The 72,089-nt window shown below is 40.6% G+C and overlaps 1 protein-coding gene across 1 annotated transcript; it reads right to left on the reverse strand.

Annotated features, from left to right (window-relative positions):
• Positions 1-5,162: 5,162 nt before the first annotated feature.
• LOC126204258 (shematrin-like protein 1) lies at positions 5,163-50,083 on the reverse strand. The gene is made up of 6 exons (XM_049938648.1): positions 49,973-50,083; positions 47,353-47,479; positions 42,165-42,260; positions 11,225-11,340; positions 10,081-10,207; positions 5,163-5,365 (listed from the first exon to the last, which is right to left on the reverse strand). Exons 1-6 carry the CDS (start codon positions 50,081-50,083, stop codon positions 5,163-5,165), a joined length of 780 nt encoding a protein of 259 aa, XP_049794605.1.
• Positions 50,084-72,089: the final 22,006 nt, after the last annotated feature.

Here is a 72,089-nt window from a genome sequence, read left to right on the forward strand (position 1 = left end):
CATTTACTCAATCCACTGTAATTGTGTGATAATGTAGGTGTTGATGTGGCGATCACTAATTTACTTGTTATGCATGTTTGTAGTGTATCGATGATGTTACACGTAAATGCTCTCTCAAATATGTGTGATGGCTAAACTTAATTACATCATTAATCAATTGCATTGCCGATAGGGAAGAGATTTTCTGGTTTTGTTACCTCTTTCTTTCATAACATTTCTGTTTACACATTGTTGGATGCTAAGGTTTCGTTATTAAGCCTAACCATGTGCTGTGGTGCTTCCGATATCCGCTAGGGGAAATACTGTCAATTTTTTTTAAATTATCGTTTCATTCGTACTCCAGTGTACGACGTGTTCAGATATGTTGCAGATCACACGCCACGCGTAATTCCGCTAAATCAGGACAATAACCCTCAAAAATGGGTATGATGAAGTACTGAGGAAAATGATGAAAATGGTGTTTCAGCTCTTCTGAGGGAAGAAAAAAGTTGTAAACTTCTGCAGCACAGCCGATAACCACTAAGACTCGCCACATCTTCTTCCTTGATGGTCTCTCAAACGTCACATCATTCATATTTTACAGTTTCCTTAACTTTAATGACCTTTCATCGCCGCACACTACAAACACAATCAACAGTGATGCTACTGAGTGTTAGCTCTCGCCTAGCAATGAGAAACAGTGGTATCCATTACGACACCGTAAAAACATCGTTCAGATGCAAACTGATCTTCAATGTTGCAATTGATATGTGCAGAACGACAGGGCATAAAGTCTCAAAACGTTTTGCACAAAGTAAACACATTAAATAGTGGCTCGTAATGGAAGAAGGAATTATAAAAAAATAATGATACCATGTAGCATTTGTGTACTTAGAGACAGAGGTCACCTCTATAAGGTGCAGTAATGTGTTCGAAATTCTGAGACGAGAAAAAAGTGAAAGTAATGAACGGAGACAAACACGTGTTATACACTATTTTTGCAAAAGGCAAGTAAGAACAATGCAAGTGGAAGATGAAGGAATACAACTGGGTGTTAAGATGAGTGTAAGGTAAAGTGTAAGCTAATCGGCACTTTCGTGTTTAGCTACTGCGCGGAAGCAGCAATGACGGAAGTACAAGGAAAAAAGTTCCATTAAAAATATGTGAATCAATGACAATATTCCCAGACGACAATAGCTATTGTGGCCGAAAGTAAGCAAGTCTCAGAACTGAGAAACAGAATCAACAAAATGCTTAACACGAGTACTGTTTGAGTCCGCAGCTCGTGGTCGTGCGGTAGCGTTATCGCTTCCTACGCCCGGGTGCGATTCCCGGCGGGGTCAGGGATTGTCTCTGGCTCGTGATGACTGGGTGTTGTGTGATGTCCTTAGGTTAGTTAGGTTTAAGTAGTTCTAAGTTCTAGGGGACTGATGACCATAGATGTTAAGTCCCAAAGTGCTCAGAGCCATTTGAACCATTTTGAATATTGTTTGAGGGTGATTAAAATCAAGTCGAAAGTGATTAAGAGGAGTAGAAAGGGAAGTAATGACACGATTAACGACAGAAATGTGAAAGATACAATAATAAGAAGTGGTGAGAGACTTTCTATCCAGGAAATTAGATTGCACAACACAACTAAAAGCTTCTATTTACCAGAGTATAAAGAGGTAGGCGAAGAAAACTCCCTTCAGCCGAAGCATCGTTTTACTATCAAGTATTTACCTTGACAACAAACAAATAGCTGGGAGACAGAAGCCAAAGCATAAAAATGAGCGGCTCACAGAAAGTATAATAATAAAGATAAATTTAAGATGTGAACTGAAACAAGACAACACTGAGTGAGGAGAAAATCAACATAGAGCATTGACAAATGGAATCAGCCGAGAATCAAAAGGGCTAAATAACAACTTTTGGCGGGGCAGTGACAAAGAGAAGAATGAAATGATCATTGAAGGCACGCTGGAATGTGTCTATAAATCAGTTAAATAGCTCTTTGGAAATATACAAATAAAACGCAGTGGAGTGCAAAATGAAGATGGAATAGTATTATATGAGCAGAAAGACACAGTAGAAAAGTGGAAACAATACCTCTGTAGACTGTCTGCAGGAAATAATGAAGGTTTGTCACGGGAGAACGCTGACAAAATCGATGGGGAACAAGAGGGCGATGAGTTTGACCTTGCAGTCAGGCAGCTGAAACCTGGGAAAACTACTGGATGATATATCAGCAGAAATCATCAAGGCTGCTGGAGAACAGCTATTGAGGAACTGTTCCATATCAAATGATTTATATACAATATCGTGGAGCTCCCAACAGTCTTTAAAAATTTATCAGAACGGCTACACCAGAGAAAGCATCTGCAAAGAGATGTGAACAACATTTTTCGAATAGCTTGACCGTGTTCATTCTAAAGCGGATCGAAGGCAGGATAGATGCAGTGATCACGGAAGACAAGTTCGGCTTTAGGCTTTGCCTTCATCGACCTAGAAAAAGCATTTGACAGGTGAGACTGGCGACAACTTTCTGAGATGTTGAGAGAGTTAAGCATAAAGCATGAAGACAGAAGAGCAGTGCAGAGACTGTATAGAGAAGAGGTGGCTTTAGTAAGGCGTGGAGAACGTCAAAAAGAAGCTGCTATTACGTTGGGTGTACGACAGGGCTGCTCACTCTTCGGTCTTATTCGATGGATACTTTCAGAAGGCAATAGATGAAGCTAGGAAGAAAACAGGAACTATAGGAGACATTAAAATTAATGTTACTTTAGTTAGTTTCGTGTTCCATTCATCATTCTCACGGTAACCGTTATCGTGTGAAACGTGTCAGGTGAATAAGAAATACACACGTGAATCAAGGCTTTCTTTTATTTTTTTAAGCTTAAAATTTTTATTACCTACCCCATTCCATTAAATGGCACAAAAAGCATATATTATGCCTAGAAATTTATTTATTCCTATTCAATGATACATCTATGGAATAGAAGAAGTTGTCAACGAGATACGATTTCAATTTATTTTTAAAATTATTACTGCTATCTGTCAGACATTTTATTTATCTGGTAATTTATCAAAAAGTTTTACAGCAGCACATTTTACCGCTTTCTGTGCCAAAAACTTAGCATACTCTACCCTGCCTACTGACTTCTGTTGAATGACAAGAAAACAGACATGCTGAGATTTGCCGATGATATCGCAGTGTTAAGTGAAGAAGCAGAACAATTAGAAGCGGTTCTGGAGCTGGTGGATACCAGCCTCAGTTCTTCGTATGATATGAAAATTAATAAATTAGAACAAAAATCTTAGTCGTAGCAGATAAAATAGCGTTTCTCTTTACTCACTTAACAATGAGCGATATGAGTCCGACGAATCCTTTGCCTACCAGTGGAGTAAAATTACATCAGACGGAAGGTCAAGGATGACGCAAGCCGAACCCACTAGGCAAATGCTGCTTTTAACAAGAGAAGAGCTCAAGAAAGACCTAATAAAGACATTTGTTTGGAATGTGCGGAAGCGAAACATGAACACTCGAAGAAGCAGGAAAACATGAAATAACAGCCTCCGAGAAGTGGTGCTCAAGATTTTCTTGGTAGACACCATGTCAAACTATGAAGTGGCCCACAGAGTGCAGGAAGGTAATCGAACACAGAAGGAACACATGGGTGGCCATCTGCTGAAACATGATGGTGTCATTAGAAGTGTGACTGAAGTGATAGTGGAAGGGGAAAATACAAGAGGCGGACCAAGACTAGATCACGTCAACCAGGGCATAGAGCAAACCTATACCGCTCTCAAGAGGAGGTCCGAAGACAGAAATGAATGGCGGACTGCTGCTAACCAGCTTGACTGTTGAAGACCTACGAAGGAAGACTAACATGAAATTGAGAAATAAGCTCAATAAGTGCACATCTGAAGCACAGCGTTCTAAGGAAGCAAAGTGCGGACACTCTATATCTGGAGATATTTGTTACAGATGTACTCTTTTGCAACTTTCTTAATCGATGAAGGTTCATGAATCGTTTGTATTATGATTTATCGTAGACCTAATTGAAGCTCCATCTTCAGGATCCATTTTAAAAATCATCTACATTGATTCATCTTTATCACATATACAGCGCAATAAGTAAGTTGAAAAATATAGGTAATAAATAACAGAATAGGGTATACACAATGAAGAAACAGTGAGGAGACTTTTTACAAATTAAGATGCGTCTGTTTCACTAAACCATAATAAAAAGCCTCATTTAAAATTGTGATCCCCAACTTCGGTGCTTCCTCTCTGAAATACGTTTAGATCAATAAAGAAAAGCAAAATATAGGCAGTTAGTGGTCTATTCTTCTTAAGATATATGTCTAGCGCTATCTCTATCAAAAGGAACTCAAAACATACTGAAAAAAAATGTTTAAATAAATTATGTTCACAGAGTGCTGATTTTGTCATGCATACGCACAAGAAATATATTTTCTTGTGTTGCTTTAAAAGTTATATTTTCATTTTTAATGCTGATAGTAAATCATTTAAAATTAGTGTGGCTGTTAGCCTGACTGTAACTTTTCAATTTGACGCAATTTCTATAGTTTTCTCATTAGTTTTGCTCCTCATTTTGCTAACTTACTTTACTTCTCATTGGGCCTCAAGACGCTGAAAATTTCGATGTAGCCACCTGAAATCGTACCTGGAATCTCTGCGTCAAGAAACAGCAATGCTGACAAGTAATCACTATATCTTCAGGACGCAACTATGAATCACCAAGAGAAAGTTTGAAGATATAAATGAATAAACCCTCGGACACTGCCACTAACTGGCTTAAATAAACAAGGCTTAATGAGAAAAATTTTGTATTATGTAATTCTGAATGTGTCTTGTTTTACGGTGTACTCTCTTTTCTAATATTCGTCTTGTAAATGCCCAATGAATAATTAATAATACGCCATAAACACCTACTGTATTCTACGCAGAAGGTAATTAGACGACTACTAGATAGGTACAAATAATACAAGTATTTTTTTAGACATGTGCTTTTATTAAACAGTTTGTGGATGATGAGTCGGATCAGGGTGATCAGATTTTATAGGTTTTAGGTGAAAGGTTTAGAGAAAAAAGGGGCATTTGAACGTGGTGGTGTTGTAGAAAAGGAGTGATCGGTTGCATGAGAATGAGGAGAAAATGCGGGTCGAGTCGCTGTTCTTCACCAGTGGCTGTAGCCATGGCCGTACCCGTGTCCAGGGTAGCCGTAGTGGTTACCGTAGCCGTGGTAACCATGGTAGCCGTATCCGGGGTAGCCGTAGTGGTTACCGTAGCCATGGTAGCCGTATCCAGAGTAGCCGTGGTGTCCCCACCCAGGGTACCCCTTGTAGCCCCAGCCAGGGTAACCGTAGTGGGACGAGTAGCCTGCAACATACATCACGTGCTTCAAACAACTTCATTTCAATGTATCAGACACTCTTATCTTCAAAAATACCAACAATAAGCTAAAAACTAATGCAAACAGAGACTATCTGCTTGATGCAGTAGTGTGCATGGAACGAAGTGGAGATGAGATGTGTTGTTTATGATCTCCGTCAATAAAAGGTATTCCCTCTGCAACTTTACGAGTTTCAAGCCACACACACACACACACACACACACACACACACACACAAGCAGAAATAATAGAAGTCGACTTCTGATATGTAGATGTATAAAGGTAGATGAAGAGTGTGCTGAATGTATCCGTTGGCGTTCGGTATTAAATTACATCACAACCTAATATACAACATGAAGTGTTTGAAGCCTAATAAAATTGTGTTTAGTTCCGGGATTGTAAACGAAAGAGGTCTCGACAGGCAATCAGTCAGCCAGCACCAGATGGGTTCCACGTTCTGGCATCCTCGGAAGTCGATATCTGACGAATGATGCATATTTGATTGTGATGGGTATGCGAAAATTACAGATATAGTAACAGGTGAACACGGACTTGAAAAATAATTCGAATCACTTGATTGAAGAACGGTAGGCCCATATGTTGCTATAGTAGTATCAGTTTTACTATAGATTGTGACAACAAGGCAAGATACATGGCTGGAACAATATTCCTATGTATGTGCGCGTAGTATAACGACTCACAAAAGTATCGGCCTATGTTGCTGATATCGATTCGCTATAGAATTGCGGAGAATATAACCTGTTTGCGTATGATTACTTTTCTGAAGAGTGAGAAACAATTGTGTAGAAATTAACATTGTTTCTGCAATCTCCCATCGTGTGAAATCTGCCCTGTTCGTTCATGAGATCCACAACGCAGCAGATAACTGAGCTTGGCTTGATGCCATGTTTCGCGACTGCCAAACAGCTTTCCATACAGTTCTGCTCTGTCACTTAGTAAACAAAACATCGGAAACTCATGTCATTCTTCATGTGGAGCCATCAGCCAAAGCGAGGTTAACGTCCTAAGTACCTCAAGGTAATGTCACATGGCCGCTGCTGTTTACGATGTACTGTCTGTAAATAACTTGGTGGATTTCATCTATAGCCCTATGAGGCTGTTGGCAGAAGACGAAGTTGTGTGAAGTTGGTGACATCATAATAATTCTGATACGAATTCCAGAGAGACCCTCGTATGATCTACTATCAGTGACTGATACATGACTCTAAATACAAATAAATGTTAAACAATGCGCGCATATGGGCGAATAAAGCCGACATGATTTGAGTAGGGGATCGAAGAGCCTAGGCTAGTTCTGTTAGAGAAGGCTGGAAGAAAAGAATTCCGGCAAATGTTTAAGCAGAAGCCGCGCGTGAAAAACAGACATTACGACAAGGCTCTAGCAACGAAACTTTCCAGTGGCTGATCAGCCAGACGAAAATTAAAGGTCGACTATTTTTACAGCCGGTAAGTTTAACACCATTGGCACTTTTTTACACACTACAGTATTACGATCAGCCATTTACGTTTTCGTTTGACTTCATCATTTGCGTTCTTCAACGAGCTTATCTCCAAGTGTCTAAGGTTTAGTATTGTAGTATACTGTTCCAGTCAGAACTTCGATGTGGCATATGTTTTTAAGGTATTCATTCCCGGCAGATCAGGTTTTTTCAACAAGTACCAGTTTTTAAAACCTGAAAATTTATTTTATATTTCCTTATCAACCGGCTGTCGGCTTTCTAGGCTACTCTCACACAACATACGACTGAAAACACAGGTCACACAATATCAGCGAGAGTTCATAGAGTATTTTACCATTTTACGACTAAATAGATTATATGAATAACACAACCATAATAAAACACACAAAGAGGCTATAAACAAACGGACCATACACGACATAATACATATTGAAAATATAAAACCGTAAAGGTCAGAACAGTATATAAGTGAGTATTGACACAGTCAGCGATGTTATATGAACTAAGCAACTACTGAATGTTGTGAAAATCAACACTGTGTATTTCAAATTATAATACGTTTATATTCCTCCAAGTACCGAGGGAATATATTGTAAACGTTTTCTTCAGTTTTTATCGGTTTACTTGTTCCTGTACGCAAAGTCTGCTTTATCGTACGGTGACCAAAGGAATATAGGTATAAAAAACTATACTAGTTGGGCACTCATGACTGGATTAGCTCATGTTTTGTGTAAGAACTCGTAAGTTTGCTAGCGTTCTTAATGATTCAAAACAACGTCTAGTTCATTAATGTAATCGCTAAGTTGCATGTGCGCATTGCTAAAAACATGAAATTGCATGTGAGCAGAAATACAGTGCGAGTGTGTCGGTTATTAATTACTGTAAATCGAGAAAGCGTTGAAATATAGTAATTACACTACAAGTTCGTCACTGATAGCACGAACAATGACTCTCCATTAGAACTGATCCACCGAGACTTTACCTACGGTCCTGTCAAATACGTTACAAAATGCAGGTCTACGCTTTCAAAATCGACTCTTTCACACAGCTGTCAAGGAGCTTGGTCAACGAGGAGAGTAGTAAACCGACAGCTATGCTAGCCTTTTAATCGGATATTTCATTGACGTTTTGATTCCTCTTGAAATATAGTCAATAGTCCAAACCACAATACGTATTAGCAACGTTAATCTCGTATTTAGATGGTACTACCAACACACTGGCAGAAAAAATAAAGTTCTGTACGGAATAACTTTTAACACTGCTCGGAATCTTGCGGCTTTCGATGAAAGCTTATACGGTTCTAAAGTTGTAGCTTGTGAGAATATATGGTAACGTAACACAAGCGGAGAAGGACTGGTGTGGTAGATGATAAAAATACACAAGGAAAGACTGGACACAGGGAACGAACATCTGCTCTGAAAGGAACTGCATGGCTTTCGAAAAAAAAAAGAAAAAAGAAACAATCATGTGAAACTCAGCTTCCTCTGTGCGTCCACGAGACTCAGAAAACAGGAGATAACGGCACCCAGGTAGATGCAGTGTTCCTTGACTTCCGTATGGTATTTGATACAGTTCCACACTGACGCATAATGAACAAATTAAGAATGTAAGGAATATCAGACCAGCTATGAGTCTAAATTGGAGAGTTTCGAGCAAACAAAACGCAGCATGCCATTGTTCCAGAGACGGGTTTTCAGATGAAGAAGTGACTTTCAGTAAATATAAATCACTTAGTAAGCAACGTTTTAAGTTCCATGAGATTTTTCGAGGATGATGCTGTTGTGTAGAGAGAAGTAGCAACGCTAGAAAATTGTAGAGAAAGGCAGTAGGACCAGAGGGGATCGACCCTTGATGCAGTGAGTGGTAACTGACACTCATCGTAAACAAATGTAACGTACTGCGTATACATACACCGAAAGACTCATAACTGTATGGTTACGCGGTTGTAGAACATTCACCGGAAGCAGTTCCTTCCGTGAAATGTCCAGGAGTATGCATACGGAGCAGTTCGAGATGGAACGGCCACACAATACTAAGACTTGAGTATTGCTCATCAGTGTGGGATCCGGACCAGATAGGATTGCTAGAGATCCAAAGAAGAGCAGCGAGTTTCGTGACGGATTAATTTAATAAGTACGAAAGCGTTACGCAGCCGATCACCCAACTCCAGTGGCAGACGTTGAAACAGAGACTTTCTCCATCACGGCGTGGTTTACTTTTTAGGCTCCGAGAGCATGCGTTTCTAGAGGAGTCAACAGACATATTGCTTCCTCCTATGTCTTTATCGCCAAAGGACTGTGAAGATAAAAGTAGAGAGATTCGAGCACACACGGAGGCGGTCCGGCATTCAGTCTTTCCCCGAACCATCAGTGACTGGAACACGGAGGCTTGCGGAGTATAGATGTGGATGGATAATGGTCGATAATAGCACCGATTAGAAATATAGGGCTGCTCCTCTGGAGGTATATATTCAGAATGAAATGTGATAATATGAGTAAAATTATTTGGAATTCGTAAACTGAAACAGAAAAAAAATGTGTTCCAAGGGTATGATAAAATCTCGATTAAAACGCCTTAATAAAGTTACACACACTATTTCAAACAGACGGTAAAATGTTATTATTGTGGTTTAACACCGCATCGACAACAGGATCATCACAGACGGTTGATATTACTTGGAATTGTCAAAAATGGGAAGAAATTAGATTTTTTCTTTTTTTTTGTGGAAAGAAGCATTCCTGCATTCGTCTTAATTGATTTAGAGAAATCAAGGCAAAACTTTATCTGGCTGGTAGGACAGTGATTTAAATGCCCCTTCTCCTTACTGCCAATACAGCGCCTTAAAAGTATACTAAATCTCTCCATTAGAAAGCTACAACGTGCACTAAGCGGGAAAACCTTTTACGAAGGATAGAAAATAGGTATTGGCGAGTGGACGCGAGAGTTTCTGTCAGTAACTGAAATCAGTCATGAAGCCGTGGATAAGCATAGTTTCCACTACTTCCTTACTTTCGAGGATGCTAATTCCACAGATTAATGGGTGCGCCTTAGTGCTGTTCCGAACGAGAGGCGATCATGACAAGTCGATGTTTTCAGTCTGTCAGTGAGGCGTGCCCGGATGGCGTGACCAGTGGCGCGCTGCCCGGGAAAGGCAGGGATGCGGGCTGTAATTTTATCTAATCTCAATGGCAACATAATGGACGTGAAAACATGTCACTCACCGTGGTACCCGTACCCAGGGTACTTGTAGCTGTACGGGTAGTACCCGTGCCCGTGTGAGACGGCCAGAGGATAGGAGGCCTCACAGCCACACAGCAGGGCCAGGCAAGCCACCGCCATAAGGCACACCTGCAACAAAATAACATACACGCACATGTAAGTCTCGAGATATGTGACTGAGGAGCGTCTATGTGCATTCTAATGTAATATCTTTGTTGACATCTGGTTTCGTAATCTGAACAACGCAACAGCTCATTCTATTCCTCTGACCTCTTGTGACGAAATGACAAAATGGTTCAAATGGCTCTGAGCACTATGGGACTCAACTGCTGTGGTCATCAGTCCCCTAGAACTTAGAACTACTTAAACCTAACTAACCTAAGGACATCACACACATCCACGCCCGAGGCAGGAGTCGAACCTGCGACCGTAGCAGTCGCACGATTCCGGACTGCGCGCCTAGAACCGCGAGACCACCGCGGCCGGCGACGGAAATGACAGATTGAAATAATGTGAACTGTCTCTGAACAGACTCTCTTCAGAGTCTTCTCGTTACAAGTGCACAGGGTCTCGCCAGCACGAGAAGTTCAAATGGTTCAAATGGCTCTGAGCACTATGGGACTCAACATCTGAGGTCATCAGTCCCCTAGAACTTAGAACTACTTAAACCTACCTAAGGACACCACACACATCCATGCCCGAAGCAGGATTCGAATCTGCGACCGAAGCGGTCGCGCGGTTCCAGACTGAAGTGCCTAGAACCGCTCGGTCACTGCGGCCGAGGAAAACTGCAGCAGTGGAGGCGAACCCTCGAGTTTGTAGAAGAAGGAGAAAATAACGTGCGTAATCACCCATTAAATTTCTCTTTCATTGACATTGTGTAGTACAAACGGTGACTAAATATTCAGGGTGTCCTAAATCTTTATGAATCTTTGGATGAAAATTATACAGACTGAAGATGATCTAAGCTGAATACTTGGAGACAAGGAACCAATAGTCGGAAACGATCATTGAACGACTTGGAAAGGAGAGGGGGGGGGGGGGGGATGTTAATGTGTCCTGCGCGACATTTCGTGGTCGACACGAGTTTCTAAACATCACACGCTACTGTATTAACGCCGGCAGTTCTGCCTTCAAAAATATTACCCAGTCATCTGTACTGTCACCACGGGCAGTAACATTTGTGTTAAAGCCAATTGTATGAGTCGTCGCTGTAGAAACTGAAAAGTAGCTATGTAGCGGGATCCCATTTGCCACTCTCACTGTACAAAAGACAGCAAGGATATTTGAGAGAGTGATGAAAAAGTTGATGAACCGTTGTAATGGGTGCACGGAGACTGGCGAGAATCGCTTTGGTCAGCAGCTGTAAGATGTAAGTCATTTAAATCGATAAAAATTCAGATATTTACTTCTGTTCATTAGTTTCTAATTCAGAATTATTCGGTTTAGGGGACTTTGGCAGGATGTATAATTTGCCCTTATATGTTTTGGACAGCCTGTACAGTAGATGCGTGTATTTACGCGCATGTGCATGGAGATGATCAGTTTCTCCGAGCACAGAAGGTTGGGAAAATATTTGTAACATTGTTAGAAGGCTCCACTGAACTGCGCCTGACCAAACTTGCATTTAAATATTACTGAGACAGAAACAAATGGCCTGTAATTTCCAAAAATCGTGGATCCAATATTAATATCGATTGTGTACAACTTCTACCTGGAAGGTAACTGTGATACTGAAATACATGATGTGTAGTAAAGTAGATGATTCCTGCCTATTTTTTGCTCGGTATTTGGAATTTTAATGTGCAATCGAGTAGCTTGGTGAAATTTTTGGATTCAAATAAAAACGTTCTACATCATTTTCGAGTTCTTTTAAAAGAATGTGCAGGTTAATGAGGTAAAAATACACAGGTATCGGGAACTTCACTAGCTACGCAACATAAATCTTAAAATTCAGTGTAAGTAAAACTACCAATAGAAAACTAAAAGTATACCTGACTGATTGTAATCGAAACATAACGAGATGGGTGAGAAAGTGTCGAAGCCTTTTAAAAGACGAAGATTAATCCTGTCAAACATAAACAGAGCCGAAAACAGAATACTGTGCAAAAAGAGAGAAAATTTACAAAAAATGTAACGTTGCTAATTAATTACTTAATATTTGTTGGTAGTTAATTATTTAATATTTACTCCTAAAACTAACAACATTAATTGCATGAAAGTCTTTGTCAGAGCAAAGTCAAAGCAATTACAGCCTCGGTCGACCGAGGGAAGTAACTACTTCAACTTTAATTTGTAAACGGTCGCTGACCACACAGCCATGTTTAAAACTTAGTGTTCGCTGGCTGGATGTTGACAAATGAAGTGTATGGATGAAAAGAAAAATGTTCGATTTATGAGTTAAAAAACCGAGAAGGTGCTACGTAAAATTTAAGTTAGTTAAATTGTGTTTTTATTTTTGCTATAATCTGAAGCACTCCCAACTGAGCTATTGGTGCAATTCAAATTTCGTAGTTGCAGCGAAACAATTCACCCAACGATGATTAACTGCTTTCAGCTAATTAATGCATGAACTGCTTATGTCTGGTAAATGCGAGGTATATTTTATACTCTTGTCATCGTCTATGGATGAAAAGTAATTCAGACTGCCACAATTTTATACAATTCCTCGAAAGAAATAAGAATAGAATCTGTGCAAGTGAAAATTGCTGTGAGTATTAATGTGAGAACCGTCTCATTTGTCATTTCAAAAGCACTGTGACTGGCGATTTGTAATTTAATCCTGCATTTGTACTGACACTTTCTTTGTTCTTCTAAAACCTCGTCGCTATTAAATAATTTGTCCATAGTAAACCATTAGGGAGGCATTTGAACAACACTGTAGTACGAAATTCGGCAGCTATTAGCTTAGAGAGAGACGAGTGTTAGTGGAAGTGTAGAACTCACCAGTGAGAGAACGCGAGACATTGTGCTTGTCGACTGAAGGCTGAGTGCTGACAGTGAGGAGGTGCGTGGCGGCGGCTGTTTTATACCCATCAACGCTGCCGACGTCGGCATTTGTAGCGACTCGGTGTTTCAACACTGGAAACACCGGCGGTCGCGCTACTGGCGCAGCCTTGTGACCCGGAGAAAAATGTGCAAGCGACATGGCTTGCGACGGCTCAGCCCCTAGTCGCCCCCTCTCATCATACGCTCACGAGAAACTGCGTGAAGTTTTGGAAAAATAGGGGAGAGGTACTAATGGAATGAGGTCCTCGTAGATTAGCGTCGAAAAGTATTCCCACTCGAAGACGAGGTTTTTCTGTTTCGAATCTAGCAACTAAACCTGCGACGGTCACCAAATCCCAGTTGCAGATTGTCTATCCAACGGCATCAAGGGGTCTAAATTTGAAATGTTGTCACTCGCTAAGAGTTGTAAACTTACGTTACAGGTTTCACATAGTAAGAGACGTGTTACAGTAACAAAATATGTATATGTCTCGAGGCAGCGTAATTCATGGCGAGCAAATACTCAGATTATACAGGGTGTTTATAAATGAATATCGGGGTTTTAACGCTTTATAATATTTATTATATAAAACTTACAGTTATAAATGATATGTCAAATGAAAGAGCAACTCAAACAGTTTTACCAAGAAGCGTATAAATGTTCAATGTGAACACCATTTGTTACACGGCACACATCAAGTCTATAGCCAAGCGCTGGATAGGCCGCAAGGGGCCCAATGACAGGGCTTGCTTTGCATGGCCTCCACGTTCACCCGACCTAACGCCATGCAATTTTTTCCTTTGGGGCTTCATCGAGGATCGTGTGTACGTGCCTCCACTACCAGCACACCTCCCTGAATTAAGAAACCGGATTGAAGCAGCTGTTGCTACAATCACTGAAGACACAATTATCAATGTTTGGGAAGAACTCGGCTATAGACTTGACGTGTGCCGTTGACAAATGGTGCTCACATTGAACATTTATAAGGTTCTTGGTAAAGCTGTTTGAGTTGCTCTTCCATTTAACATGTAATTCATAACCGTAAGTTTAATATAATAAATATTAGGAAGCGTTAAAACCCTGATATTCATTTATAAACACCCTGTATTTATCGTGTATTTGAGAACAAGAGCACTTAGTGAATTCCAAAAAACTTTACACGAAACATTTCCCGATGACACATCCCCCCCCCCCCCCCCTATGTCCACGAAATGATGAAAGGAAAAAAGTTTATCGCTTTGCTTATTACATTTTCGCCGTTCACGCCGTTAGACTTCAACATTTTTGCTGATTATGTAGCTGCAAAATTATATCATCCTGCGATGCGAAGTTCAGGTTATATGACGCCGTAAACGTTGATATGAGTGAAAAACTGTGTTTTATGGAGTGCACATGACGTGCAGATTCATACAATGATTGATATTTAGAGCAATTAGCCACTTCCAACAAAGTTTAAATCTAATTTTAAAACTTTTCTAAACTTTTTCAAGTGTACATGCTTAACGTCAAATATCTAACATATAAATTCATTTATAAAACTATAAGGTGGTCATGTCATTTTGATTTCTGTAAGCTATCGACGTCAGAGAGAGAGCAAATTATGTTACAGTTAAACAATATTTAGCCTTGTTTTGGCACAATCTTTGTCTCTGCGCAGTCTGATACATTCTTAGACGAAGTGTGGTAGGTGATGGACGTGTTCAGTAGTACTGTGTTGACTTACGATGGTATCTGTAGGATGCAGAAATATTTATTGTAAAGGACAACGAGGATGAATAGGATGACTACATTGCGCGGTGAAAGGAATATAAATTTTGAATAATGCTCTTTTTTTTTAAGAGAAGATGTTTGAAGTAAGATTGCAACACCACGCACCTAATTTGTAGAAATGATAATTGATAGTTAATTTTGGTCACTCGCTCGGGAAGACCATCCACTTCACTGAGTCATGCATTAAGATATCAACTGATTACGGAGTTTGATTTTTATAGAAATTCTTTTTTAACGTTGTACCCTTTTCAATTCATTGTTCACCTTCTTAACCATAGCATTGTTCAGACCAATGTTATGTGTGAAGATAACGAGGAGGTTTACTCTGTCTCTTTGAATACATGCTTCATTCTACTCTTCCCATCCCATTGCTTATCATTACGCATTGCCACGTTGTTTCATTAGTATGAAACAGTTTGAATATAGTTTGGAAATGTTATTTAGAAATAGAAGTCTAGCTTAGCCGCTGCCTGCTTGCTGTTTGCTGTTGTGCTTTCGAGAAATCTGTAACAATGTTGTCAAGACGCGACCTAAGTGGAAATTTTAATTAGGGCCGGATAATTGTTTTGCTTCAGTTGTGCATTTAATATAAAGACAAGTTGTATTGAGACCAGTTACAGTTCACTTCAAATTGGATTCTGTAAAGTGAAAGATTAGGATACGAGTAAAAGCTGGATAACAGCTTGCGACACACAGCTTTGGCAATACGTAGATTTTTACAGGGTGGGAGGTAGAGTTGGGCTACATTTCAGACAGAAACAAATATAGTGGGGAGAACTCAAAGTAATTAGGTGCCTGAATTTGTTTTATGTAAGCGAGTTCGAGTCCAACAGAATCAGGGATCTACTTATAATTAAGATTTGGAACAAGTGTACGTGTTGCACAGATAAGTTTAGGCAAATTCTGTGTCTCAAAGTTCAACAGGTGCGCTCTCGCTTTTACTGTTCAGTACTTTAGAGGGTAAAAACAGAATACTTATAGAATTGCGTTGTTTGTCTGTGCGACTGTCAAGACCCTTTTTTCTCAGGAACGGGTAGAGGTATAACGTTGACTTTTTATCAGAGAGTGCGGTCTACTGCCACTTGGTAGCTATATAGTGGTTCCCTTTAGCTTAGAACCATGAAATTTGGCAAAAAGGAAGATTTCACAATGCAAATAAAGGAAAAAGATCCGAAAATTGTTAATTTGTAATTATACCAAATAAAATATCTTTTGCTATTACAAACTTACGTTGCACTCGTAATCTGTCAAGAATCTCGGGAACTACCGTAGGGATTTTGATATGGTGTTCAGTAGAAAATAGAGTGATTCACGATGAACGATTGTGCAGACAATTTACAGATCTTTGTTGTTAATTGCCTCAGCTACGATGAAGTGAAATCCTCTGCCGCAGTGAACACGGTGCTTTGTCCTCTAACGGTGGTAGCTCTAGGACGTCCGACGACCACGCCACGCCGGTGCCAAGTATCACAGGTCGTTTACAAAATACTCATTGTCTATACAAAGATGCCGTAGCAGCCTATGTGTACGACACATACTGTATGTATAATGTTTCAGAGCAAAGTAATCCTGGTAATGCGTTACCGTTATTTACGATGATGTTCAGATATCCCATAAAATAACCACTGAAACATTCCACAGAACTGTTCGTCATTTGCCTAAAGCAATAGCTCGATGGCCGGTTGTACAGCTTTCTTCTCTGGAGACTTCAATCAGATCTTACCAGCAATCGCAACAGGGACGAAAGCACATGAAGTCAACTCCTCTACAATTGCCAGTTATCATAGTATGTTAATATAACTCCGAAATTCATAAAATAAAAAGATGCAAACTAACACAAGAAACTTGAACTTCTTTTTCTTTTTTTTTTTTGTTGTCATCAGTCTACTGACTGGTTTGATGCGGCCCGCCACGAATTCCTCTCCTATGCTAACCTCTTCATCTCAGAGTAGCACTTGCAACCTACGTCCTCAATCATTTGCTTGACGTATTCCAATCTCTGTCTTCCTCTACAGTTTTTGCCCTCTACAGCTCCCTCTAGTACCATGGAAGTCATTCCCTCATGTCTTAGCAGATGTCCTATCATCCTGTCCCTTCTCCTTACCAGTGTTTTCCACATATTCCTTTCCTCTCCGATTCTGCGTAGAACCTCCTCATTCCTTACCTTATCAGTCCACCTAATTTTCAACATTCGTCTATAGCACCACATCTCAAATGCTTCGATTCTCTTCTGTTCCGGTTTTCCCACAGTCCATGTTTCACTACCATACAATGCTGTACTCCAGACGTACATCCTCAGAAATTTCTTCCTCAAATTAAGGCCGGTATTTGATATTAGTAGACTTCTATTGGCCAGAAATGCCTTTTTTGCCATAGCCAGTCTGCTTTTCATGTCCTCCTTGCTCCGTCCGTCATTGGTTATTTTACTGCCTAGGTAGCAGAATTCCTTAACTTCATTGACTTCGTGACCATCAATCCTGATGTTAAGTTTCTCGCTGTTCTCATTTCTACTACTTCTCATTACCTTCGTCTTTCTCCGATTTACTCTCAGACCATACTGTGTACTCATTAGACTGGTCATTCCATTCAGCAGATCATATAATTCTTTTTCACTTTCACTCAGGATAGCAATGTCATCAGCGAATCGTATCATTGATATCCTTTCACCTTGTATTTTAATTCCACTCCTGAACCTTTCTTTTATTTCCATCATTGCTTCCTCGATGTACAGATTGAAGAGTAGGGGCGAAAGGCTACAGCCTTGTCTTACACCCTTCTTAATACGAGCATTTCGTTCTTGATCGTTCACTCTTATTATTCCCTCTTTGTTGTTGTACATATTGTACGAGGGCAGTTCAATAAGTAATGCAACACATTTTTTTCTGAAACAGGGGTTGTTTTATTCAGCATTGAAATACACCAGGTTATTCCCCAATCTTTTAGCTACACAACACTATTTTTCAACGTAATCTCCATTCAGTGCTACGGCCTTACGCCACCTTGAAATGAGGGCCTGTATGCCTGCACGGTACCATTCCACTGGTCGATGTCGGAGCCAACGTCGTACTGCATCAATAACTTCTTCATCATCCGCGTAGTGCCTCCCACGGATTGCGTCCTTCATTGGGCCAAACATATGGAAATCCGACGGTGCGAGATCGGGGCTGTAGGGTGCACGAGGAAGAACAGTCCACTGAAGTTTTGTGAGCTCCTCTCGGGTGCGAAGACTTGTGTGAGGTCTTGCGTTGTCATGAAGAAGGAGAAGTTCGTTCAGATTTTGTGCCTACGAACACGCTGAAGTCGTTTCTTCAATTTCTGAAGAGTAGCACAATACACTTCAGAGTTGATCGTTTGACCATGGGGAAGGACATCGAACGGAATAACCCCTTCAGCGTCCCAGAAGACTGTAACCATGACTTTACCAGCTGAAGGTATGGCTTTAAACTTTTTCTTGGTAGGGGAGTGGGTGTGGCGCCACTCCATTGATTGCCGTTTTGTTTCAGGTTCGAAGTGATGAACCCATGTTTCATCGCCTGTAACAATCTTTGACAAGAAATTGTCACCCTGAGCCACACGACGAGCAAGCAATTCCGCACAGATGGTTCTCCTTTGCTCTTTATGGTGTTCGGTTAGACAACGAGGGACCCAGCGGGAACAAACCTTTGAATATCCCAACTGGTGAACAATTGTGACAGCACTACCAACAGAGATGTCAAGTTGAGCACTGAGTTGTTTGAAGGTGATCCGTCGATCATCTCGAACGAGTGTGTTCGCACGCTCCGCCATTGCAGGAGTCACAGCTGTGCACGGCCGGCCCGCACGCGGGAGATCAGACAGTCTTGCTTGACCTTGCGGCGATGATGACACACGCTTTGCCCAACGACTCACCGTGCTTTTGTCCACTGCCAGATCACCGTAGATATTCTGCAAGCGCCTATGAATATCTGAGATGCCCTGGTTTTCCGCCAAAAGAAACTCGATCACTGCCCATTGTTTGCAACGCACATCCGTTACAGACGCCATTTTAACAGCTCCGTACAGCGCTGCCACCTGTCGGAAGTCAATGAAACTATACGAGACGAAGCGGGAATGTTTGAAAATATTCCACAAGAAATTTCCGGTTTTTTCAACCAAAATTGGCCGAGAAAAAAAATGTGTTGCATTACTTATTGAACTGCCCTCGTATATGACCCGTCTCTCCCTATAGCTTACCCCTACTTTTTTCAGAATCTCGAACAGCTTGCACCATTTTATATTGTCGAACGCTTTTTCCAGATCGACAAATCCTATGAAAGTGCCTTGATTTTTTTTTAGCCTTGCTTCCATTATTAGCCGTAACGTCAGAATTGCCTCTCTCGTCCCTTTACTTTTCCTAAAGCCAAACTGATCGTCACCTAGCGCATTCTAAATTTTCTTTTGCATTCTTCTGTATATTATTCTTGTAAGCAGCTTCGATGCATGAGCTGTTAAGCTGATTGTGCGATAATTCTCGCACTTGTCAGCTCTTGCCGTCTTCGGAATTATGTGGATGATGCTTTTCCGAAAGTCAGATGGTATGTCGCCAGACTCATACATTCTACACACCAACGTGAATAGTCGTTTTGTTGCCACTTCCCCCAATGATTTTAGAAATTCTGATGGAATATTATCTATCCCTTCTGACTTATTTGACCGTAAGTCCTCCAAACTTAAAACCAAACAATTATTGAAGGTCGTACAATTCCCAGGACCGATGTCGAGCCAGTATCGGTATGGATAACAGGCAAGAATCGTCGAGATTCTTGATTCCTGGGATGGATGAAATATCCATTTAAATAATTAACTTTGCGCAGAACCCTCGAAGTGCGAGATCTACTCTCACTTGTCCGACCTTTCCTTTAATGTACACATGTGGACATTTGATGCTGGTATGTTGCACATCGCACACATGAAGTGATGACACAAGAATAATTCCTCTAAAATAGAGAATTAACATTCAGTACATAGGTAAAGGACGTACCGATGGGAAATTAAGAAAATGATTTTCGTGCCCACGTGAATGAAGAAGAAAACCAGGTCACCTCCACAGCGTAATCCACATCTGTTTCTCCAGATATTCTGTCAAACACTAGATCAGATCGTCATTTTTCTCTTTCATTAATTTTTCATGTCACTTTGTAGCAGCAACTACAAATACCATCTATAGCGATGTCATTACGACTACATTTTTATGCCATCTACATAAACCTCTGTGCATATGGCGGAGGGAAGATCGCGCCATTCTTATCGATTTGCTATCCTATTGTAATGAGCCGCAGTGGTCTCATGAGAGTAAATAAACGTTTTAGCGGAGTTTGAAAATTCTTTATCCTTTTTCCAACACATCTTCATTGCTATAGATACTGATTTATTTCTCATGGTTCCTTACATTGCCATTTGTTTTTTGTTTAGAGTGCCGATGAATACATTTGAATGGATACCTAATATAAATATTATTATTTTATGTCGGCAATCTCATAACATTTTATGACATATATTAGAGCTGACAAGAAAAATCCTTACACTTTGTTTTGTCGATACAACGATACAATTTCAATTACAAAGATCCGTTTTGATTACAAGGAAAACACCTGCTATGACTATGTAAGTGACCTGGTAGCCACCTAACGGCCATCAGCTTGAATCATCATTCCAATAGATGCGATTAGAAAAAAATCCTGTCTTATTTTTAATGTGTAATTTATAGGGAGGAAAGTAATACGAAAAGAAGGAGATTAATCTCTCTATCACATATTAGTTACACGCAGAGGGAGAAGCTTCACTCCTAGTTCTTCCCTGGGCTTGCTCTGAAAATGTAAAATGTTTATGTTCACAGCCATTTTGTTTACTATTGATACAACCTAACTAAGAGACTGAATTACTCAGAACCAAACAGACATTATCATATTTGTGTGTTTTATAGACTATTCTGAATTGGGTTTTGTGTGATATATGTTGGAATTGTTTTTAAATGGAGACACTGCCGATGAAGAAATTTTTGATTTGAACGACATTAGACGCACAAACCTAGGGTATTTCGTGTTTGTGATGAAAAAAGTCTCAACAAACAATCAGAATGTTGATCATGTCTTCAGTGGAAATAAAGTCATATTACTAGTTCGAGCAGATTTTGTGTTCGCATTTCTGCATATCTCTCACATGAAGGGATGACGCAGAAGAATAATTCCTTTAAAGTAGAGAAATAACATTCAAAAGATATTCTGAAAGTAGAAAAAACTGTAACGACTAGATAAGACTGAGGTACGAACGGAAAAATTCTTTAGACAGACGTTTCAGTACATGAAGTAGATTTATTTGCTCTATTTTCCGAGGTCTATCACAATATAGATGACTTACTAGCAGAGTTAACTTCTTCGACTTGCCAAAGTTAAGCTTTGTTGAGTTCATCGTTTAACTTCCATTAAACAATTCGGGATTAAAGAAAACAATAACTACAAGATAAAGAAATAATTACATTTCTATGAATAATTAACGACCTTCTTTCCTGCTTGTTTTATTTAATGTTTGGTATTTCGTTACAGTTCGTATCCAAGACTTTCATAACTCTGAATACTGAGAACTGTTTTATTCAGATGCAGAGAAAATAAAACAACCTGTTTGGTGAGTGGAGACAATCTGAATTACTCACAGCACTGCAATTCGACGATTCGTGATAGAAGTGCATTTCAGTAAAATATAACATGTCCTTCGATTTGACAAGACAGTTACACTAAATTGTTCAGTGAGCGACTAAAGGTAACACAGAAATGGAATAGTAACATGTTTATACATTTTCCTTGATTTAGGGCGGGTGAAAGTCTATTCTGCTTTCCATTTGATTCTTTTTTTTTATCATCAGAATCTTGGGCCTAATACGTAAAACAATCACTGTTAGCCAAGAAATAAAATCATGGTTTTTCTTTCTATCCGTGTCTAGCTTTATGTAAGAGGGAATGTTAAGGTTTTTGGTTTTTGAGATCATTAGAAGTATTCCTAGAAACAGAGCTAGAGTTAAATGCCTCTCAAATATGCCATCGAATGTTTGTCGGAAAAGATCATACGCTTGTGTCGCTCACACTGATCGCTTCCTACACACGCTGTGGCGCAAGGAAAGTTGGCTCGCCACACTATTCCATTCGCGTACTGAGGGAAGGAAAACTGACAATCTATATTCCTCTGTATTTGCTCTAATCTCTCTAAATTTACTATCGTGGTTCCTATGCGAGATTAAATATGAACTAGAGACGTCGCCAATTTTGCAGCTATCTCAGCTCAGCGATGCAGAGCGGTTCAGCGAAACCTCAAACAGCATCTGGCGCAGAAGACTATCTGCTGTGAGATACGCTCATGGAGTCGTGCTACAGTCGTGACGTCACAAACTTTAGGCCGAGGTACGCGATTTTAGTAGCTACAAACGTTAATTTCTAGTGGAAATGTTTTCATAAAAAATGGCAGTTTGCATCAGTTACTGGTGTTCCAGTCGTTCTGATTGTAATTTAAGGTGTAAAGGAATCGCATTTCATTCGCAAATGGACTGGTTCAAGCAATATTTTCGTTTATGTACGTGAATTTAAGGTACTCTGGTTACTTTTGCTGTAGTAGTTTTATTTCTGTAATTTGACTTGAGATTTCCTCTCAGTTGAACACGAAGAGCATACTTATTGAACATTGTGAGAATATTGCAAACCGTCCAGATTTAGCAAAATAAGTCCTCAGTATTTAGAGGAAGAGGAGATCAGTTTTGTCATTCCGTATTAAAGAAGAATCTGGATTACGAAAGTAGGCTTTTCACAATACATAATTCTCTTCTTCTTTGTTCGAAACGTCTAACAAAAAGAAAGTTACATTAAAGAGACCAAATGCCTCATATTATTGCAAGAATATGCCTTTAAGACCAGAAAAACGTCTGAAAATGTCTCCCTGACATTGTTATTCACGGAAGCATTGTAATATCTGCTATTTATAACAACTGTTACGTGGACAAGACGGAAAATAAGAACAAGAAACAATTTTAGACAGTAGCCTGCTAATGTTAAGGGCCTTCTAGTATGGTGGCGCTGGCTTCAAAGCAATGCACAGCGTAAGTCTGTTTCACCGTTTCCCCTTAGTATACCTCCACGGTTACGCAAAAGAATGGCAAGAGTTCATCTTTGGTTACTGACAAACAAATAATAACGCTTGTTTACTATGTTATGCCCATTATAATTCTCCCAAAGACCGTTTCAGCCAGGAAACTGAAACTTTGTAAAACAATTGGATAAGTTGAATAAAGACAAGCAATTCAGTGAAGTTACATCGTGAAAAATATAGCACTTTAACAGTAACAAATAAGTTTGTCTATTGCAGTGCAGACCTTACATCGGTAGGCTTGCTGTTGGCTATGTGCCACTGTACTATACAAGTGTCCGTCAAATTCATGTTATTGATAGTTATTATTCGATGAATTGTACCTGAGACTCATACAATGTGTACTTTTCAGACAGTAGTCATTAGCTCTTCGTTGACTTGCTATCACTATAGGAATACCAGATATTCGTTAATAAATTAATTACGGACTAAATAATAAATTAAATATCGAGCAGTCTTCTTCGTATATAAACTGAACAACAAAATCAAGGTCAGAAATGTATGTAGCCATTGAATAAAAAGAGTTCACTACATTTTACAGTTATTATACTGACTTTAGGTTTTGTGTGCATTGCTTAGTTGTGTGAGGGTGCGTGTCCACACTTTTGTAACGTAGTGCAGTATCAGAGAAGGTTAACAATCGATGTTCATTGTTACCGATTAGAGGGACATGAGAAATGTGGCGTCGCTGTTTTATTTACGTTCAAATGAGTTCTGAGAAAAGAAGAGCCCAATTAAATTTGTCATACACGTGGTGGCTCTTGGTTACAATAAACCGTGAAGTATGGACAGTAAAGAGTACTTTGAAACAGATGCAGTGAAGTAGGCAGCAGCTTGGCACAATAAAAGATCAGCGAAATGGGTATAAGATTAGTACAGGGAACGAACGGAGCTTTTTATTTATTTAATAAAATTGTAGTCGTTCAGCTATCTTTGATGTATACTGCAAATATTGAAGATTCTATGACGCTTCCCTGGTTCACATATGATACTTTCGTTCTGTGGAACATTCGCCTTCAAATATAGCTGACTGTTATATTGATCAAGTATTAATCAAGCCAATAACGTTTTGCCAAGATACGCAGTATGATCATTTCCAGCTTAGTAATTGACGATGTGTGTGCGTTCTCGCCCAATCATGCACATCCTCGGGGACAGAGTGTCCTATACATTGAGGACATGCAATCAAAAGCACTGTCACTGTCATCTTGTCCACGGCTGTAACGGAGGGAGCCAAAACAGGGTATGAAGACGTGTAAGTCACGTGGCTCGCCGAAACATTTTTCATGAAGTGTAGCGGTCTCTGCAACAGAGCGGGTATACTATTTTGGTAGCTCACGAGTATAGTGTTACGTAGTTACCGGAATCAAATGGAATGGAAGGCATATTTAGCGCTGAATATGGATTAAGCACAGACGAAGGTAAAGAAGAATATCTGAAAGGCGAAAACTTGAAATTCGGGAAGGACACAGTAATGGAAAAATTGAAAGAGTTCTACCAAGATGATAAGATCATCAACAACTTCCGAAATGAGGAAGATAAGATTATCCACAACTTCCGAATGGAGGAAGATATTGGGAGACTGATACAATATTTTCTTTGCTATTGTGTATCTCACCTGTCTCAGTTGTGCTTTTATCACTGGCATATAAGGTGGGTGGTGTGTATGAACCCGTCTCGTGTTTTCAGCGGTAGGTCATTTATATGTAATGTAAAAAAGAAAGACCATTCTCTATGTAATTATCCTTGATGAACGCTAAAAGTTATAGTCAAATGCAAGATCCTCTTACGTCTGGCATAAAGTAACTTCCGATGACAATAATAGCAATGAAACTAACAGTGTGATTTTCACATAACTTCAGAAAGCTGTAATTTACTTAACTGTACATCGCGTGAGTGAAAGCCACAAAAGATATACAACGGCTGCAATTGTTTATCGAAGACTACAATTATTCTTCAACAGATGACACATTCCTGAAACTAATTTGTCTGTTTATAAATTATTATTATGCAGTAAGTAGCAACCCTTTTGAACAAGGAGATTATGAACAAAAACCGTTCACGTAGGAAATGCCGAAACTTGGCGCGGTGGCATGGATTTGGGTTTTTTGAAAACTGTAAAAATTGAGTGAAGTGGATTGTTTCCACATCTGAAGCAGACTTGACAGTACTATAAGCACATAGAACGAGTCAAACAATAAACACCTAAAAAGCTTCTCCTGACCGGTCAGCGCGTGCAGATAAACAATATGGCCCGTTTCACATTGGGACACTGGTGACCGCCACCAGTGACGGTCACCGCTAATTGTGGTGAACACTACTGGATCACTGGTGTCTGACACCGCAGGTATTGCCAACTGATTAGTTAGTGAAATGCTCGAGCGAGGAGGAACTTTTGTTAGTATTTCTAAGCAGGAGGAGGACGAGGAGGAGAATGAAGACAAAACGTTCATTACACGTACATCCACTGCTAGGTGATCGGCTGGAGAAAGTGTTGTGGCGTAACAAGCTAGTCACGCCACACTGAGGAGGAAGCCGAAAGGCACACGTACACACACGCCGACTGGCGTCAAGTCTGGAACAGGATAAGTTATGACTGCTATAAAGAAAATACGTAGTTTTGGAATATACTTAACTTTTAATGCTTCCTTTGGTACATCTCTCTTGACTATACAAATGAGACTCGTAAGATACATGCACTGTGACAATTGGCGCCTTGCTAAGTCGTAGCCATTAACTTAGCTGAAGGCTATTCTAACTGTCTCTCGGCAAATGAGAGAAATGGCTTCGTCCGTATAATCGCTAGCAACGTCGCCGTACAACTGGGGCGAGTTCTCGTACGTCTCTCGATACCTGCCGTGTGGTGGCGCTCGGTCTGCGATCACACAGTGGCGACACGCGGGTCCGACATGTACTAATGGACCGCGGCCGATTTAAGCTACCACCTAGCAAGTGTGGTGTCTGGCAGTGACACCACAGAAAGGATTGTTTTATACTCTTTATGTCGATCTGAAACAAGATGAGAAGAAGATTTTTCAGTATTAAGAGAACTGAAAGAAGAAATCACAGGAATGGCTATTATACTGCGGAAGGCTATACCAGCAGAGGATAAACTTGGTCCCACATTAAGGTAGGCACTGTAATATTAAGTTACTTTATTGAAAGCATATTTCATAGGTTTCAGCTGGTATTAGTATACATTATAAATTATTGTAAAACTTTCATGGATAGTCTACTTTCATTGTTTCTCTGTCCTGTGCCGTTGAAAAGTATATTAAGGATTCGTCACTGTACTAAGAGGCCGTTGGCGAACACACAAATGGTAAGTGATCGGGCAACCTGCACTGTCCTCCATTGTAGCCATAAATTGTTGCACGATGAGCACGGTCGTGATGTGGGCCCCTAGTAGCGTAATTTGGTACCGGTACAAATCCTATTTGGGACGAAGTGGAAGCACTGTAATATTGTTGGACATTAATAATGACATTCATCAGATCAGATTTAAAAAAAAAAATGGCGCTGAGCACTATGGACTTAACTTCCGAGGTCATCAGTCCCCTAGAACTTAGAACTACTTAAACCTAACTAACCTAAGGACATCACACACATCTATGCCAGTGGCAGGATTGGAACCTGCGACCGTAGCGGTCGCGCGGTTCCAGACTGTAGCGCCTAGAACCGCTCAGCCACCCCAGATCAGATTTCACTGTCAGTCTTGGATGATTGGGTATTTTTTTAAATTCAGACACTAAAGACTGCATGAACAAGCTATCTTTGTCATGAAAATTTTGAAATATAAGTATTTTTTTTTAGATTTTCTCTTCATTCACACCTACAGTGTGAGTTCATGGTTTCCACACTCATCCATTTTCTACCTTCTTATCGCGTTAAGACTGCATAATGGTATACTTGATACTGGTTAACGCAAAAGAAAAGAGGTGAGGGATACAAATGTGCCTGAAGGTTACTACCCTACTTGCCTCGTACAGGGAGGGCAACGAAACTTCGTTAGTCTTTTATGGTCGGAAAAATAAGGTATTAAATGTGAAAAAAGAACATAGAACTTAACAATTTTTTTTTCATCCATGCTCTTCTCATTGAAATCAGATACAAACTTCGTTACATTTTCTTGCCACGCATTGGTTTTCAACACTTTGTTACTATAGTCATCGCTTTTGACATCCCAAACAGCAGGACGTCTTTCTACTTCACTTCTGCGTTAATGAAAAAAAAATGGTTCAAATGGCTCTGAGCACTATGGGACTTGACATCTCAGGTCATGAGTCCCCTAGAACTTAGAACTACTTAAACCTAACTAACCTAAGGACATCACACACATCCATGCCCGAGGCAGGATTCGAATCTGCGACCGTAGCTGTGTTAATGAAGTCTAAACTCATGGCTTCAATGTGTAGAGTATAATATGCAATGAATGTTTCGCGGCACTGTCTCAGTAAACGAGCGCTTGTCTGTTGGCAAATCTGCAGCGCTGTGTCTGTGATCTGTGTCCCAGTGCAAACACTCCAATCCAAACTAATGTACGTCCGGCAGTGACTGCTATGAACACAGTGACCTTGTCCGTCACGTGTGGCGGGGGTGAGTCACTGCTGCGTCGCAGTGGCCCGGTGAGGCAGTGTAGTGAGTGTAGCGTCCCGTTGTGAATGCTCCTGTTCAAACGAATGTACCTCTGTCGGTGACAGTCGCTGGTGACCGTCACCAGTGTCCCAGTGTGAAACGGGCCTATGGTTTCTGTTGGTTCGCCTTGATACAAACACTTCTTACATTATCCTGAAACTACTTTCGACGATAATATTTCTTTTCAGTCGAAACAGATATGAAATATACACTGCCTGCCAAAAGAAATAAAACATCCAAAGAGAGAGAGGAGTAGGAGATTAAGAGTCTAACGTCCCGTCGGCGACGATGTCGGAAGAGATGGGGCACAAGCTTGTATTAGGGAAGTATGGGGAAGGAAAGCGGGTGTGCCCTTTCGAAGGAACCGTACCGTCATCTGCCTTAAGAGATTTAGGGAAATCACAGTAAACCTAAATTCAGGATGGCCAAAGCGGGTTTATACCGTCGTCTGCCCGAATGCGAGTGCAGTGTGCCAACCACTGCGCTACCCTGTTCGATTTCATGGATTGAGAGTGTATGTGATGTTATTTCAGTGATATCGGGACAAATTTGGAACGAAGTCAACAGTATGAGCCAATTAGTATGACGTTCCACCATTTTTGGCATGGATGAATGCACTAATTCGGTTGGGAGAGGTGTCATAAAGCCTATGTATTTCCTCCCGAATCAAGCTGTATCTGATCCTTGATATCCTGGATATCAGCACTGCCATGGAGTTGACGCCCAAAATGGTAACACAGACGTTCTATCGGGGACAGATCTGGGAACGTTGCTGGCAATGTGAGTACCTCAACATGACGCACACATATCATATATACACGAACCATATGTGGAACAGTATCGTCCAGTTGAAAAACGGCACCACGGTACTGTCCCGTGAGAGATACCACATGATCGTGCAGGATGTTTGTGATGTATCGTTGTCCCGTCAAGAGTTCCTTCAGTCACTGGTAGCCGTGTCCTGAAATCATATGCGATGGCTCCGCAAAAAATGATGCCAGGGTTAACACCGCTGTGTCTCTCCGAAACAATGAAGAAATGGGGCTTCCCGCAGGTCACCGAAGAACGCACCAGCGATGGTCATCCGTGTCAGCGCAGAACCGTCATTCATCGCTGAACACATTCCGGCGCCATTCGTCAGCAGTCCATGTTGCTGGTCACATGTTGTGGTGTTAATGGCAGTCTACGCAAGGGACAGTAATTCTCTAGTCCAGCTGATGCTTGTGGCTGACCAACGGTGGAGGGTGTGTAACCTCCCCCTCACTTATCGACCTTAATGACAGTGAAAAATTAAACCGCGTGTACCTAATGGAAATTTGGGAAAAGCAATCGTCACCGAAGTTAATTTGTCGGTAAAGAGGGAGGAAAGGGTTACATCTAAATGAAAGGAAAAATGCAAATGAAACTGGTGGAAATTAATTTTGAAAAGGGGTAAAGTTAATAAAGAAAGTAAATGTGCGGCCGTTACGTTAACAATTAACTAGCGGTAATTAGATATTTGAGATTTGGGGGAAATTACGGTCGCCAGTCCTAAGGACAATTACTATAGTAACTGAAAAAGAAGGGTTATTACACATATAATTAGCACTAGAAGCGTGGCAACTGAAGGTTGACACGTGTAGTGTGAAAACTGAAAGTTTGTCATAAGTAATAAATTTCGCTACACTCTGATTTAATTTAGCAAAAGAATTAATAAAACCGGAAAATCGAAAGTTAATTTAGTGACTGAAGTTAATAGTGAGCTTTCTTTCTGAAGCACATCGAAATTCAGTAAAATACGGTTAGTCTTGGACTACCTCAACAATCATTTGAAAAGCTACTTGAATCTACGCAATTTAGAAATAAGAGACTTAACTTTGAACTTGAATTAAATGATTCTGAACAATTAACAATAGTAAAATTTAGTACGTACCAAGCTGGGCTGCAGTCACAGGTAAGCTAAAATACGGTAACAAAACTCGCACTCTTAATTTGTGCTTGTGTAATCTAAATATTGTAGCCAGCTATGTATACCTTAACTGAACTTTGAAATTAAAGCAGTGAAATCGAATGCTATTACTTTAATGCTGGCGTTTGAATTTCAACGACACTCGGCTTCATTCCGGAAAAGGAGGGGACCCTGATTGGTAATGCAATTGGAACAATGAGCAACAAAGGTTTATGCTAAGTTGCTGTAATTTTGTGATGCAACAATTTTAAATGCTGAGATCTGCCATACAGTTCTAAAACTTTACGTGCTTCCAGTCTTCCTTGTTGGTTGATTGAAGGTTTGAAATCGTCGGTCGAGGAGGTGGCGACAGTCACTCATTGTCGGCCGTCGCTGTTGCAGAAGCTGGATGTTGGCGCGCCTTCTTCTCGACACTGTCACCAGGCGAAACGGGCTCTTGATGTGCGCCAGCTAATGCTCCCGTGCGCGACACCGCGTCAGAAACTAACATAGCAAGTCGAGCGCAATTACATGCTGCCCAACCCCGAAAGCGCGGCAACTCGCGGGAGCGTCACACAACACCCTTGCTCCACTGCACTACCCCAGCCAGACTCTCTCTCTCTCTCTCTCTCTCTCTCTCTGTTCTGCCCGCGCTCCACGCGGCAGAGTTAACACTACCCAAGATCCTAAACACTTTGGTTCTCCACACGACCTATCGATGTAATCGTTCGATAGCATACTTTTCCCTAGCCCAGACTCAGCGTATAAATACAAATAATATTCACGAAACAAACCAATTATACATCGACATAAATGCATATATATACAAATAGTAAAACAATTACAATATATAAAGACACAGAAACGTCATATCTTCAGGTAAGAAAATAAGGGAAAAAATTATAGTACAATAGATGGAAATAGGAGGATATGCATTTCCGGCGTTACACGTGCCCCACATTGTCTGAGGATGTTCGTGTAACCTAAACAGACTCAGAAAGTGTCCCAAAAAACAAACAGCGGAAATGAATATGCTCAAAACATCAACAAAATTTAGCATTCGTCTAATTAACCATAAATCAATTTTTAACCATAATAATTGAGTGGAGACACTCCTAATCTTATTCCACTCTGTCATCTTACACAAAAGAAAACAGGTTGACAACATATTAAAATTCATAGAAAACTTAGAAAATGGTTTAGCTATGCAAAAAATCAAAATTCCTAACAGTATCAAGAAATGGAATACGATTTACAAAATTAATCAGAGTACATGGTCATAAAAAACAGGTATATCAAAATACGCAAATTAATAATTAATTACATAGAATACACATTTTACATAACCTTTTCATAATTAATATTCTCCTCATGAGAGTCCACTTAACGCTAAACAAGAAAATAATATACAGCAGATCGACAAAAACATAAATATTGACAGCAGAATTCTTTCACATCAGCTGTCCGGGACGAAAAACAACCCCACCTTCCGTACCCGCAAGTACAAAGAATGCCGACAGTGGCACAAGAGCCGACAGCGGCACAACAGCCGACAGCGGCTCCGCCTCGCCATATTGTTGCGCCCGCCTGTGCGGCAGGCTTGATCTCACTCGCCCTTGTAACGGCATTTCCAGAACGTCCGTTTCACTGAATTCTTTCGGAAAAACTCACTCCCGAGTAATCTCAAGAAGTCCATTAATTCTATCACAGTGGATAACTCAACACTGTCCATCATCACACGCATGTACTAGCCTGAAACTTAAAACAGCGTCTAAGTACATCGGCAGTGACTAGTAAATCACATATTTATGAAATCTTACAGCTAGTTACAAAATCATATTTACACTCCTTAATCTACTGTGACTCAGCTGAAAACTTAAATTAGCAGCTTGGATTTTTCAATTCATTATTAATCAATTCCTCTTAAATCATTTAGTCAAAATTAATTACTTATTAATTACAACTTCTTTAATGTCCTCTTGGTCAGGCAAAAGCATGGCAATCTAGCAAACGTTAAATCTTACACTCTATATTTACATACTGTACAAATTACCCATTCTGTGGTATTAATCAATCCTTGGTTGGTACAATTTCAAGTCTACAATGTTCCGTATACCTTATAGTTTTCCTGAGCTTGGATACTCTAAGCAATAAGCATTCTTGTGAGGTATACTACCAATGACTTTATATGGTCCATTATAAACAAACTTAAATTTAGAGATTTCATTGTCTATCTCGCTCGATTTCTCATGATCTTTTACAAGTACTAAGTCTCCGATTGCAAACTTAGCAAAACGCGCTTTAGCGTCATGACGACGTATGCGAGCATCGGCTTTTAGCTTCATTATTTCTCGCAAACGATCTTTTTTCACACCAATACTAATGTCAATCCGTGGAGGGAATTTGATTATCTCTTCCACTAGTCCCGGTTTGTCTGAAAACACACTCTTATTCTTCATTATCACTTCATACAGGCCTCGTCTTTGTTCGTGTGTTACGTTTGACACACCATCTACAATACTTTCCAAGTCACTTTCTACACTATTGTCGGTGCTGAGAGTCCTCACGTTACAGCAGTTCAAATTCATGCCTACGTCAATGGCATCCAGCCAGTTAACAATGCGTATAGGCTGGTTTTGCCTATGCACACCGTCTACTGCCTCGTCAAAACTAACTACTATTGTTTTATCTTGTGACGTACATGTCAAAGTTTTGCTTTCGCAATTAATCACTGCACGGTACTTTAATAGCCAATCTAACCCGATAATTACTTCCGTAGTTAAGTCTGACACGACGACAAACTCTTGTTCAAATCGTGCCCCACATATCTCGAAGTTGACAAAAATCTGTTTTGTGACCGGTTTACTGGCCTTCCCAGTAGCACCGATAATTTTCACTCCTGTTACTGGCATAACTACGATGTCGGGTCTGTCTCTCAGTAACTCAAATATTTTCCCAGATACAGCACTCAATTCTGCACCGGTGTCAATCAACACGTGTAGTTGTAGGTCGTGCATATTAACAGACACTACTATCTGTCTACACTTGTCCTCGACTGTTTCTTTATTTTCCCACAGTAATTCCTCGTCTATATCCAGGTCATTCCAGAAAAAAACTATCCGGCTTTGATCCTAAATCCGGCTTATCTGGCGGCCTTTTCAGCCTCTGTTCTCATACAGTTTTAATTTCAACAAGTTTGTCCTGAGGCTTAGTCTGTAGCTTCGCCTCCAATACCGAAACCTATTCCTGTAACTCGTCAACTAGTGAGTGTTGCTTTGCTATCGATTCACTAATTGTCACCTTCGTTGATTCCTCTTTGGCCAGATTGATCTCATCTGCCAATCTACCTGGAGGAATGTGCCCAGTAGTATCTGCAATTACTTCCTCTGGATCTGCGCAACCCACACTGCTACCGTCTGACCGTATAACGTCAGCTCTAACCTCATACACGCTGTAATCTACGTGCTTTTCTACCATTCGTGTCCGGCTATCACTAAAATTTTCGTAATCTTTCTCCTTAATACTCTCGCAATGTTTAAACTGGAAGTTTGCGTCGGATGGGTCGGCTACTTCTACCACTACAACTTTCGGTAAGGTCTGCCGGTTAGGGCCAGGACTTTCCGTTACCACTTCAACATTCAACACCTGCGGGACGAAACACGACGAATCTTGCTCGTGCTCCCCATTAACATCAACTATTTCTGGTAAAGTCTGCCGGTTAGAGCCAGAACTTTCTATCACTTCACAAACACTATCTCCCTGCGGGACGAGACGCGGCAAATCCTGCCCGCCCTCCCCATAAACACTTCTCACGTACAGGCCCCTATAATCTCTTAGTTCGTCGCATAAGCGACCGAACTGCCTTAACCAGACCTCATCCCTCTCTGCATCCCCTCGCTCAATGACGGACGTGCTATCCGACATCTGATCTTCTCTCAACAATTGCGAATCATTCTTAAACTCAATCTTCAGTTCTGATGTGGGTGTTACAGCTGCCACTTTATAATCTATTTCCGGAACACTACTTACATTGTTCTCACTGACAGTGAATGTATTTTCTACTGCCGTGTCTACAGCTGATCTACTACTTGTGGGCGCACTCCTTTCTCTTAACACTGGCACACTCTCCCGCCGTTGATTATTCCACCGGAATTTTCGTAACGACGACACCTGGTTTTCTCCTGTTATTGGGCCTCCAAAATTTCTCCACGCCCGGTCGGCCCCTCACCGGCGCGGCTAATGGTTTCCCTGTCTCGCCCCAGCAGATCTGCTCCCCGGATGCTGCTGAGGCGGCTTATCACACCCTCTGGCGCTATTACTATTCTGTGAAGCCCGTATCACGTTAGTATGATACTGGTTTCCGTCATTCCTGTTATTATTTGCATTGTACCGATTGTTATTACGGTCCGAGCCATTATTGTTATTGCTGCCATGGTTGCGGTGTGCATTATTCCCATGGTTATCGTTGTTGTTACCACGGCCTCTACCACTGTCGCGATTATTGCGCCAATTGTCCTCGTCCTCAACTCTTTCCAGGAAATCATTGATTGTCCTGTAATTGCTTCCTACGTAGCGTTTTGTATCATTTGGAAGCTTCCTGTAGAGTTCCCAGACTATTTCGGATTCCGTGCGGCGATCACGCAAATATTCCAACTTGCGGATCCAGCCCTCACAAAACTCCTTCATCGAGCCGCGCGAATTTGCATCGAAAGGCCTCGATACGACAAATTCGCGCCAGACACTTTGTTGTTTTTGCTCTGACCAGTATTCAGCCAGAAACAAATTTTTAAACTCGTCAAAAGTCAGGTTCGTAATGTTGAGGTTTAAGCCCCAACGCTTGGCATCACCAGCCAACACGCCAATAACCGCATTAATTTTTCTCTCATTAGTCCATGATCTGGGTAAAACTCTTTCACATTTTTTAATGAAATCCGTCGCGTGTATACCACCTTTTTTCAAGGGGTCGGACCGTTCGTCAACAATTCCGAACTATGTGCACATATTGGCACATAGCTCTGTTTTTGGTCAAGTTTCTTTTCTAATTCCGACACTCTCGTAATTACTTGGCATTTGGCTGTCGCAAGCGTTTCCAATTCCCTCTTTTTCTCATCGCAGGTATTAGCCTGCTTCCTCACTTTAGTATCTACTTCGGATACTAAAGCCTTTAAAGTTTCCACCTTCTGTTGATCCTGGTTTTTCACTAATTGAATTTGTTCCGTCACCTTATTCTCGATGATCGGAGGAACCGCTTCTCCTACACTTTTCTCGATTCTGCTAATTTCGGAATCAAAACGAGTATTTATGCTCGCAATTTCCGCCTGAACGCTTATCATTTCCTATTTAAGATTACCGATTTCGGTATTAATTACAACAATATTTTGTTTGATTTTATCAACTTTTGTGTTAACAACTCCAACATTGTTGTTAACAACATTAATAGCTTTGTTCTGATTGTCTAGCTTCCGTTCAATTTTTTCATACTGAGCTTCTTGCTTGGCAGACTGAGCTTCTTGCTTGGCAGCCTGAGCTTTAATTTATGCCGATTGACTCTTGATTTCATTATTCAAAACATTCAATAAATCAGTTAAATTCCCGGAAACTACCGGTTTTACTTGCGTAGCTGGTTCCTCTATATATGTTCCCCCGTATTCGTCATCAAGGGGTACAGATTTGATTTTCACTTCCGATTCAGAAACATTTTCTAAAGTTTGGAATTCCATTTCTGCTCTTTGTTGCGTTTCTGCGGTCGCGTCTGTCATGCTAGCCGCCTGCCCCTGAACAATTGGTTCCGCGGTGCGTGTTTCCCACTGTTCCACCGATTGTTCCGTATCCAAGTCTACCAAATTTTGGTAATTGTTGACTTCACTCATTTTAATAATTTTCAATATAAATGCCAAATCTCAAATATAATTAGGATTCCTCCCACTACTTATCCTCGCTGACGTAACGAGCTGTGAGTAACCAGTACTTTGTTACGAGATTTGCACAGTGCAAAATTCGTGTCCAGAACAACCTCAAATTTGAAGATTGTCCTGTCACCAGGTCGCCATGTGTAACCTCCCCATTACTTATCGGCCTTAATGACAGTGAAAAATTAAACCGCGTGTACCTAATGGAAATTTGGGAAAAGCAATCGTCACCGAAGTTAATTTGTCGGTAAAGAGGGAGGAAAGGGTTACATCTAAATGAAAGGAAAAATGCAAATGAAACTGGTGGAAATTAATTTTGAAAAGGGGTAAAGTTAATAAAGAAAGTAAATGTGCGGCCGTTACGTTAACAATTAACTAGCGGTAATTAGATATTTGAGATTTGGGGGAAATTACGGTCGCCAGTCCTAAGGACAATTACTATAGTAACTGAAAAAGAAGGGTTATTACACATATAATTAGCACTAGAAGCGTGGCAACTGAAGGTTGACACGTGTAGTGTGAAAACTGAAAGTTTGTCATAAGTAATAAATTTCGCTACACTCTGATTTAATTTAGCAAAAGAATTAATAAAACCGGAAAATCGAAAGTTAATTTAGTGACTGAAGTTAATAGTGAGCTTTCTTTCTGAAGCACATCGAAATTCAGTAAAATACGGTTAGTCTTGGACTACCTCAACAATCATTTGAAAAGCTACTTGAATCTACGCAATTTAGAAATAAGAGACTTAACTTTGAACTTGAATTAAATGATTCTGAACAATTAACAATAGTAAAATTTAGTACGTACCAAGCTGGGCTGCAGTCACAGGTAAGCTAAAATACTGTAACAAAACTCGCACTCTTAATTTGTGCTTGTGTAATCTAAATATTATAGCCAGCTATGAATACCTTAACTGAACTTTGAAATTAAAGCAGTGAAATCGAATGCTGTTACTTTAATGCTGGCGTTTGAATTTCAACGACACTCGGGTTCATTCCGGAAAAGGAGGGGACCCTGATTGGTAATGCAATTGGGACAATGAGCAACAAAGGTTTATGCTAAGTTGCTGTAATTTTGTGATGCAACAATTTTAAAAGCTGAGATCTGCCATACAGTTCTAAAACTTTACGTGCTTCCAGTCTTCCTTGTTGGTTGATTGAAGGTTTGAAGTCGTCGGTCGAGGAGGTGGCGACAGTCACTCATTGTCGGCCGTCGCTGTTGCAGAAGCTGGATGTTGGCGCGCCTTCTTCTCGACACTGTCACCAGGCGAAACGGGCTCTTGATGTGCGCCAGGTAATGCTTCCCGTCCGTGACACCGCGTCAGAAACTAACATAGCAAGTCGAGCGCAATTACATGCTGCCCAACCCTGAAAGCGCGGCAACTCGCGGGAGCGTCACACAACACCCTTGCTCCACTGCACTACCCCAGCCAGACTCTCTCTCTCTCTGTTCTGCCCGCGCTCCACGCGGCAGAGTTAACACTACCCAAGATCCTAAACACTTTGGTTCTCCACACGACCTATCGATGTAATCGTTCGATAGCATACTTTTCCCTAGGCCAGATCCAGCGTATAAATACAAATAATATTCACGAAACAAACCAATTATACATCGACATAAATGCATATATATACAAATAGTAAAACAATTACAATATATAAAGACACAGAAACGTCATATCTTCAGGTAAGAAAATAAGGGAAAAAATTATAGTACAATAGATGGAAATTGGAGGATATGTATTTCCGGCGTTACAGGTGACACAGAATGTTGCAGGAATCCGTTATTTGTTCTCGAATGCCGCATTCAGATATGAAAGAGTTATGAACGGCTGATTGCACAATACGGTGCACGTCCTTCGTGGTGGTCAGATATGGTCGACGGCAACGCTCACGACGAATACGTCCGTCCTCACGTTCCCACGTAATTTCATTGTCACATCCAAATACCCCACAACTATGGATATTACATGATTCGTTCAAAGGGCATAATTATAACGCACAATGAGGTCCCTTTCAAATTTCGACAGCTTCTGGTAATGCTGTCTCACACGAGCACGCGACATCTGCGCGTGCTTCACAGTGAACGCTCTGCTTTTGACACTGTTCACTCCCTTTATCTACTCTAACAGGTCTGATAACAAGGCTAAACACTAAAAAATAGAATCACTACTCGAATCACCCGATGGGGTGTACCAGTACCAAGATACATTGACATCCGACCATGTCTTCTAGGTGCTTTAATTTCTAGTCCGGCAGCGTTGACTGTCGCACAGTTGAGATTTATGGCATTCTGATTTTTCTGCACTGTATGTTAGTCAGTTTCCTTCTACTCCTTATTTATCACAACGTTAATAACTATTGTGTATTGTGTATTGAACTGGGGGCCTAGAAACGACGGAGAGCCTTCGTCCCGCCGTAGCCCTCAGTGGTTCACAACCCCACAACAGGCCACAGCAGTCCACACACCCCACCGCCGCCCCCACACCGAACCCAGGGTTCGGCCACACTGGACCACCCCTCTCCCCCCGGGAACGTTTCATACCAGACGAGTGTATCCCAAATGTTTGCGTGGTGGAGTAATTATGGTTACGCGTACGTGGAGACAGTGTTCGCTCAGCAATCGCGGCACAGAGTAACTGTGGCGGAAGAAGGGGAACCAGCCCGCATTCGCCGAGGCACATAGAAAACCTCCTAAAAACGATCCACAGGCTGGCCGGCACACCGGACCTCTACACTAATCCGCCGGGCGGATTCGTGCCGGAGACCGGCACGCCTTCCGGCTCGGGAAGCAGCACGTTAGACAGCGCGGCTAGCCGGGTGGACTTGATAACTATTACTGTTTGTTCATACAACATACGGTCTGTTATGAATGAACTTCTCTTTATATACCACGAAACTGTGTAAATACGAGCCGGCTCGGTGGCCGAGCGGTTCTAGGCGCTTCTGTCCGGAAGCACGCGGCTCCTACGCTTGCAGGTTCGAAGCCTTCCTCGGGCGGGAATGTGTGTGAGGTTATTAGGTTACTTAGGTTTCAGTAGGTCTAAGTCTAGGGGACTGATGACCTCAGATGTTATGTCCCTTAGTGCTGAGAGCCATTTGAACCATTTTTTTTTTAATAAATGACTGGCGTGGTGAGTAGGCGAGACTGAAGAGAAGAGGTATGTATTAAGCTTTAACCTCCAATTAACCACTACTTTGAAAAAAAAATCAACTTTCTGTGTAAAAGGCAGCTAATCGGTCCACTGTAATTGTGTGATAATGGAATTGTTGATACGGCGATCACCTATTTACGCGTCATCCATGTTTGTCATGGGATGGTGATAGTATTCATATAACACAGCCTTAGTGAGTGTTGTTGTGTGTAAACACGTCTGTTGGTTGAATTTTAGTTCTTGTGAATGACGTCTTCTACATATTTTCACTAACTGCGACATTAGTTGTCGACAGTAACAAACAAGCAAATGATACACTATGACGTTTGTGATTTAATGAAAAAGGAATAGAAAACAAATACTCATTCAAATATATGTGGCAATTACACTTAATCACTTCATCTGTTAAATGCACTGTTGTTAGGAAAGAGATTTTTTGTGTTCTTACCTCTTTCTTTCATAAATTTTCCATTCATATGTCATTATAAGCTAAATCATTCGTTAAGACTATATATGACGGTAGTATCTGTTCCCGAAAGAACAGTTACCGTAGAGCGTGCAAGGGATAAGTCTCTGCAGACGCGCGGTCCTCTGTGCACGCGGTGGCTCAAATGGATAGAGCGTCTGCTATGGAAGCATGAGATCCCGGGTTCGAGTCCCGGTCGGGGCACACATTTTCAAAATGTCCCCAATGAAGTACATCAACGCTGTTTGCAGCTAGGGTGTACATTTAATTATCATTTCATTCGTTAAGACGCCTAACCATGTTCTGTGGTGCTTCCGACATCCACTTGAGGAAACGCACTCTCATTTTTTAAATTATGCATCATATTTGGACATCAATGTACGTCTGGTACAGATATGCTGCACGCCAAACAAGTAAAGCGATGGCAGCCACAGGGAACTCAGTTAAGGCAGCGGATTAGTAACCTTTAAACAATAACTAAGCTGACACACTGAAGAAACATAAAAACCAATTTTTCTGCTATCATGAATAAAGAGAAAAGCACTACACTTCAGTAGCTCTATTGTTCCCAATTAGGGCTTGCCACATCTTCCCTGATGTTCTTTCAGACCTCATTTCACTTCGCAATTTACTGTTTAGTAAGTTTCAATAACCTTTTATAGCCCTACATTCCATATACAATCTGCAGAGGTACTACTTTCTGTTTGTTCTCGCCTAGCAATGAATGACAGTGGTCTCCATTAAGACGCCACAAAAGCATAGTTCAGGTGTAAAATTAATCTTTGATGTTGCTTATGTTTTGTGCACCAAGATAGGGTTTAGCCACTGCGCGGAAGGAGCAGTGACGGGAGTAAAAGAGGAAAATAAAGATATCAATGACAACTTTTTGCGACGACATAGTTCTTATGCCCGTGGACGGTTTTTGTTGATGAATCGCATTTAGTCATGAAAACATAAAGTGCTTTTTATTGCATTCCTAATCACCTTGTTCAAAAGTGTTACTACTTATTGCATAATAATCATTTAGTAAACAGATAACTTAGTTTCATCAATTGAAGAAGCAATTTGCTGTTTCTCCCATGAATAATTGTAGGTTTCAATAAACGGTTGAAGAACTGAAGAAATGAATCAACAAAAACACAGTATTGTTTGAAAATGATTAAAACTAAGCTGAAATTTATTAATAACTGCATAACGGGCTCTATTGATACTATTAACGTCAAAAATGGGAAAGGTACAGAAGAAGAAAGTAGTAAGGCACTTTTCCTGTCCAGGAAATTAGATTATCCATCATAACTGAAGCTTGGAGATAGCAGAGTAGAAATAGGAAGACAAAGAACGAAGAGTAAGAGCTGTTTTGCAACCATATTCCAACATGAAATTGAGGAATATATTCAATAAGGGCATATATCTCTAGCATAGCATTCTAAGAAAACAAAATTTGAACAATCTAATTCTGGAGGAGGAGAAGAAGAAGAAGAAGACGAAGAAGAAAAAGAATGCTACCGTATTTGAAATGCGATACTATAGAAGTATTTAAAAATTTAGCTCTACACATAAAATACAAAATGGAAAGATGCGATAAGAAATTGCCGACAAAGGAAATCTGTGCAATACTCCTAGTAGGAAAAGGCACAAATACGTTAGACAACTGATGGAGTATCTGGGAGAGGAGAAAAATGGTAGAGGCACACAAAGATTGCAATACAAAAACAATCGAAAGGGCGTTACGTGTAGTGGGTAAACAGATCCAGTCAAAAGAGTAATGACTTAAAAAGAAAGGTCTGTCGTTTGCTGGTTTTATCCCACTCAGCTACGATAATCCCATCACAAAACATTTGCTTTCATGTTTCCTTTTTTTTCTGGGTGACATTTTCGTTACATTATTTGTTATAAACGTATCCAGTTGGAACCGCCTGTATTTCTGTTTGTCATGTTTACAAGTGGAAGCTCCAACTTTAGGGGTCACAAGTTAATTTAATAACTTTTTATTAGGGCCTAATTCCACAATCGCATCTGAATTACGCAAAAATCCACTTCATTGTTTGTACATTCTAAATATCATCTACATTGTTCTAGCTTTATCCCACAAATATTGTCACAACGAACTTAAGTATAATAGTATTCATAACAGTTAATAGAACACACCATAGAGAAGCAGTGAGTAGATTGTTTACAAATTCAGATGCAACTGTTCCACTAAGTCGTAATAAAAAGACTCAATTAAAACTGCGAACCCAGACGATGGCGCTCCCTCTCTAAAATACATTTAGATCAATAAAAAAAGCAAAATATAGGCAATTAATGAACTTTGCTTCCTAAGATTTATGTCTTCCGCTGCCTCTATCAAGAGAAAGCAATATGAATTGGTTAACAAAACAATACTGAAGATAAATTTTGGATAAATCGTCTTCTTCTGGTATTACATACTTTTCACGTCTGTTGCACGTACAATGTATTTTCTGGTGTTTCCATAAATGTTGTATTTTCATTTTCGACGCTGATAACAAGACAGATAAACATATGTATTTTGCGTAAATATGCTTTTCGATTTGGCGAGTTTTTACAGCTTGCACATCAGTTTTGTTACTTCTTTTACTTACTTACTTTACTTTTTATTTGGCTGAGGTGAATACGTTACAGACAATACCACCAGTGTGAATTATGAGGTAATCACCAGAAATCGAAACCGGAACCTGTACATCGGAGGACAATAAAGCTAATAAGTAACTATTATATCTTCAGAATGCAAGAATCAGTTACCAGAAGAGAGTTTCAGATTATATACGTCACGAACGGCTAGTACATTCTCCGCAGATGGTAATTAGATGACCTCTAGAAAGGTAGAAATAAAACAAGTATTTCTTTTATACAAGTGCTTTTATTAAATAGCTTATGGATATGAATCAGAACTGGGTGGTAAGATTTTATAATTTTTGGATGGAAGGGGCGTTTCAATGTGGTGGTGTTGTGGTAGAAAAGAAGTCGTCGGTTGCACATTAATGAGCAGAAGATGAGGTTCGAGTCGCTGTTCTTCACCAGTGGCCGTAGCCATGGCCGTATCCATATCCTGGGTAGCCGTAGTGGTCACCGTAGCCGTGGTAACCATGGTAACCGTATCCAGGGTAGCCGTGGTGTCCCCAACCCTTGTAGCCCCAGCCAGGGTAGCCGTAGTGGGACGAGTAGCCTGCAACATACATCACCTGATTCAGGATGATCCACTTCAGTGTATCAAATGCTCTTATCTTAAAGTAGCAATAAGCGGCTAAGACAACTGTATATAGAGATCATCTGCTGCATCCAGTGCCGTGCACGAAGAGATACGGAGATATGATCCGTTTGTTATGATCTCCGTCAGTAACAACATTTCCCTCTGCAACAACTTTCGGCTGTTTCAAGCCGCCCCCTCCACCCCCCCCCCCCCACCCTCACCACCACACACGCACTGATGCGTAAAAATTCCAGGACTAAGAGTGTGATGAATATGTCTGTCAGCGTTAGACATTAAATAATATTCACTGAGTAATGTGTAACTTTACGTATTTGAAACCTAATGAATGTAAGGTCCAGAATTACAAAGGAATATCGTCTCTATCTTACCGATTCAGTCCTGCCATTACCCTATGGGTTCTATGCCATGGCGTCCTTAGAAGTCATTTATTTATTAGTCGAAATATCGTGGTAAGACGTGGATATCTGACGAGTGACACATGTTTTTTCAAGGTGCGGATGCGAAAATAACAGATATTCATATACTTGAAAGCGGAAATGGAAACAATCCATATCGCCCGATACAAGAAAATCAATGTCTTGATGGAGGCGCCATTAAATCTTATGCTGAATGTGCGGGGGTACTGGCCACTTTACTAGCATCAATTTTACAGTAGCTCTTTCTGATAACGGAGCATACGTTTGCCGGGAAAACATTCCAATCTACATGACGTTTAATATGACTGACGCCCAGAAATAAAGAGCTGTCTCACTGATATCGGAATCCTGTACAATTACAGAACGTATGTCCTATTTTAGAGTGATTACTTTTCTGGAAACTGAATAATTCATATCCAGAAACTAACATAGCTTCTGATGTCACGGATGATGTGAAAACCAGCTTCGTCTGCTCGTTCATGAGAACCGTGAGGCAGCAGACAACTGAGTTTAGCCTGACGCCATTTTTCATGACTTCCAAGCAACTTTTGATTCAATTCCGCACTGTCACGTAGCAAACATAATATCCGAACACATATTATATGATTATCTTGGAGACTTCCTACAAAATGAACTCAGAATGTCGTTCTTCATTGGGAGGCAATGACCAAAGCGAAGGTAACTTCCGAAGTGTCTGAAGGTAAACGATATGGGCGCTGCTATTTCCAGTATAACCTAGTGGATTTCATTTATAGCCCTATGAGGCTATTTGCAGAAGACTAGGTTGTGTACAGCTTGGTGACGTCTTTATAAACTTACTACGAATTCCAGAGAGACACCCATTGATCAGCGTTTGTAGAATGAGTAGTAGATGACTTTAAATGCAAATAAATGTACAGTAACGCGTGCATGTGGAAAAATAGAGCCAACATCGTTTGACCGTCCTTTCAAAGTGCCTATACCATTCGAGTTAAATAAAAATCGAGAAAAGAATTCGAGTGTACTCCTTTTAGGGAACCCTCCATATATTTAGGCGGAAAACGAGTAAACCCAAACTTATGCTGTCCGTAAAGCTCTAGCAACGAGATTTTCTCGTAGGCGATCAGCAAGACGAAAATTAGAGGTCGACTGCTTCTGTAGCCGATAAATTGAACACTAACGGTATTGACTGATACACTATTGTATTGTTATCAGTCATTTAAGTATTCTTTTGGCTTGGCCATTTGCGTTCAACAACAAGGGTATCTCCAAATATCTAAGGTTTAGTATGATAGCATGTGTCATAGCTTTGATGCTTCAGATGTTTTTAATATATTCATTCTATGCAGCTGTTTTTTCATCAACATGTGCCAGTTTTGTCTCACATTAAAAACTAAAATACACAGTGTTGAAGTTCCACAATAATATTTATTTTTATTTCGTCGTGAATCGGCTTTGTGCTTTCTGGGCTGTTCGGCGACAACACGGGACAACAGATAAGCCACACAACAACAGCGAGGGTTTATAGTTATACAAAAATTATATTTCCAAAGTTATGGAACTATTTTATTACTTTATATCTATACGAAGAATACAAGCGTACTGAAACACACGAAGAAGCTATGAAAAAGTTAACCTTACGTTAAACCAACTAAAAAATCAAAAGTATAGGAATTTACAGGCCAAAATATTATAAAAGTGATTACTGGCACAGACCACTATGTTATATCGCTAAATATCAATAAAGTGTATTTCAAATTTTGATATCTACACTCCTGGAAATGGAAAAAAGAACACATTGACACCGGTGTGTCAGACCCACCATACTTGCTCCGGACACTGCGAGAGGGCTGTACAAGCAATGATCACACGCACGGCACAGCGGACACACCAGGAACCGCGGTGTTGGCCGTCGAATGGCGCTAGCTGCGCAGCATTTGTGCACCGCCGCCGTCAGTGTCAGCCAGTTTGCCGTGGCATACGGAGCTCCATCGCAGTCTTTAACACTGGTAGCATGCCGCGACAGCGTGGACGTGAACCGTATGTGCAGTTGACGGACTTTGAGCGAGGGCGTATAGTGGGCATGCGGGAGGCCGGGTGGACGTACCGCCGAATTGCTCAACACGTGGGGCGTGAGGTCTCCACAGTACATCGATGTTGTCGCCAGTGGTCAGCGGAAGGTGCACGTGCCCGTCGACCCGGGACCGGACCGCAGCGACGCACGGATGCACGCCAAGACCGTAGGATCCGACGCAGTGCCGTAGGGGACCGCACCGCCACTTCCCAGCAAATTAGGGACACTGTTGCTCCTGGGGTATCGGCGAGGACCATTCGCAACCGTCTCCATGAAGCTGGGCTACGGTCCCGCACACCGTTAGGCCGTCTTCCGCTCACGCCCCAACATCGTGCAGCCCGCCTCCAGTGGTGTCGCGACAGGCGTGAATGGAGGGACGAATGGAGACGTGTCGTCTTCAGCGATGGGAGTCGCTTCTGCCTTGGTGCCAATGATGGTCGTATGCGTGTTTGGCGCCGTGCAGGTGAGCGCCACAATCAGGACTGCATACGACCGAGGCACACAGGGCCAACACCCGGCATCATGGTGTGGGGAGCGATCTCCTACACTGGCCGTACACCACTGGTGATCGTCGAGGGGACACTGAATAGTGCACGGTACATCCAAACCGTCATCGAACCCATCGTTCTACCATTCCTAGACCGGCAAGGGAACTTGCTGTTCCAACAGGACAATGCACGTCCGCATGTATCCCGTGCCACCCAACGTGCTCTAGAAGGTGTAAGTCAACTACCCTGGCCAGCAAGATCTCCGGATCTGTCCCCCATTGAGCATGTTTGGGACTGGATGAAGCGTCGTCTCACGCGGTCTGCACGTCCAGCACGAACGCTGGTCCAACTGAGGCGCCAGGTGGAAATGGCATGGCAAGCCGTTCCACAGGACTACATCCAGCATCTCTACGATCGTCTCCATGGGAGAATAGCAGCCTGCATTGCTGCGAAAGGTGGATATACACTGTACTAGTGCCGACATTGTGCATGCTCTGTTGCCTGTGTCTATGTGCCTGTGGTTCTGTCAGTGTGATCATGTGATGTATGTGACCCCAGGAATGTGTCAATAAAGTTTCCCCTTCCTGGGACAATGAATTCACGGTGTTCTTATTTCAATTTCCCGGAGTGTATATTTATCCAAGTACCGAAGGAAAAATTCATAAGTGTGTTCTTCATTTTTTCGTGTTTTGCGTATTACTCTGCTTAACGTTAGCTTAATCGCCCAGTAAACAACAAATACATATACGAAATAGCCACTACCTAGCGAATTAATATAGTAGTGCATTACATCTGCGCATTGCTGAAAGCTTGAAATTGATTGTGAGCAGAAACACTGACCGAATTAAAGATGATCGTGGATGTTCTGTAAACAAATGCCTGTATTTAGTGCGGCGGTTAGTACCTACCATTATTCGAGAAATCTTTTATATGGAGCAATAACACCCCACGTTCATCAGTGAAGGTACGAACCATGACTTTCCCTTAGAATCGATCCACTGAGACTTTATTTACGGTCCTGTCAAATACGTTATAAAATGAACACTATAAGCCCCTGTATGTTTTCCAAATCGGAATTCAAGGAATTCGGTCAAAGAAAAGAGTAGCAAAATGTCTACTACGTTTGTCTCTTAACTGAACATTTAATTTAATTTGATTTTTCTTGAAATTTAGTGAACAGTCCCATGCCAAAGTATGTGTTACAAATTGTGTTGTCTAAGCTAAGTGTAAGTACCAACACATAGGCACAACATATAAAATTCTATACGCAATAATACAAGAGATATTGCAACCGTCGATGGAAGCTTACACGATTATTTAGCTGTAGCCTGAGAGAATCTATGACAATGTAGCATCAGATGAGTGGCAGAATCGATGACAAAAAATACACGATAAGGGGGAAATTGAAACAAAAGAAAATACGTTTCAAGAATATGAGGAAACCTCCAGGAAAGGTAATTCACTAAAAGTTACGGGGACTAAATTAGATAGATGGTAAAAAGCTTCAAAGAAAAGAAGGAAGAATGTAGTTTCGGGAACAAGATAGTTAGGGACGACTCACGATGCGTGGAATGGACAAGAGTGGGCACGAATGGACTGGCTTTTCTGAAAGGAACCAGCCCTGCATTCGGTTTAAGTGATTTATGGAAACCATGGAAAAATTTTACCTGGCTGATAGGACAGCGATGTTAGCTGCCCTTCCTCCTAATCACAATACAGTGGATTAAAGTATACTACATCTCCGCATTCAAAACAGACGTGGAGAAGATGAAGAGAAACTTTCAAGGTTGATCCAAAACAGGTACTGACGAGTGAATCCGAATGTTTTTGTCACAAACTGAAATCAGTCATCAGAGGCTGTGGATAAGATGAATTTCCGCTACGTCCTTACTTTCGGAGGCGCTAATCTCAAGGCTCAGTTGGAGTACCAAAGAAGTGTTCTGCTCACGAAAGGCAGGTATCCTAGCTGCAATCCAGGGCTCGAATATCGGTACTGTGCACAATTTGATCTAGTCTCATACAGTGGCTCTGAGCTGTCATTTGAATGCTATGCATGATAACGTAATGGTATGTGAAAAGATGTCACTCACCGTGGTATCCGTACCCAGGGTACTTGTAGCTGTACGGGTAGTACCCGTGTCCGTGTGAGACGGCCAGGGGGTAGGAGGCCTCACAGCCACACAGCAGGGCCAGGCAGGCCACTGCCAGAAGGCACACCTGCAACACAATAAACACAGCACGTGTAATTGTAGATCACGATACGTATGCTTCTGAGGTGCGTATGTGTACTGTTACGTAGTATGTCTGTAATGTCAGGCAAGATCTGGTTTCCTACACCGAACTAGATAACAACCGACTCTCTCCTCTGGTACCACATGAGCAATTGACCGATTCAAACAGTACGAACAAATTCTGCAGAGATTGTGTTTAGAAGTCTTTTCGTGTCATCGACCATCTATGGTCACTTGTCGACACAAGAAGTGTCATCAGCAAAACCCCAACAGTGGAGAAGACGCTTCATGTCTGTAGAAGGAGAAAAAAATTAACATGCCTATTACGCAATTAACTTTGCTTTCACTTAATATTCAGGTTGTCCTTAATGTTTACAAATTTTTGGGTCAAAATTAATCAGACTGTAAAGGATCTAAACTGGATACTTGAGATAAGGAACTAATGGCCGGAATGATTAATTAGAGGAGTTCTGAGAAAGAGGGCGGGAGGGCAGATGGGATTATTTAGTGGCACTAGACTGGGGCCGTTGGTCGTGATGACTCGAACGAGCATTTCGTTCGCGGCAAGTGTTTGTAGACTTCTTATGTTTCTGCACCGTCGTTGGTGGTGCTACCTTCAAAAATAATGCACAATCGTGTGTAAAGTGTGCACTGCAGAATTATATCTGTTGAAATCTATTACATGCCGTGTGAAACTATAGCAGAAATTGAAGAGGAGCTGCCGGCCGCGGTGGTCTCGCGGTTCTAGGCGCGCAGTCCGGAACCGTGCGACTGCTACGGTCGCAGGTTCGAATCCTGCCTCGGGCATGGATGTGTGTGGTGTCCTTAGGTTAGTTAGGTTTAAGTAGGTCTCAGTTCTAGGGGGACTGATGACCACAGCAGTTGAGTCCCATAGTGCTCAGAGCCATTTCAACCATTTTTGAAGAGGAGCTGTGTAGTACCAATCAAGCCGCCAGTCTCACTGTAGAAGTGTGGGTATTATAGAAGGTTAGGCAAAATTTTTTGAGTCGATATCTAAGCACTGAGATGCGGTCATCACTTTGGTCAGCTGCTATAAACTTAAGTTGTTGCTGTAAGGTTTAAGTCATTTATGTCTATAAAGGCCGGACACAGTGGCCGTGCTGTTCTAGGCGCTACAGTCTGGAGCCGGGTGACCGCTCCGGTCGCAGGCTCGAAACCTGCCTCGGGCATGGTTGTGTGTGATGTCCTTAGGTTAGTTAGGTTTCAGTAGTTCTAAGTTCTAGGGGACTGTTGACCTCAGATGTTAAGTCCCATAGTGCTCAGAGCCATTTGAACCATTTTGTTAGTTACTCAGACTTGGACTCTAACTGGGGTAATTGAAATATACGATTACTTGGACTAGTAACGTAGACGATTCGTCCTTAGCTCTTGACCAAGAGCTTTTTTCTTTTTGGGAATTGATTATTTTAGTGTGTAGCGAATGCTGTAAAAATTAACAGGTACTTGGTACTTCATTATTTAGGCAATTTAATTCTTCAAATTCAATATAACGGAAAATGTACTGTACGAAAACTAAAATTGTAGATGACTGATGTTAACTACAGGCAATCAACATTTATGGGTAAATGTCGAACCTCTTTAAAAGTGGAACGTGCATATAAAACAAACATGAAGAGTGACGAAAATGGAAAACCATGTAAAAAGAAAGAAAATTAAGAAGAAGACTATAATGCTGTTAATTTTAGGAGGAAATAATACATAATTTCTGAAGCAAAATTTTTCTAAAAATTGTTTCTGTATAATTAAGTCAATTGTAACTGATCTTATAACAAAGAAGCGAAATGCACTGAGTATCGAAAATATATAGACTATCTCACGGCAGCGGCCGCAAGTACAGTGTATTTGCAGTTTTTATGTGTGAAGGCATTTGTCAGAATTATGGCTGTCTGGAAATCGACAAATGAAGTAAATACACGAAAAGAAAACATGTTTGACCTATCATTTGAAAAACCCGAGGAACTGCGACGTAATAGCTGTATTTATATTTTTGCTGTAATGAAATGTACATTCAAATAGGCAAATAGGCTACCCAAATATATGCAGCGAAACAAAAATCGCCTATTCGGCGCAATAATGCATGATTTGGTATTGCTTGGTAACTAGGAGGTATACTTTTCACTCATGTCATCATTGTCGCTAGACGTGAAAAGTAGTTCTTATTGTCCCATATTTATACCATTCATCACAAGAAAGAAGAGATGGACATATGCAAGTAAAAATTGTGATGAGTATTAATGTCAGAAGCGTTTTTCATTTCGTTCACAGAAGCAGAATTTTGGTTAAGTCTTACATTAGTACTGCCAATTTCTTGATTCTTCTTAAAATTCATACCTTTTTATCCTGAGTATAGCATTACAAAGGAGAGACTCAGCTGAGGCACTTGCCGAACATTGTAGTGCGAAATTCGCCAGCTACTACCTTACAGAGGGACGAGTGACAGTGACAGTGCAGTACTCACCAGTGAGAGAACGCGAGACATTGTGCTTGTCGACTGAGGGCTGAGAGCTGACAGTGAGGAGGTGTGTGGCGGCGGTTGCTTTATACACAGCAGCGCTGCCGACGTCGGCATTAATAGCGGCTCGTGGTTTCAACACTGAAAACATCGGCGACCGCGTTCCTAGCGCAACGTTGTGCAGAAGGGAATAATTGGAAGCAAAGTAAGTTAGCCACGGATGAAGCACTTGTCGTCACCGCTCACTACACACTTAAGAGATGCTATGTGAAGTACGGAAAAGCACGAGAGATGAACTAAGGGAATGAGATCCTCTTACGGTATATTGATAATTTTACTTATGGACCGTCTGACAGCAACTGAATAAAACACAATTTTAGTGCCATACGCGTTTCGCCTTTATTTTCTGCAAGGCATCATCAGTGGCCTGGAATAAGTACATATGATAGCTATTTTATTTACATTTTTGTCACTGTGCCTATAGGTTATAAACAGTGTTAATAGAGGAAATGATAACATAAAACAAAAAAACTCTTCCCCACACCATCTGGACACACACACACACACCCACCCACCCACCCACCCACACACACACACACACACACACACACACACACACACACACGCACACATACAAAAAAGAGAAAAAAAGGAAAAAAGAAAAAAAATTATACCACACCAAAATTCAGACACACACACACACACACACACACACACACACACACACACACATCACAAAATAAATAAATAAAATAAAATTAATATCACACACACACACACACACACACACACACACACACACACACACACACACACAAACACACAAACACATACACAAACGCACACACAAATGCATACACGAACAGATCACAGATACTTCAATAATTACACTCATAAGTTTCGATCTTTGGCAAAAACATTTGACAGTCGGCAACAGAAACCAAAACATTGCATCAAAACAAGCGATCAGTGCATAGTGCTGTGGAATGTGGAGAAAACCGCAAATTGGCGTTAATAAGAAGAAGAACAACACCAAAAATGTAACAGGAGCGTAATATGTAAGAAATTGTCCACGCAACCTGTAAGTACAGTTCAAAACATTACTACTTAATAGGAAATAGCAACCACCAGAACTGTATATAACCTATAGGCACAGTGACAAAAATGTAAATAAAATAGCTATCATATGTACATATTCCAGGCCACTGATGATGCCTTGCAGAAAATAAAGGCGAAACGCGTATGGCACTAAAATTGTGTTTTATTCAGTTGCTGTCAGACGATCCATAAGTAAAAATTATCAATATACCATAATATTACACGCAACTGAGGAAGACAGGACTACAAAAATTGAAGAGACCCTCTTAGTCTCGAAGAGCATTTCCACTCGCTGCCAAGGGATTTGTGGTTCGAATCTACGTCCAGAACGTTGTTATAACGTTTCAGTACGTTTCATTACGAGGTCCAATCACCGAAGAACGAAGATTTAATCATCGTTGTAGGGTTTGTTCTGCCATGAATTAAATATTGTGAGATGTATAAATAATAATTGCATTTTGTGGAGAAAACCCAGGTTGCAAAGACCACCTCTGCTTTAATGTTCTCCTTTTCGACCTTTATTTCGCGCTCCACGCTATGTTTAAACATCTTTGCCACAATGAATGTGTGAATCTAAAACTCATTGATTAAATCTCTCAGTATACCTGAACTTGTGGTAGTAAACCGATCTTGTGGATGAAAACCCGTTTTGTATCGTCGACTGGAAATCAAGCATTAATCAACTGAAACTTCACCTGAAAAGAGGCTTTTTGCGAACAAACAAACCACTGTATACGTCTTCTGAAAATGTTGAATCATATTTAATAATATTTAAAAACTCTGTGTTCCAATTCGTGGTGTAATTTCCGTTTGTTTATTCATCTACAATTTGATGTTTATCATTACTACGAGTGCTCGGCTTACTTGTACATTGTTATATGAATTTCAATTACAGCACAGTATTTGGTTTCCGTAGTTACATTTATTAGTCCATCCTGGATTTCTCACTGCTTTTGTAGGGTACAACTCTCTCGTCATTTTTTTCAAGAGGATGTTAACGACAGTTCCCTAAAAACAACCAAGGAACACTACAACTCGCTCTTTTCCTTCCAAATTCATTTCTTGAGCCCATATATTTCGATATCCAAGCACATTTGTTATTGCTGTGCCACCGTAGTTTTCCCTAAGTCTCAGAGTTTCGTTCCACTTTGAATATATTGCCGTACCATTAATTTTTGAATTGAATTTTTTATCCTCGTCTTTATCTGCTTTTATTTTTGAGATGTAAAATTATTACTGAGGAGAATATTTGAGTCGCAGGTCTACGTTACTAAACCACTCAGTGCGCACGTTCTCTACTTAAAAAACGAATTCCTATTATTTATTTCTGACGAGATTGCTATTACATTATAGCGGCCCCCTCCCCACATCCCCCCCCCCCCCCCCCACGACGAGAGTTTCAGTACCTCTTTGCTGGCCGGTGTGGCCGTGCGGTTCTAGGCGCTTCAGTTTGGAACCGCGTGACCTCTACGGTTGCAGGTTCGAATCCTGCCTCGGGCATGGATGTTTGTGATGTCCTTAGGTTAGTTAGGTTTAAGTAGTTCTTAGTTCTAGGGGACTGATGACCACAGATGTTAAGTCCCATAGTGCTCAGAGCCATTTTTTCAATACCTCTTTGTACTTTTATCCATGTTACTTCTACATTTACTTCTTTTTCAGTGTTAGCCCCTCATAAAAGTTATTTCTAAAACATATACAGTAACAGAAACACAGAAACTTGATCCAGAAGAACTTTGGAACAAGTTACAGCAACAAAGCAGATTGTGTAACTTGAAATAATTTTGATATAAGAAACAAAAGTAGTCACGTGGAATAACACAATATCAGTGAAATTTGTATTTAGACGTGTTTTACATAGCTTTTAATCGCAAAATATTCGCACTAATGGCAAAGTGTGAAATCAAGGCATTGTACAGAACGTCTAGGCAATATAGACGATGGCTAGAACTCTTTGGGAACATATTTAACTTAACTTTAATTTAACATTTATAAATGTATAAAAATGACCAGGTATTTTATAAAATACGAAATGTATACAGACAAAGTATAAAATCGCAATGAAATAACACGTTCAAAATAGAAATTTATGAATTTCGCGGAAGTTAAATTAAAATATGAAAATTATCATAATTATGTGTGACTGAAAAAATGGTTTATTCCGAATTAGATGCTTTTAATAGCTTTTAACAGTCCTTAAGTGTAATAAACAACTGAAAATAACACTTTTTTTAACAATTGTCACAAATGTAAACTTTCAATTTTTGTACACTTCGAAGCTGTGCGTCTCTTATGCTATGTTTATTGCAGCGAGCAATGATATTTTGAATTTTCAAATAACTACTCTTTTTGCGCGCAAACATATTATGTTCGGAAATTTATACTTGCACACTAACGTATCTGCACGTGTACTTCATTAGTCTTTATGCAGTCCGGGTTAATTGTCGAGTTGCAACTGACTTGAGATATACGTCTTTGTCCATCGGCGCATCTTCGGACTTAACGAAAGATTTATTTTTTGGAGTGAACTGTGACGTTATGAACAACTAGAATTCCTTCTTTGACAACCAGTTTATGAATACAATAATTTGTAACATCAGGCACGACAGCCAGAATCTTGCATGCTGCCTCCAGTTTAGCGAAGGTGACACTATGATGTCACTGAACTCCAAACTATCTGGACTGATACTGTTACAACAGTGATGCCTGCAGATGTCTTTTGTCAAAATATGTAAATTACATTTGTTTCATACTTTACCCTAAACGTAATCGGTATTCTGTTAAATGCCTAGGAAAAATGTTAACTAAAAGGCATTTCATATTCTGCCTAATGACTTTTGGTATTCTACATTAAGAACTACGAAAAACATTAAAAATAACAAATTATTCAGTTGATATAGTACTCTAAGTGTAACACTTCCTGTATCGATCTACATCCATAACGTACTTCACATGTAAAAGTTTCGCAACACGCTTATTAACGAGCTTATTTCCACATTATTTATGTAGTAGTATTATCTGCCAATGGTAACGATTTGAGACCTTTGGATTCGTAAATGATCATATCACTGAGATCACTGTTATATTAGCAACGTCAATGATAACAATAAATGACATTTATGGTTCAAAAATGGTTCAAATGGCTCTGAGCACTATGGGACTTAACATCTATGGTCATCAGTCCCCTAGAACTTAGAACTACTTAAACCTAACTAACCTAAGGACATCACACAACACCCAGTCATCATGAGGCAGAGAAAAAATGACATTTATGGATTGTTTCTGCAGTACTGAGAGTAGCTGTCATTAATCGTCACGACAAAGATTCTACCAATGTACTTGAATAAATGGCTATAAAGAAGTGCTGTAAGACAGAAAGTATTTGGACGATTCTGGCTGCTGCAAAGGCCAAAGTGACTGACTCCCACTCAGTGGCCGACCTTTGCAGCGATAGTTTACAGAAGGGAAGATGTGGTTATGTTATTTACAGAAGGGAAGATGTGATTATGCTATTTCACTATAATTCGAAACGTCTAACTTGTCAGCAGCTGCGTGTACACATAGACGTTGAAAGATGATAAAACACATGTATGTTCCTTTTGCCAAGGAAATAAGACAAAAACACAATAAATGAGTAAATAAATGACGTATTGTGTGAATCGCCTCACTGTATGGTTGTAGATAGCGTCAGAAGTGATGATGGTACAAGCAAAATTCTTGTTTATTTTGGACACTGCAGTTTTTGTGTAGGACAATACATTTTAATGAATGCTGTGTTAAGCGAAGTGTACTCTCCACTCTTCGCTGCCAACCTACCCTACGCACAGTTTTCCTGGCAGTATTATATCATTTGCATACCTCTAACTACAACAAACTGCTTTTCAAGCAGTTCCAATTTAACACGATGATTTGCAGTACGTATATATGTATTTAAGTAGTATGTTTGCGCTTTAGACTCTTTTGAATATACCACGATGGATGTAGTATGTTTTTCAGCAAGCCTTCAGTCACAATCGTGACTTTATTTCAATACACGGTGCATTTAGAGCCCTGGGGTCTCGTCTTCAGGTGATTTAACAATATACACAGATCATTGTTTCAAATTTAGAAAAATAATGGTCCTGGTACGATTATAACGGTGTATTACAAAGCCGGCACATTGTGAATATAAGTTTCCAAAACTAATACAAATCGAAAAATAAGTAACTGTTTCCAGTGGAGGATGCATTTGTATTAGTTTTGTAAATTTACATTCACAATGTGCTCGCTTTGTTATACACCGTAATCCTACCAGGACCAGAATGAACCTAAATCTGGAAAAATACTCGATGCAGACTGTCAAAGCACCTGAAGACGAGTCCCCAGGGTTCGAAATGCACTCTGCACTGAAATAAAGTCACGATTGTGACTGAAGGGGGTTGTTCTTTGTTTTACGAATCTACTGCCACTTGATAATGAGATGATATCGCTAGTTATTGTCTCAGAACATTTGTTTCTTGGGTCAATTGAATATATCACTTAACAGCTTTGAACAAATTGGAGTGGATGAACTGCGCATGATTATGAAAGAACTGCTCTTCTGTTTAAATATTGCGAAACTGTACGTACGGTTTCATCAGGAACTATAGGAAATCTGAAAACCATCAAACCGTGTGTCCCACTTACCTGTATTCCACGTATCAGGAGGAATTAATGCAATTAGTTGCTGACATTGAGAAACATCAATAAGATACTTTTTCGAGGTTCAACATCAGCCTTAAATATTTTGTTGATTTCGTCATTCTCCACAGCAAGTAGGCATACATAAGTATTCGTTTTACAAATTCACACTGCTGCCACAAAAAGGCATTTGAATTTATAAAACGAATATCAATATCAACCTCATAATTTCTGTAATCAGTGTTGCACAACTTCAGTGTTTTTAAATAACGACATCCCCTAACCACGGAAAGCTGCTGTAACGCGTTCGTATCCATCCACAAACAGTGTTGGTCAAGCGACTATCTCATGTCACCTACGCATTAACAAAAATGTCAAAATAATTATCGTGAACAAGGGCACATAGCAGGTATTCATGAATACCATTACTCCAGTTAAAAGATGGTTCCTGGGCACCAGTTCTATAAGCATTGCATTGCAGCAACTACATGAATTAGTTAAAAATATAATCAGCGTAAAGGATTAAAAAAAAACATTTTGCGCATGTGTACACAAGTTATATACTGAGGAGCCAAAGAAATAGGTACACCTGCCTAATATCGTGTAGGGCCTCCGCGCGCACGCAGAAGTGCCGCACCACGACGTGGCATGGACACAACTAATGAGGGAAGTAGTGCTGTAGGAAACTGACACCATGAATCCTGCAGGGCTGTCTTCTGAACAGCACGTTCCAAGGCATTCCAGATATGCTCAATAATGTTCATGTCTCGGGTGTTTGGAAGTGTTTAAACTCAGAAGAGTGTTCCTGGAGCCAATCTGTAGCAATTCTAAACGTGTGGGGGTGTCGCATTGTCCTGCTGGAATTGCCCTAGTCCGTCAGAATGCGCAGTGGAATGAATTGATGCAGGTGATCAGATAGGATGGTTACGTACATGTCAGAGTCGTATCTAGGCGTATTAGGGGTTCCATATCACTCCAGCTGCACGCGCTCCACGCCATTACAGAGCCTCCACCTGCTTGAAAAGTCCACGCTGACATGCGGGGTCCATGGATACATGAGGTTGTGTCCATACCCGTACACATTCATGCGCTCTACACAACTTGAAACGAGACTCGTCCGACCAGACAACATGTTTCCAGTCATCAACAGACCAATGTCGGCGTTGACGGACCAAGGCGAGGCTTAAAGCTTTGTGTCACGTAGTCATCATCCGTACACGAGTGGGCTTTCGCCTCCGAAAGCCCACATCGATGATGTTTCGTTGAATGGTTCACACGGTGGCATTTGCTGATGGCCCAGCACTGAAATCTGCAGGAATTTGCGGAAGGGTTCTACTTCTCTCACTTTGAACGATTCTCTTTAGTCGTCGTTGGTCCCGTTCTTGCAGGATCTTTCTCCGGCTGCAGCGATGTCGGAGATTTAATGTTTTACCGTATTCCTAATACTTATGGTACACTTGTGAAATGGTCGTACGGGAAAATCCCCACTTCATCGCTACCTCGAAGGCCCTGTGTTCCATCGCTCGTGCGCCGGCTATTACTCCAAGTTCAAACTTACTTAAACTTGATAACATGCCATTGTAGCAGCAGTAATCGATGTAACAACTGCGTCAGACACTTTTCGTCTTCCATATGCGTTGCACCGCAGCACCTTATTCTGTTCATTTACATATCTCTGTATTTGAATAGGCATGCGTTTACCAGTTTCTTTGGCGCTTCACTGTAGCAGTAAAGAAATGTGAGTAGCTGGTTCTTATACATGCTGCCATTTCCTTATTAATTTTTCTTATTGTAACTATGTACACAAATTGACGGCCATTACACTGTTCAACATAGTGTCTCACCAAAGAATATGTAAATTGAGAACTGAATCAGCTGACGTTTGTTTTTATACGAGTGCAGCATTATCTCCAATGCTCTATAGACTGCGTTGTTTGTAGATTTTTGTGGCCTAAAAACATATTGATGTGTGCCGAAGCCGAGACTATAATCTATCACACAGTAGCGTCTCTTACACCTTAGCCGCTGTGTTTAAAAGCCAGAAGAGCCAGAATGTGTTGGTGTCACTGGGTTACCTGCCCTCTGATTTTCTTAATGCTCACCGTATTTGCTGACTTTTATATGTTTGGTATGCTTCCTAGTTCTAATGCGTCGTTAAGTAAGTCCGCCAAGAAATGGAAAATCTCTGGTGCGGCATTTATTATGGTTTAGAGTGTATTCCACCTGGATCCTGAGCTTTTCTATTTCCTAGTCTCGCGATTGTCAGCTCAATCTCCAGCTGGGCGAATGCGATGGTAACTCCGTCGTACTCATAAATATTATCCATTTGACTATGAAGGGCAGTGCGTATGGTCATAACCCGGAATGAACTTCTTCAACAGATACTCAGCAGAGCATCTCCAGCCCTGTATCGTAGTAGCATATGGTCGGTTTTCTGCCGACGGAACCACTGGTGTCTTAGTTTTCTCCTTTTGTAATTTGAAAGGCGCACACCATATGTTATTTTGTAGATTAGTTCTGACAGAATTGTCCCAATCGTCCTTTTTTGTCTTGTGTAGCTCGTTTTCGTTGCGCTGTTCGGCGTCACGGTAAAGTTGCACTCTGACTTTTTTTGCTTGGGCTGTGTTTGATACTTGATGTTATTGTTTTTTGCTACGTGAGTCCTTTCTTAGTCTCGTCAACGCTGTACCCCACGATATTTCCTGTATTCGTCTTCTGTTACTTTGTGGGACTGCGACAGTTTGGGCGCTTTGCAGTAAGGTAGTTATTACGTGCACTCTAAAGTCAACACTACCGTGGTAGTACGTTATGCGAAATCGTCAGTCATGTTCCTTAACCTTTGCCACTTAGCCTTGCCTAGGAGGGATCGTTGTTGAGTATGTGCATTTGTGGTTGTGTGTGACCATTTGAATGACTATTGCGTTTTGATCAGCGTGTGTTGCATTGTCTTGCTGTGATAGCGACCTCGAACGTCAAACAAGCGGCGACCCCCTTAGACGCGCAATAAGTGCACTGGAGCGAAAAAGAAATGCAAGCTTAGCGTCAGCCAAAGTGACGTTCTCGCCACAGCTGCTTCTCATCATGCGCTATCAGAATATTGTCACGTACTCATGCTGTTAGACAAGTGAAACATAACTTTTGTCTTTTCGAATTGTGTCTGTAGCGTATTCTAAGTAGTATCTTGCTATGTATTGTCGAATTGATTAATTGCTATCATATTTTTAGCTTCATGTTTCGCTTCATTTCGCTTCACAAGTTTTGGAAGATTTCGCACTCTTTTCAATTCAATAAACTTTGCCAGCAGCCGTACACATTTGAGATATTTTCTTTTATTTCGAAACCAGCCAGTTTCGGTAATTCATTTTACCATCTTCAGGACCCATACGCTTTTTTCGAATCAACGAGCTTATCGTATAGCGCCATAAAAATGAATATCGTGAATCCCAATCGTTGTGCAACTGATTCATACGAAAGCGAGACAGTTCTCATTCCGCCTTTCCCACCAAAAATTCTGGTATAGGAAAATATTTGGCTCTTTTAAAGCAAAACATTCTAAATCCTTTTACCTAGTCTCTAATGCAGCTTTCATAGTCAGCATTTCCTTCTCAATACCACTGTCTTTTGTTTTCTCCCATTGATTTACAGTACGTTCCACTGCCACTGCCTTCTCTCTCACTTGGACTGTCACATTTCGTCTTTCTGCCCACTGCCACTATGTTCAAATGGCTTCGAGAACTATGGGACTCAACTGCTGTGGTTAGCAGTCCTCTAGAACTTAGAACTACTTAAACCTAACTAACCTAAGGACATCACACACATCCATGCCCGAGGCAGGATTTGAACCTGCGACCGTAGAAGTCGCACGGTTCCGGACTGCGCGCCTAGAACCGCGAGACCACCGCGGCCGGCTTTTCACATCTGTCAACACCTGCTTTCTTTGGGATTGGAATTATTATATTCTTCTTGGAGTCTGTGGGTATTTCGCCTGTTTCATACATCTTGCTCACCAGATGGTAGAGTTTTGTCAGGACTGGCTCTCCCAAGGCCATCAGTAGTTCTAATGGAATGTTGTCTACTCCCGGGGCCTTGTTTCGACTCAGGTCTTTCAGTGTTCTGTCAAACTCTTCACGCAGTATCTTATCTCCCATTTCATCTTCATCTACATCCTCTTCCATTTCCATAATATTGTCCTCAAGTACATCGCCCTTGTATAAACCCTCTATATACTCAGGTCTTTCAGTGCTCTGTCGATATCATTTTTGAGACGTTTGTATTCCTTTTTGCCTGCTTCATTTACTGCATTTTTATATTTTCTCCTTTCATCAATTAAATTCAATATTTCTTCTGTTACCCAAGGATTTGTATTAGCCCTCGTCTTTTTACCTACTTGATCCTCTGCTGCCTTCACTACTTCATCCCTCAGAGCTACCCATTCTTCTTCTACTGTATTTCTTTCCCCCATTCCTGTCAATTGTTCCCTTATGCTCTCCCTGAAACTCTCTACAACCTCTGGTTCTTTCAGTTTATCCAGGTCCCATCTCCTTAAATTCCCACCTTTTTGCAGTTTCTTCAGTTTCAATCTGCAGTTCATAACCAATAGATTGTGGTCAGAATCCACATCTGCCCCTGGAAATGTCTTACAATTTAAAACCTGGTTCCTAAATCTCTGTCTTACCATTATATAACCTATCTGATACCTTTTAGTATCCATGCCCGAGGCAGGATTCGAACCTGCGACCGTAGCGGTCGCTCGGTTCCAGACTGTAGCGCCCAGAACCGCACGACCACTCCGGCCGGCCACTGCCACTATGTCCACCATACCTCGGCAGTTCAAAAATTCTATGATGTCCAACTTATTTTTTCTCCTATACCTCGATGTTTAAAATTTCGCTTCAAGATGCGTCCTGCCCTATACCTATGTGTTAGAGTGCGCTGGTCTGGGAGGAACCAGACCTCCAAAGCCTCTGTATAGTCTCCATTCATCTGTGTTTTTCATATCCACTGTCACGTCTCTCTTATGCTCCCTCTGCTTCTATCTGCATCCCCTTCTCTTTCTCTTCTGCTGCCACTGTTTCTCACTGCCCCTCGATATCTCCTCTCTCCTTCTTTGGCTCCCACTGATATTGTCTTCATCCATCTGCCTTTCTCTTTCACTGTCACTTTCTCTCTCCCACCACCACTGTCTCCTATCTCTTCTCTCCCACTCTCGAAGTGGGGGTGAGGTGCCCATTGTACAGAGACAACATGTCATAAAGCTTTTTGGTGAAAAAATGCTGCTAAAACGTATTTTGGTTTCATGTTTCCCTGGGAACATCATCTTAAGAATATACGGTGAAAATTTAGGCCCACAGGTGGTACTTTTGGTACCTAAAAATCATGGTTGTCCGGATGTATCTTGATAACAGTTCCACATTTTCAAAAACGGGAAAATGGTGTTTCTAGACGAATGTCTATAGAATGTACAGGTAAAATTTGAGGCTTTTCTGTGCTAATTTATTTAGATAATAACAGTCTACGGTGCAAAAACAGGTACAAATCGCTTTTTGCGATGTACTGTGTAAGTAAGGAACATTGAACCTGTGGGTTTAGGTAACGGATGATGACATGATGTCCCCAGAAAATACTAACTTGAGAAAATTTTGTTCAAATTTCATCTGGCACGAATAGAAATTATAGAAGAGGCCGTCCCCACAGTTGGTACTTTTCATATCGAAAAATCATTGTTTTTTTGGGGGTTTCCTAGCAACCGCTGATGAACAAATAGTGCTTTTGTAAGCTGTCTGAGGTTCACCCTAGACGACACATAATGTAGAAGAATTGAGCGAATTACTTAGTTTGCTAGGACTGGAGGAAGTGTGTAATGTTTAAATTTTGATCCTTTACGAAGGATAGTAGAGTATGCCCGTTCCGATAGATACACAAATGGTCGCCAAGCCAAGGGTTATCAAAAACACTTCACGCATTATCAAAATGGTTCAAATGGCTCTGAGCACTATGGGACTTAACATCTTAGGTCATCAGTCCCCTAGGACTTAGAACTACTTAAACCTAACTAACCTAAGGACATCACACACATCCATGCCCGAGGCAGGATTCGAACCTGCGACCGTAGCAGTCCCGCGGTTCCGGACTGCAGCGCCTAGAACCGCACGGCCGCCGCGGCCGGCTCACTCATTATCCCTGTGATTAAAAGAACGCAAGATATTCCCCTCCCCCCTGCAAAATATCATTTTCGCGAACGACTTTTCCGAGCATATTGCCACTTTGCACTGTCGTGCACGGACCGATAATATAGAATTGAGGATGAAATTCCTGACGCTGTTGTCTGTTGCACGTAAGGATGTGATCGTTTACGCAAACGGGAGTATTCGACATGTAGCTGTACCGGTGAATATTAATAATCTGGTGCACAGATATAGAACAAAATTAAATATCACTAAAAATGAAATTCACGGGTTATGTTCTAAGGCTCATGGGAGCAATTAAACGATAATGAAGGGAGGAACAGGGGAAGAAAATATTTTCGCCATACAAAGATTATAAAATGCAAAACTGACCATGACGACGTTGGGCGTGGCAAGAATGTTAAGATGAAAATAAATAACCAATTTAAACTAATGGCAGAAAAAAATCTTTCTTAAAATTTGTTTGGAAACTTTAAGGACTACAAAGTTTTACTTTCATTAATTAAGAACAAAATCATTTGTATTTGCTTTCCTTCATGTCATTCTTCCAGAATTCCAGCGACAAAATTTCAGAGTAGTTAACAGAAACGTTGTAAGTATTTTGGTATCAGGGCTCAACGGTCTCCGGCATCTCGTTACAGATTAATAATGCAATTAAGATTTGTTAATTTAGCTTCAGTCATTTTTGCTTCTCTGAAAACACCTTCACAACAGTGAAAGAGTCTATAATAGACAATCACCTAACATGCAACACGATATACTGAGTAATGTAACAACGCTCAGATGCGAAAGCACACTGATGTGGTCGCCGTAGGTGCGGGCACTGCCGGATTAAGCAAGCGCGGGGCCCGTAGCAGATCCTGACAAGAGGCCCTTGGCTTGTTTAGGTCTAGAATACAATATAAAATAATATTGTTACAAAAAAACTGTTGTCTATTTAATTTCCACAAATTTAGAAAGAATACAAGATAGATCAATTTCACTGAGCAAATCGTTTTCATTGTTCATTATGCTGAGGTTATTTAGATGTTCCTGTCCCATCGTATTTCTTAATTCATTTTAATGCTCTTTAACGTTGAAAAAGAACGTTCTCCACTGCAGTTGGTGATCATTAAAGATAAGTAAAAGCGTAAGGCTATTTCTACATTTGGAAAACACGAGCCTAGCGAATTTTCCATTAAAAACTTGTAAATTTGTTGTTCCAAAGCTTCGTTCTTTTTTCTGTCAATGGCAGCAGCGATATCCGTTTTCAGCAGTTCAGCGAACTGCACCAGTTCGTCGCTTAGCGACTCAGAAATCATCTGGCTAAGCATTCACAATGTTAGGAGTTCTTTTCAAGATCTCTTCTGCTGTAAGAGATTTGAAGTCCCGTTTATTCCAAAAACATTAGTCAGGTGATGGTATTTTTCCATGCGTTTCGCTGATGCAGCCCGCACATTGTCAATTATCACAATAAACACCCGAAATTCAAAATGTTCTCCAGGTGTTTGATTTTCTACAACTTCATCGAGTGTAGTTGACCCACAAAAATGGTCGTACTTTGTATTTCGCTTGTGTCGTCATGAAGTTTGTTGCTGATATTCTTCACTGCTAGTCAGGGATTTGGCTTTTGCCTCAATTTCTGAAAATGTTAACCTCATGGCTTGGATATATTCATGCGACGATTTATAAAGTGCATATCCGGTGCTCAGATCTTGATCAGAAGACTACAGCGAAAACACTAGTCGCTTCCGAGCATTCTAGGGTTCTGAGCCGTGCGACACACATTATTCTCGTTTCCAGCGCACTCGTTTTCAAAACCAGTCTGTAAGCTTGATTGCGGGACTCTACCTTTCGAAGCATATTAGAAGATATGTCATTTAAAACTTGTTTGATCTTATGAAAACCAAATAAAAGCTTTTTTGTAGCATCAGCTCTGGCCGACCATCTAATGTCCGATAACCTTTCCAAAATCGGAATTTTAGTACAATCATTTTTCAGTGCTTTCAAAAGTTGGTCCCATCAATAGGTAGAAGCGGAAAAAATGTATACAGGCTTCCAAGGAAATCAAAGGAAATGGATGCTTCTGTACAACATTCTGCAGCACACTCGGCAACCAAATTTAGTGAATGCGAAAAACAGGGAATATATTCAGTGTACTTATTTATATCGTTCATTAGTGCTTCTGAGCCGGTGTACCTGCCACTCATGTTACTGGCATTGTCACAGCTTTACCACTACGGGCTCTTATATTAATGCCATTCTCTGTTAAAAAAGACAGCTTTGGTAGAGTTGTTCAGCGGTATGGCCTTCCATATACAAAAACTTCACAAATCATTCCACTGGTCCCGATGGTAGGATATATCAGCGTCAGTTGATCTACGTGAGATTATCAGCAGTAGAATCCAATGAGACTGAATACTATTTGAAACTCTTAATTTCGCAAATAATATGATCCAGTATGGCTGATGCAATTAGATGGATAAATTCCTCGCACGTTGTGTCTGACAAATATGACGTATGTACCTTTCCTTTATTTGCATGAATACGCATATGTTGGGCCAGAAACACATTAAACTTGGGTAGTAATTCTAATAACCCTAAATAATTTCCATTGTGGGATGAACCAACAATTTCAACACTACCTCGAAGTGCTAGCCCTCGCTCAGCTAAAAAAACTTATAACTGCAACAATTCGTTCTAAGAGTGCTCGCCAATGCTTTTGTTCGCTCTCAGTTTGGAAGAATCGACTTGTGCATCCTTGTTTTTCAGAATTAGCAGGGAAATTATTGCTTTTATATGTGAACTGCTTTCTTCATGTCTCTTCAGCAAAATATTTGCATTCCTCCAGTCATCTAATTCGCCTTCCGTAAACCGTGGCGAGCCGTCAGAATCTGTCAATATGCAAAGAAAACAGAACGGTCGCCCTTTGCTTTCTGAATAGCGGAACCAATCTCTGATATAAGTTTTATACGTTACTTTATGTTTGTGAAAAACGACTTTCTACAGAATCTTGGCTTATTTTCCTTCTCATTTACTTTCATTGAAAACAAAAGACTACTGTTCATATTTTGAACTTCGCTACTTCCTTTCATAATCCAATAATCTCTGTCAAAGTTGTTTGGCCACTCATCAGTATTGTTAGATTACATTGTGGTTTCACTCTGTGTTCCACTTGTAAAAGATGCAGTAACATCAGAAGCTTGTAACGCTTTTTTCGACTTCTCTTTGTCTTGAAGACGAGGTCTCTGGACCGATACGACTTCCTAAGCTTTTCAATTCAGTTTGGCTTGGAGACGACATGGCTGAACTGGGAAGACTTGCCGTCTGTTCAATTGCTGTATCACTTGTGGAAAACGTAACGACATCGGAATTAGTGGTTATTCTGATGAATCTTCTGTAGTACAAGTATCGCCCTTACAATCAACTACGGATTTTGTATTCTGTGCTCCATTTTCTGTATATTTGGCAAAATCATTTTGAACATTAAAACACTCAGACAGTTTACGTGTTTTAGATACTACGGCATGTGTCTTTCTCTCCTTTGCATCTCTTGCTTTATGCTTTGCACTTCCAGAAGCGTAGTGGCGTCCAGTGTCTGTCTGCTGCTCATGGTGGTTAGCTCGATCTGTGTAAAAGGGAAAATAAAGTACGAAATAAAATGGAAACTTCCATTTAATCGGACTGCGAAACGCGTAAGTATCATAAATAATATTTGTCCACTTTCTATTGAAGCGAGTGCCAGTTGACTGCCCAAATGCTAAGCTATATATATATATATATATATATATATATATATATATATATATATATATATATATATATATTTCACCCATAGAGCTTTTGCGAATGATACGTGCCGTGTAAGCAGAAGCGAGAGTCTGCTCATTAGCACTATACAAGAGTGGGGCGAAACCGATAGTCGCCTTCCAAGAGTTTGGACTAGTAGAGCATCCCGCCTATTGAGATAAATTGAATCTCTGCCCAAAAAAATGTTGCAGGAAGGAGAAGAAAACGATTTGAGAGTGAGCTCTCAGCTATTACATACCCATAAATACAAACTCAAGCACATCTTTAAAGTATTCATAATTAGCGCTTCGAACAAAGCATCATCCACTTGGCTTCATGTTTTATATTTAATAAGGGAAGCACGCTGGTAACATGTCGGCACCCACAAGCGACCTAGCTTGAGAATGTGGGCCGTATAATGAAAGTATGCAGTTAAGGCCTGACTGTACTCATGCGCACTGGTTGTTCGTCATTCGCTCTGCCACATTGCAGCCATTTTAAGCCTACCGGCTACCCACGAGGTACAGTGCGACAGATCCTGGATTTGAGTGGAAAGACGGTCGAATTGAAACGGTTGAATGTAAAATAGCGAGAGCTAGTAAAGACATGACTGACTAAAAGCATTAATTTCCGGCTATTTCACATACAAATGGAGGTGTATGGGCTTTTCTTTGAACTCTTGTTTATAAATTTCAGTTTCGTTGCCGATATCATAGACAATTATCCAAAAGAAGATGCAAATAATGGACTGACGTTCGAGGCTTCTTTACAACCTTGAATGGTGGTAAGAACAATGGACGCTAAAATGAGGGAGTAAGTGATAATGAAGACCGTTCTGAAGATTTAAAATCATCAGTAATAGCTCGAAATGATAGCGAAGGAGTATACGAAACGGTCTGTCAGTTTCTGGAAGACTAACAATAAGAGAATCTTTCGGGGCCGTGAGGAAGATTTTCTAATTATTATAACAAAAACGATCTACAGATTAACAGCAAATAGGGTAGAAAGCGATGTACGCGTGTGCAAATGTTTTCAAAAGTCAACATAGTCGATCTACGTGAATTTAACATCGTATGCCACAATAACGTGACGGTACGCGACGATAATACATATATTGATCAAGTCAATACAAGTGGACACAATTTTTTAAAATATGTCGGTGTACGTATTCAGTAAGAGTACTATTACTACAGTAAAACAACTAGGTATCGCTACGAAGGTCATATTCACTGTGTGTGAAGAATTTTCCAGCAACACCCTAGCTACTATGCCAATGTGAGTTTTCGGTAGACAGAATATGTATAAGCGTATTTTCATTTTAGAAATCACGTATGGTCTTCCTTCTATCAAAAAGGGACGGAAGACGATACAGACGTGCAGTATGTGCGTCAGTAATACTACGTATATAAAGGTACACAACACGCCAACTGTATCAGCAGATCGAAACTTGCTGTCGCCTCTATTTCTACTTTTAAAAGAAACGACGTGCACACTAGGGGCACGAGATGAGCAAAGTTTATTTTATGGGGATCATATTTTAGCAGACACGTCATTTTATAGACAAGGAATACTGACGGATGTTGCGAGAAGACGTGTTTTCTAGAATTATACAAGATTACCTAATAGTTTTCAGGTCACAAAACCTAGTCAGTGAGCGAAGAACATGAAACTAAAGAGTCTGCCGTTTCCGGAATGACGATAAAACCAGGTGGCAGAAGATTTCCTACTGTTCTAGAGTTGCCACAAGTCTGGCTTTCTCCAATTTTATTATCGCATTGACCGCATCCAAGGCTGTCCGTTGCGGGGAGGCACTGTCTGAGATAAGCCCGGACTTGTTTCTGTTGTTGGAGAAATTAGAATGATTGAAACACTCTTTGCTAAAAATTTACTAAATGGTGACACTTTGTGCGTAGCTTCGTTCAAAGGACATTAAAAAAAGCCAGTGCCACGCACGCTCAACTGCTCTCCTGTGTACGAATTTTCTTCACGAAATATAGTTTTGAGACTGTTCACGTGCTATATTAGTCTGCAACTGGTGCCAGAGACATCCTTGCTTTGTACATTTTTATACTGCGACTAGCTTTTACCCGTGACTTCGTCCGCGCATGAAAGACGCCGGCACGGGCTGCGACTCACAACGCTTTGGCGTCCTGCCGGCAGATTTGATTGTTTGCTGCAAGTGACGGTGTCCTACGGTTTTATAACAGCACGTGCTTTTATGGCAAAACTGCGATTACTTTGATTCTACCCGGCGTGTCAAAATGAAAGCTGTATCACATTTTAAGTTAAACCTGCAAAAATGCAACTGAAAATCGCATCCAATTCTGTGCATTAGTTTTTGCTGGGTGCGCGTACAGACATGCACACAAAAATTACAAAAAATAATTTTTTTCGCTTCGATAGCTGTTGCAGAACACACCCTCATATTCAGTTTTCTTAAACACCTCCTTCGTTCAGAGATCTTTAAGTTACAGTGCAGTGGAAATCATTGAGCGTATCGTTCAAAGAGTACCGACTTAAATGCAGCAAAGCTATGCAGAATATTGAATGATTTTGGCTGCCATTGTATTGAATTTATGGGTGGACGTCACCCCAGATCACCATGCTTTGAAAAATTGTTAGAGGTACCGTTATGGGAAAATTTCCTTTGAACTGTAAAGCTGACAATATTAGTGTGAAGTACATATTCAAGAGCTACACCATTCTTCATTGCAACCTGTTATTAAAATAATTGTTTAACCAATTAACTGTGTTTGTGCATCAGGCTTTACCATTAAGAGGATACAGTGGGGTGGGGTACTGCAACGTGCTAATGCTGGTCAAAGCTGTGCATTTAGTTAACCAGTAACTTCATTTAACTTTACTTTCAAAATGTAGTGTTTCAGAATAAGTAACTGCAAACTCAGTGCTTTTTGATTCGTTCTTGTGAACTGTTGTGTTGTGGGAAAGGGTGACAACCTTCTGTTGCCACGCCAGTGATTGTTGTTGCTGGTGTGGTCTTCATTCTTGAGACTGGTTTGATGCAGCTCCCCATGCTGTTCTATCCTGTGCAAGCTTCTTCATCTTCCAGTACCTACTGCAACCTACATCCTTTTGAATCTGCTTAGTGTATTCATCTCTTGGTCTCCCTGTACGATTTTTGCCCTCCACTCTGCCCTCCAATACTAAATTGGTGATCCCTTGATGCCTCAGAACATGTCCTACCAACCGATCCCTTCTTCTAGTCAAGTTGTGCCACAAACTTCTCCACAATCCTATTCAATACCTCCTCATTAGTTATGTGATCTACCCATCTAAGCTTCAGCATTCTTCTGTAGCACCACATTCCGAAATTTTCTATTCTCTTCTTGTCCAAACTATTTATCGTGCATGTTTCACTTCCATACATGGCTACACTCCATACAAATACTTTCAGAAATGACTGCCTGACACTTAAATCTATACTCGATGTTAACAAATTCTCTTCTTCAGAAACGCTTTCCTTGCCATTGCCAGTCTACATTTTATATCCTCTCTACTTCGACCATCATCAGTTATTTTGCTCCCCAAATATTTGCTATCCTTCACCACTTTAAGTGTCTCATTTCCTAATCTAATTCCCTCAGCATCACCCGACTTAATTCGACTACAATCCATTATCCTCGTTTTGCTTTTGTTGATGTTCATCTTATATCCTCCTTTCAAGACACTATCCATTCCGTTCAACTGCTCTTCCAAGTCCTCTGCTGTCTCTGACAGAATTACAATGTCATCGGCAAACCTCAAAGTTTTTATTTCTTCTCCATGGATTTTAATACCTACTCCGATTTTTTCTTTTGTTTCCTTCACTGCTTGCTCAATATACAGATTGATTAACTTCGGGGAAAGACTACAACCCTGTCTCACTCCCTTCCCAACCACTGCTTCCCTTTCACGTCCCTCGACTCTTATAACTGCCATCTGGTTTCTGTACAAATTGGAAATAGCCCTTCGCTCCCTGTATTTTACCCCTGCCACCTTCAGATTATTTGCTTAAATTTCTTTGCTATTACCATTCTTAAGGTTCTGGAGATTTATTCCCCTAGTGGGCTGGCGACTAATTATCTCCTTCTTTAGCTAATCAATATTTTTTTGTATTAGCGATATTTGTTGTATTAAAAATATTACGTGGTACCTTTACCCCCCCCCCCCCACACACACACACACAAAGTGTAGTTCATGAGCGACTGCGTTAAATTTCGACTAATTTGGAAATTATCATCAGTGCTTAGATTAGGTTTAGAATAGATTCTTCCTTCAGAAAGGTCTGTCGTATACTTTGCTCCTACTAACTGGCATCATTTTCGTTCGCTGTAAAATTTCATTAAGCATACGCGATCTGGGTCAGTGACACGGCAATACAGTAGGCCGATTAGGAGGAGGGAAGTTACAAGGTATACAGTATTATCACATTTAAAACCACAATCATGATCGATGTGGAAACCGAAGCAGTTATTTCGGATTAGGGATGGCGGTGTTTCAGCAACTAGTGAGGACGGATATACAGTAAGTGTACATTTAAGACACACATTTCAGCAACCAGTGAGGGGAGGTGTACAGTAAGATCATATTTAAAACCAACATTCATGTGGAAACCGAAGCATCTATTTCGAATTAGGAATGGCGGTTATCACTGAAACAAACGATTTACGTTTATACCGGTTTTCTCATCTCCTGTTTAACCTTTTAGTTAAAACGTATCAAAGTAACCACTATCTGCACTAACTGATATTGTGTTTTGTATTGCGTTATACGTCTCAAAATACATAGACTCAAAATATCGCAAAAGATAGGCAAATAAAAGAAAATTTAGTCAGTCCACCGTTGGCTGCTTTTACGGAAAGTAATGAGGGATCGTTTTCTACAAAAAATTCGCCAGTAATCTCATACTCATTCCATTATTTTAAATCTCTGCTGAAAAGATATAGAAGTGAATGGTGTGAAGAAGAAAGCAAAAATAAGGAGGGGAGTAAGACAAGGATGCCCATTATCACAATATTTGTTCAACTTATTTATTGAAAAAACCATTGAAAAATTGAAATAATAAGCAAAGGAATTAAAATTAACGGGGATCAAATACACTGTATCCGTTTGGCAGATGATATAGTAGTACTTGCTGACTCAGTAAAGGAAATGGAGTTTAAGCTGCTAAAATTTCCCAAAATCCTAAGAGAATTTAATCTAAAAATAAATAAGATGAAAACAAAAACTATGGTAGTAGGGAAGACAAAAGAAATGTTAAAGTTAATGTTAAACTAGAAGATGAAGTTCTAGAGCAAGTTGAAAACTTCTGTTATTTGGGGAGCACAATCACTGACGACAATAAATGTATCACAGATATAAAGAGAGCTTTTAATTTATTACTATTGCCATAACTTCCTCTCTATTTTATTACTTCATAGACATGACAAACAAATAATAAGCTTTAGTATAAAATCGTAGCGTTCTATTTTTAGTTTTTTCTAATAATAAATCTGCTTCCGTCAAAAATATATCCTTAATTTTTAACACGTATTTGAATCGAATATTTTTTTCACAGAACCTAAAATGCTCTTTCAAAAAATTCAAATGAACAGTTTACATACCAGACAAAAAGTAATATTTACCAATGACAATTACAGGACAATAGTTAAAATTTCAATAATGAATTAATATATTGGCCAATATTTATTGTCCAGTCTGTTCATAACTACTTGTTCTACAATTTATCGATCTGTAAGTTGACTCTGTCAAATAGATATAATATCGTTCAAAGACAACACCAATATTTCAGAAGCCATAGAAGTTCCTATATATATATATATATATATATATATATATATATATATATATACCGCTGCTATGGCAAAATAATATATCACTTTTCTATCCGGGTAGTATTAAAAGGTAAAATTACCTATTATAAGTGAGACCAAACAATTATCGAAAGATATCGGTTATTCAGAACTAAAATACCGGTGTCAGTTTTAACCGACGGTTTACTTCGGATTTGACAAAGCATCGCCGCTGCTCGAAGACTAAAGAGGTACAGAGCGCCGACCCCTGAGGCAGTCAGTCTGCAAGCTTCCACGCAACAGCACTGTCAGCTGTGTTGAAGGGCGAGCCCGTTGCCACGCAACGGCGCGCCTGGCTCAGCACGTTTTGCGCAGATGCAGCACGGGCGTGAGGACTGGAGCGGATTCGTTTTCAAACCACCAGCTGGGAGAAGACACACAGAGGTAGGAGCGCACACGCACACACACACACACACACACACACACACACACACACATACGCGCACGCGCGCGCTGGGTGAAAGCGCTCTGTAAGCAAAATACTGCCCAAGTGCGAATAGTACACGCGCTCTGAAGGTTCCGAACAAACATAATTATGCATGTAGACAGTCCATCCATTCCAGC

This window comes from Schistocerca nitens, chromosome 9 (genome assembly GCF_023898315.1).
Source record: "Schistocerca nitens isolate TAMUIC-IGC-003100 chromosome 9, iqSchNite1.1, whole genome shotgun sequence".
NCBI classification, from domain to species: domain Eukaryota; kingdom Metazoa; phylum Arthropoda; class Insecta; order Orthoptera; family Acrididae; genus Schistocerca; species Schistocerca nitens.

Excerpts from the sequence above, each read along its gene's own strand:
- LOC126204258 (XM_049938648.1), bottom strand. The coding sequence starts at position 50,083 with ATGCCGACGTCGGCAGCGCTGCTGTGTATAAAGCAACCGCCGCCACAC. Across the intron at positions 42,261-47,352 it reads CCCTGGGTACGGATACCACG|GCTACTCGTCCCACTACGGC; the intron begins GTGAGTGACATC and ends TGTATGTTGCAG. Across the intron at positions 11,341-42,164 it reads CCATGGTTACCACGGCTACG|TGAGAGTGGCAAATGGGATC; the intron begins GTGACCACTACG and ends TCTTTTGTACAG.